The 72089-nt window shown below is 37.1% G+C and overlaps 6 protein-coding genes across 6 annotated transcripts; all 6 read left to right on the top strand.

The window, feature by feature from the left end:
* Window positions 1-2717: 2717 nt before the first annotated feature.
* On the top strand, window positions 2718-5210 carry LOC137397245 (zinc finger BED domain-containing protein 4-like). The gene is made up of 5 exons (XM_068083533.1): window positions 2718-2826; window positions 3152-3232; window positions 3762-4151; window positions 4531-4723; window positions 4928-5210. The coding sequence occupies exons 1-5, from the start codon at window positions 2718-2720 to the stop codon at window positions 5208-5210; spliced, it is 1056 nt and encodes a 351-aa protein (XP_067939634.1).
* An 11935-nt stretch (window positions 5211-17145) lies between these two features.
* LOC137397244 (uncharacterized) lies at window positions 17146-17559 on the top strand. The gene has a single exon (XM_068083532.1). The coding sequence runs from the start codon at window positions 17146-17148 to the stop codon at window positions 17557-17559; it is 414 nt and encodes a 137-aa protein (XP_067939633.1).
* Window positions 17560-17632: 73 nt separating this feature from the next.
* LOC137397243 (uncharacterized) lies at window positions 17633-18484 on the top strand. The gene has a single exon (XM_068083531.1). It carries the CDS (start codon window positions 17633-17635, stop codon window positions 18482-18484), a length of 852 nt encoding a protein of 283 aa, XP_067939632.1.
* A 440-nt stretch (window positions 18485-18924) lies between these two features.
* LOC137397242 (uncharacterized) lies at window positions 18925-19953 on the top strand. Its single transcript, XM_068083530.1, has one exon. The coding sequence runs from the start codon at window positions 18925-18927 to the stop codon at window positions 19951-19953; it is 1029 nt and encodes a 342-aa protein (XP_067939631.1).
* A 15085-nt stretch (window positions 19954-35038) lies between these two features.
* On the top strand, window positions 35039-42753 carry LOC137397241 (uncharacterized). The gene is made up of 2 exons (XM_068083528.1): window positions 35039-35126; window positions 42218-42753. Exons 1-2 carry the CDS (start codon window positions 35039-35041, stop codon window positions 42751-42753), a joined length of 624 nt encoding a protein of 207 aa, XP_067939629.1.
* A 12683-nt stretch (window positions 42754-55436) lies between these two features.
* LOC137397239 (zinc finger BED domain-containing protein 5-like) lies at window positions 55437-56094 on the top strand. The gene is made up of 2 exons (XM_068083527.1): window positions 55437-55660; window positions 55920-56094. Exons 1-2 carry the CDS (start codon window positions 55437-55439, stop codon window positions 56092-56094), a joined length of 399 nt encoding a protein of 132 aa, XP_067939628.1.
* Window positions 56095-72089: the final 15995 nt, after the last annotated feature.

The raw sequence follows: 72089 nt of genomic DNA, 5'->3' as shown, positions 1-72089 counted from the left end.
TTGTTGCCCATGATGAGTTCTTGGGGTTGTACCATGTAGACAAGACTGATGCTGTGACTCTTTTCAACACCATCAAGGATGTGACCCTGCGCCTTGGCCTGCCACTTGATCTATGTCGAGGACAATGTTATGACGGTGCTTCTGTCATGTCTGGTATGAAGAATGGTGTTGCTACAAATGTTTTAGAAGTGAGTGTGCAGTGTTGGCATGGCAAGGTTAGATCACGAAGCCCCTTAAATATATATCTACTTTGGTTGGATTACCAACACTGCATTTAAGTTTCAGTCAAATTTCCCAAACAGAAACACCCAAATATAAAAGTATTTTTTGGTATGGTTTAAACAAATATGCTTGGTTCAAATGGATAGGCTCTATGTTCACAAAGTTGTCTGGAATGAAGATTTGATACAAACTGCTTTATGCTACTAGTTACTTAATGAGTGAACTCATTTTGTTTTATGTCAACCCTAAAGCCCTCTATGTACATTGCTACACACATTCACTGAATCTCGCTGTGCAGGACACCGCAAAGGACTGCTCAGTGATGAGAGATTCCTTGGATTTGTGTGATGAACTGATAAAGCTGATTAAGAGTAATCCGAAAAAAAAGCATGGCTAGAGACTATCAAGAAGTGTTCAGGGGAAGGCGACTCTGCTGGCAATGTTAAAATATTCTTCTTTACAAGATGCTCTTTATAGCGGAAGCTTTCACAGTCCATCTTCGATAACTATGGTAGTATTCAAACCCTGCTAGATGAGATATGCGACGACTCCTCCTACAGTGATACCAGAGCTAAAGTATTATTACTATCAACTAAGATGGAACAGTATGACTTTCTATTTGGTAGGTTTACTCGTATACTTCCCAAGCTCAACTAAATGGAGCATGATCCATGTCCTCCTAGTAAAATCTCAACTGTAGTAGCTCAGCTGTTATATTCAGTCACAATGATGATGCGAAAATGTTACATATATGAGAAATCTCTTATGTTTATATTTATGTGTTTTGAGCGATATCAATGGATATTATTAAGATTTATTATATAGGATTGTAATTGTCATATCCTTCTCCTAAGTCTCATTTCAACAACATAATGTTTTAGGATTGATTCTGGGGAGAAGTTGTACAAAATGACAGACACTCTAAGTACAGGCCTACAAAAAGAGGAGCTAACAGCTAGTGAAGCCAGATGTATGGCGAATAATATAGTTTCGTATTGTCAATAACATGAGAACAGAGGGGTACTATAAGAAGTTTCACAGCCAAGTGGAATCCATGAGAGAGAAACTAGGTTTGTCTTACTCAATTTGCTTGCTAGGCATGAAAGCATAGTGTGAAATGGACCCGGTGGTAATCAAATGCAAGTAGAATATAAAAACTCAAATAAGCCCATGCAGCAACAAGCTAGTATCAAAATTGTTCCCAAAATATAAGCTACAGCTATATATGCTGCTGGTTTATTGCCTAATATGCAGGGGAGGTTTAATAACATGCTCTTTATTTCCTATAGATGTGAATCAATCTGTGTTGCCGAGGAGAAGACCAACCGAAAAGAAAGATGACAACCAAGATACAGCTCATTCACACACCAATCAAGACCATCATCTACCATCAAGACATGTATTGAAGATCGGTTCAACCCAAAAGGTATGAGTGCCCACATAGCTTTAGAGCAGCTTTTTTTGAAGACTAGCGCAGGGGGATCTGTAGAAGAAGAGCTTAATACCATCATCAAGCTTTATAATTCAGACTTAGATCAGTCAAGTGTAGAGCATGAGCTAGAGCTCTTTTCACTTAGTGACTGAAAGTTCAATGTGAATGGGGCAGAATAATTCCCTGTATCCTCAGTTATCAAACATCCCAGACTTCTTCTATAAATGCCTGCCAGCAACGCTGCAACCGAAAGGTCCTTTAGTGCCATGAAACGGTTAAAATCCCATATTAGATTCTCCATGAGTCAGGTGAGGTTAAACTCCCTCATGCTGCTTCATGTCCACAACGACCTCACTGATACCATAGACATACAGGAAGTAATTAGACCATTCGCTGCCTACCACCCAAGGCGTGAGAAGAATCCCTAACTTTGCTTAATTCAAAATCTACCATCTTCAAATTTAAATAATCTTTAAGTAGAAACTCTGACATCACATTGAACTTTGAGTCACTCAGTGACTGGTGCTCTTATTATAGATCTAGATAGCTTAAGTTAGTTTCATTGTTCTACCATTATTTCTTCTCAGCAGAACCACAAACCTTCTAATATTCAATTTTCGTTAATCTTTAGTCTTTTATTTATTGATTTGGTGTTTAAAGTTTATTATTAAATCTTAATCAATAATCATAATAGTTTTCTTTCTTATCCCTGGCACAAGTTTACATACCACACAACAGGCACTCAATAATTCGTACAGAAGGCGATACACAGCAATCTTCATGATTTTTGAGAAATTTTTTTAGTATTGTGCTTGCTTGTATAAGTTGCAATAATACAATTAAAACTGCTCTCAGATAGCATTTCTAGTGTGTTCTGTAAAATTTTTTCGACATTCGCGAGGGTGTTGTACCCCTCCCGAACCCACCCCGTCGGCTTACGGCAGGGTGTAATGTATAGTATAACAGCGGAGTAAATTGTGAGGGCAGTAGGCTGCTCGCGACCTACGGCCCTCACAAGTCGCCTAAGGGAGCTACTTAAGATATTGGCAGAGGTATCCTAAAAATGAACAATATAGCCCCGGTGTATGGCACCATTAAACAGGAGGTTGCCACTGCTCAGTTTTATGCTGCTACTACGGACATGTGGAGCTCACGCACTTGGACAGCTTACTGTGGGTTTACTATTCATTTTATCAGGAAACTTAAGTCAAGCTACTTGCAGGCATGTTTCAACACCAATACGCAGCATCGCATTGCAAATTTGTAGCGTTGTTATAAATGACTTTTTTAGAACCAATCTCATTACAGAGCTTATCGCAAACCAACTAAACAAATTTTAGACGCGTTAGCTATAAATGGGATGTCGAAGATGAATGAAGAAATGAAAGAAAGTAACTTTTAGTAAATTTTAATTCTACTCAACACCCAATTTTATATCTTATCTCAACAACAAAGTGATGCATTGTGCTATTGTTTTGTAATGAGTTGTAATTGAAGACTGGGGGCTGGATGAAGCTAAGATGTCTACTATTTCCACTGATAATGCTGCTAGCATCATCAATGCATGCAGAGATGGAGGTAACTAATTTCACACCGAATTTTATTGTTTGTGACCACCAAAGTCACCCTCTTGATTGTTACAATTATTTTGTAACAGCAGTTGAACAGTTAGAGCTGCTAAATATAGATATATATATCTATATATATATATAGCAGCTATATATAGATATATATAGATTTATATATATATATATATATATATATATATAGCAGCTATATATAGATATATATATAGCAGCTATATATAGATATATATAGCAGCTATATATAGATGTATATATCTATATATAGCAGCTATATATAGATATATATATATATATATATATAGCAGCTATCTATAGATATATATATATCTATATATAGCAGCTATATATAGATATATATATAGCAGCTATATATAGATTGACAAAACGCAGGCTTTTGTTCATATTTAGTCTGCTATTTCCATTTATAAGTAAAATGGTTCAAATTCAATCCTTGCCAAGCGCACAAGTACAGTGAATGCTAACTAGTATACCTAGTTGTGACAGTTTGCAATGCATTACAGGTTGGAACAGAATATCATGTTTTGGTCACCGCCTTAACCTAGCAGTTGTAAATGCACTGAAGAAGGGCGACAAGGCAATAGATAAAGCCATTTCAAGCTGTCAAAAGGTGGCGACACACTTTGCTCACTCGCATAAGAAGAGTCGTCTTCTAGAGGCTGCTCAAGAAGAACTCTATCTGCCAAAATACCATTTGCTAAACGAATGCCCTACGGGATGGGGCTCAAAGTTCACGATGATGAATAACTTTCTTGAGCAAGAGTGTGCTGTGGGTAAAGTGCTTTCAGCCGATAAAAACACACATTTAATACCAACAGGAGAGGACTTGGCTACCTTGGAAGCCATCAGAAGTGCTATAAAACATGTGGCATCTTTCACTGACACGCTATTAGGTAGGGTTTTGTAAACATGTACTGTTAATATGAACATTGCCACTACAATCCTAAGCACCTACTATGAATGTATTTTAAAAATTACTATAATGCAAATGACCAAATGTAAATTAAACATATTCTCTGCCATTAAACTGTTTGGACTGCCTTTTATTAAAAATTTGATTGATTAAAAAGATTAAATTGGCCAAAAATAATATATAACCATTATTTCAGAAAAAATAGAATTGAAACTTTTTAGTGATGTGGAGTTGGGAAGGGCATGACTGCTTACTCTTTCCCCTATACTGCTTTTGGAGATATATTAGCAGGTGGTTTTTTCAGTTAGCAATATTGATGCCATATTGTGATAGTCATTTGCTAAATGCTTTACTTATAGGTGAAGACCCGGTCAAAAAATCACTTGTTCAACCGACGGTCATGCTGTTTAACAAACTTCTAGTGCCGGAAGAAGGTTGCGTCGCCTTGACCCGACAGATCAAGTCCTCCATCTTAAAATGCATCAGTAAGCACCATCAGCGCAGCACTGATGATTGGCAACTGGTCTCAAAATGTAGCTTTTTAGATCCAAGGTGAACAAATTCTACTGGCGTATTAGTGTGACATAGCTAGAAGATACATAGCATAGGCTACACTGCAGGTACGAAGCTTTTGAAACAGTGCTGTATAATACTCTACAGGATAAAAATGAGATTTTTCCACTGATACTTTAATCATTAGTAAAAAACACAGCATTGTAATATAACGTGTTGCAAACGTTTCTTTGGAAATTTTAGATTCAAACCTACCCACAATGAGAGTGTAACAGAAATTATTCTTCGTGAGTGTGAACAGCTGGCTTCAGATGTACGAGGAACAATCACACTGGAATCTGCCACCATCAGCTGTACTGCTTCAGCAAAATGCAAAAGTTGGGAAGCGTATCTTAATGCTCTCACTACTCCGGCTCTCACTACTGCCAGCAGTGACCGGCTTAGCAAAGAGGTTTCATTATACACAAGTTTACCGACAGTGGCGAAAAAAGACTCTGACTCTTTGACTTGGTGGAGCCAGCATTAAACTTCTTTTCTCTGCCTCGCAAAGCTTGCTAAGAAGTATTTGTGCATTCAAGCTTCCAGTGTAGCTAGTGAAAGGCTGTTTTCAACCGCTGGGAACATTATCACAGCAAAGCAAAGTAGCCACAAGCCTGCCAAAGTTAATCTACTATGTTTTTTATTCACGAACCTGGCATCTCTGTCAAACGAATTCCATAACTGAGGTTTTTATGGGGTTAATGTTAGTAAAATTATAACACATGCTATGTCTATAAAGTACCTTCATTAATCTTACACAGTTGAAATTTTTTAAATTAAATACTTTGCAATCGTGCATGTGCAGGTATTATAGTTTTGTCAATGTCAAATGCCGAACTGAATATGGTGTAGAGCAATTTTTCAACCTTTTTTGAGTCAGGGCACATTTTTACATTTTAAAAGTTTTGCGGCACACCACTAACCAAAAATATTATAAAATGACACTCTGAACAGTATATTTAATCACAATATAGTTTCTCAATTTATTTATATTCCGTCAGTGTGTACGGGTGTGAAACCTGAGGGCCTGTTTAGATGAACACAAAGGTAATATTCTAGCGCCACCCCTTATTTGAAGGTCACCTATAATTGAACAACGCTGACATTCATCATGCTAATTAGTTATCAAAGATGAGCAACTAGGCAAGAGATATAAAAAGCAAGGCTCCAGGACAGACCCTGGATTTGGGGCGGACGGACAAAATCTCCCAAAAATTCCAAATAAATTTTTTTAGAAATTTCTTAAAAAGTTGTAAAACTTTAAAAAAGTAAAAACAAAGCTAGTTTCTTGGGCTCGAACCAGGGACCTTCAAATCTCCAGTCTGACGCTCTCCCAAACGAGCTCTTGTATTTATATTACCAAACATTTTGTAATTCATCAGTACAATTCAAGTACACAGTTACAATACACATTCCATAGTATGGTTGTTTACTATATCAGTCTTTAACTATAGGTGGTTGCTAGGCAACCAACTCATTATATTCCCATTTACAATTGGTTGCTAGGCAACTGACAGGTATGTACTCCTATCTAGGCATAAAGCAATTGTATAATAAATAGGATCCCAATGTGTAGTAATGTTTACTATGGAATGTCATTGCATACTTTAGGGGAAAACCCTATTTCATTTATATCATGCGTAAAAGTTTTTTAGTATAATAAAGGAGCTGTACAAATACGGCAAGCACACTTAGCACTTAGGTCCTATAGTTGTGTGTCTTTTATGGCAGCCTGTGCAGTGAAAGCCCTCTTGGTATAACCAGTTACACATTTTGACAATGTTTAAGCCATATTTTTTGTATTTTGAAAAAAAATACAAAACATAGGCTTAAAGGAATTGTATAACAAATATGGTACAAAATATGAAAGGGATAATAGGTTATACCAAGACTGGCATTCCAATAAAAGTTGCAGGGATCTATAGACCTTCTAAAGAGGTGACTCTGAGAAAGAAGCGTCAAAGAACAGCAGAACAACTGAGAATAGTTAGATATCAAGTGCTGAATGATCTTGAATTAAGGCATGCGATACAAAAAGCGAGAAGACAAGTAAGTCTACGGAAAAAGCGTGAAAGAAGAGCAGAGGAACTGAGAATAGTTGGCTATGAACAGATGAGTGATGACACATTACGAGATGTAATACATAGAATAAGAGTGAGAAATCATCGAGAGAGGAAAGCAGAAATGTTAGGAATAGAAAGATATCAAGAGCTAACTGATGAAGATTAAATGAGTGTTATAAGAAAAACACAGCAGCGTAAAAGAGTACGGGCTAAATTTGAACATAATGCGCATGAATATAACATTTTGAATTATCACGAGATGACTAATAGGCAAATAGGAAAAGCGATAAGAGAAGCGCAGACACAATTACGAGTACAAAGGCAAAGACGTCAGCGTAGACAACGAAGGGCTCAACGCAGACATGAAAGAAGACAGAGGAGACATCATATGCAGAACTTACAGCAGCATGCCGAACAATTATGGATAGTCGACTATGAAAGTATGGGTGACTATCAGCTGTTCTATGAAATACAACGTGTGCTGTTAGAGCAAGCATTGTTACCTAAAAAGTCGTTGATACTAAGTGCTGTAGAAGTGAATGAGCCATGCTCTATATGCTTAGCTGACCTTACAGATGCTGTATCAACAGTCTGCAACCATAAATTTCATAAGGAATGTATTCAAGAATGGGCTAAAGTCTCTGATAAATGTCCAATGTCAAATAATAAAACAATAAATTTTAAAATATATCAATTGAAAGAGCCTTAAAGGATTTGTATAATAAAGAAAATATTTTGGTATAATAAATATGGCACAAAATAATGTCAAAATTATCGGTCATACCAAGACAGGTATACCAATAAAGGTTACAGGGGTCTATAGACCACCTGCAGAAGGAACTGTGAAATGGTTAAAGTCGCGAGCAAAAGCTTTAGGCTTTACAGGAATCAGCAGGTTCAGCAAGGGACAGCTGGAGAGATTGGTTCATAACAGTGAGCTAGGGGATTTACCTGTTGGCAGGCTTAGAGATATCGCTCAGCAATGAACGAAACGAGAAGAACTGATATCAAATATTAGAGGTAAGCTGACAAAATTTAGAACCAGGCAGCTGCTTGACATTTTTCCGAGTGGTAAAAACCTAAAGCGGGCCAAGTTGCTAGAAACTATTCGTGGTGTATTAGACACTATTCCTAGAGAGAATTTAGAAAAGTTAGCCAATGCATTCGGTCACCATAGAATGAAGAAAAGTGATTTAATGAAAAAGATCTCTAATGTAGCCATAGAAAAGGAAAGATCCGTGAAAGGTTGGTTTAAGACATATGAAATACTGGGGCTAGAGAACCGTAATGTAGACTTGTATATGAAATTCTTGAAGGATAATGTAATAAATGTCGTTCGCAAACCGGAATTCAAAACAGGCATTAAAATGCAGCTAATTCTAAATATCGAACTTGAAAGAGTTAATACAAAGAAGGTAAGGTAAGGTATTTACACCGTATTTTAGATCAAAATGCCACACCGTTCTAGAGTTTACAGATCTAACCGATGTGTACAAAAGTATGGTTGAGGAAATTAATGTTCAAATAGGAAAGTACAACAAGTACGGATACACTCTGAAATTTAACACGATTATTGGATTAGACGTTTTGGCGGACAAATATGAGCCATTGGGTGGAGGATATCTTGGATACCATTACCACACAAGTTAGCTAAAAAGAATGCAATTGTTAACCAAAAGAATGAAGATGAAGAATGCTTCAAACACGCGGTGACAATAGGACTAGACCCAGCGGATATTCATCCGGAACGAATTACTCAAACGGTGAAAGACAACTCCAAAAAGCTATGTTGGAAGGGTGTCAACTTTCCAGCTAAAAAGGAAGACGTGATTGCATTTGAAAAAGCAAATCCTGATATAGCGGTTAATGTGTTTGGATGGGATGAATATAAGCAGATAGTATACCCTCTATATTACAGTCAGAAAGAAGGGATGAAAAAGGCATTCACGCAAAAAAAATATCTAAAGCTGTTGCGAGAAAATGTGGAAGACTCGAAGAAAAAGCTAAATGTAGATGAAGCGAAAGAAGATAAATACTTAGATCAATTGCGAGAGGAAGTGAAAGATTTAAAGGAAGATTTAGAATATTATGAAAAGCAGAAAGATGATTTGGAGTATGAAATATTCAATTTAGACACAGGGGTAGAAATTAATCTGGATTTAGAGCAAAGCTTAGATTCAAATCAGAAAATTATAGATCAGCATATAGAAGATGCGACGAGTTGCATCGCTGCAAGGCGTAATGAAATAGAAGAAGATGAAAGCGAAGATGAAAGCGAAGATGAAAGCGAAGATGAAAGCGAAGATGAGGTGCTGTGGTATAATTCGCATTGTATTGATAAATTATATGAACTAAGTAATTTGCTAGATGATGTAGCAAAAGCAAAACAAAATTTAAACAAAAAGCAAAAACTATTTGCGAAGTTAGGAAAAAAAGCAACACTTGAGTCATTGGAAGAAGACAGACATTACTTAGAGGAAGCTTTAAAGGATAAGTATGGTATAAATCTTGATAAAGATGATTTACAACATTTCATGGATTCGAATGAGTTAAGAGAACTGGAAGATTTGCGGGAAAAAATAAGATACACGAAGCTTAAGAAAGATGTAAAAGAAAAGGAAAGGTTAATTGTAGATCTAGAGAAAAAGTTGGAAGAATGTAAAGAAAGGCAAAAAAGAGTGCGTGTGGTAGATATTATGCAAATATCTGAAGGTGAAAAACAGCACTATTGCTGGATTAAGAACATGAGTCGATTGCTTAGCGCTCAGAAAAATAACCACAAACAAGCCATACACATCTGTTACAATTGTATGAACCTACGTCGAACTAAGGAAGCTCTGATAAATCATCAAAAGTGGTGCTTGGAGAACGATAGCCTCGCTATAAGATTTCCAAATGCAGCCAACAAGATTAAGTTCAAAAATTATAATCATTCTATGAGGGTGCCGTTTACGATCTACGGGGATTTTGAGAGCTACTTAAGACGAGTACATTCTTGTGACCCAACACCCGTTGAGAGCTATACGAATACTCAACAGCACCATAAGCCAATGGGGTTTGACTTTCAAATCGTAACCTCGATAGGTAAGAAGCATGATAAAATTATATATCTGGCTAAGAATGATGATGAGGTAGAAAACATAGGGGAGGTGTTTGTGAGAGAGGTGGAAAAAGAGGTAAAAAAGTTGTACGCTAACCACAAGTTTAAAAAGCCTTTAAGTGAAATTGAGAGAAACAAACACAAACAAGAGTACAAAGAGGCTACGCATTGTCACATTTGCAAAAAAGAGCTCGGTGGGGATAAAGTTGCGGATCATTGCCATCTTACCGGTAATTATCGAGGCGCTGCTCACAACAAATGCAATCTAGACTATCGGATACCTAAATTTTATCCGATATTTTTCCACAATCTCTCCGGTTATGACGCGCACCATTTCGTAAAGAGCCTCGGAGTTGACCCAGGTAAACTGAATTGCATTCCCATCAACGAAGAAAAATACATATCATTTTCTAAGCATATTGTAGTTGACAAACTTATTGGTAAAAACAGAGAGACTGGTGAACCAGAAGAAGTAAAAGTTTATCGCGAACTGAGATTTTTAGATAGTTATAGATTTATGAGTGATTCGCTAGACAACTTGGCCGGTAACCTTCGACCAGAAGATCGTAAACAGCTCAAAAGGTATTTTTCTGATGAGAAGCTCCAACTGGTTTCTAGAAAAGGAGTATTCCCGTATGAAGCCTTTGATGATCTGTCAAAGCTTGATGCAACGGAACTACCTCCTAAAGAAGCATTCTGGTCAGAATTAAACATGAAGCACATATCTGATGAGGATTACGAGCACGCGAAAAAAGTATGGAATGAATTTGGTATAAAGACCTTTAGAGAATATCTACAATTGTATTTAGAAACCGATGTGCTACACCTCGCTGATGTGTTTGAACGGTTTAGAGACATTTGCATGGAAGAATACGATCTAGACCCCGCTTGGTATTATACCGCTGCCAGTCTGTCATGGGATGCGATGTTGAAAACTACTGGATTAGAGTTTGATCCGATAACAGATCCAGACATGCTACTGTTTTTTGAGCGATGCGTTAGAGGTGGGGTCAGCATGATTACTAAGCGGCACGCTAAAGCGAATAACAAGTACATGAAGGATTACGATGAAAGTGAACCCGATAGCTTCATTATATATGTCGACGCCAACAATTTATACGGCGATGCGATGAGTAGACTTTTACCGGTGGGTGACTTTAAGTGGATGACTGATGAACAGCTTAAAAACTGGCAATCTATGCCATGCATGCTTGAGGTTGATTTAGAGTATCCTAAAGGACTTCACGACTTACACAATGACTATCCATTCTGTCCGGAAAGGAAAACGATAAATAAAGTTCAAAAACTTGTACCTACTTTGGAAAATAAAGAACGATACGTCGTACATTACTCGTTACTCAAGCAAGCCTTGGAACACGGTCTCGTATTGAAGAAGGTTCATAAGGGAATTGCTTTTAGAGAGAGTGATGCGTTGGCAAAATACATTGATAAGAATACTAAACTCAGAGCAGCGGCTAAAAACAACTTTGAGATTGCTTTTTTCAAACTGATGAACAATGTTATATTTGGTAAAACCATGGAGAACATTAGAAACCGTAGCAACATTAAGTTAGTGTCTACCGAAGATAAAGCGAGAGAACTGATCGCTCAACCCAACTATGAGACTCGTACAATATTTAACAAGCATTTAATCGCAGTTCATATGAAAGCAACGAATCTATACTTTGATAAGCCCGTGTATCTAGGAGCCACGATCTTAGATATCAGCAAGACAGTAATGTATGACTTTCATTACAATTATATTAAACCCAAGTACGGAAACAGAGCCCAGCTGTTATTTACAGACACGGACAGTCTGATGTATCATATACACACAAAGGACTTTTATGACGATATTAAGGCTGATGTGCGAGGAAGATTTGACACCAGCAACTACCCGAAAGACCATCCTTCAGGCATTGAGACTGGTGTAAACAAGAAGGTGATTGGGAAGTTTAAGGATGAAGACGGTGGTAAACAGATCACAGACTTTGTGGGTCTGAGACCCAAGCTATACTCGTATATATTAGATGGATGCGATGATGACAAGTGTGATGGTACAAGAAAGTCACTCAAGGAACGCGGTGTTGCGGCTCATGTGTGTGAAACGAAAAAATGCAAGGGTGTTACAGGAGCTGTTGTTAAACATTGTATTGTCTATGACGATTATCTGAATTGTCAGAAGTCTCACACCAAGATGCTCTCATACCGTAGAAAGGGAGTAAATGTTGTGGATGGTAAAATAAAGATTGATTCATCAACAATTAAACAGCTTTTAGAAAATATTGACCTCGATACTGTTATGGATGCATACAATGGCTCCCATGTTTATCGCAGTATGACAGTGTTCCGTAGCCGAAAGCACAACATTTACACGGAAAAAGTTAATAAAATAGCTCTATCTGCTGACGATGACAAAAGGGTGATCATGGATGATGGAATACATACGTTGGCTTACGGACATAAATTGTTAGAATAAATGGAAAAGGAAAAACTCGAATTTAGAGCAAGAACTTTAGGAATCTTTGACTACCGCGACAAGGATGATGAGCAATTAAAATATTTGATAAGTTGCTATGAACTTTTTGAGTTAGTAAACCCTCCGGAGTACGACAAGCCCAACAATACGTCACAGCAATATTACTTAAATGGCAAGCCGATGATCATAAGGGAAAAGGTGCAATTAGCAAAGCTCAGAGCCAAAGCGAAAGAACAGGGAATCAAGGGATTTTCAAGAATGCGTAAAAAAGAATTGCAAATACTACTACGTAAGAATTATTAAATAAATGATATCCGTAGATAATGTAAAATTACCCAACGAAAGTCTTTCTAACTTTCAGCTAATCGATGCGGCAAAGGCTTTGAAAATTCCGTATTTTCGTGGGGTCTTTATGCGTGATAAATTACCGAAAAAACCGTGCACTAAAGAGTGCGGTATTTTAAACTTGGATGATTTTACCGGAAATGGTACACACTGGGTGACGTGGTATAAAAATGGTAGAGAAAAGTTTTACTTTGACAGCTTTGGACTAATCCCTCCTAATGAAATTGTGTCCTACTTAAAGAGCCCTATCCGTTGGAACACCGAACGAGTGCAACCCAGTGACCAAGTCTTTTGCGGACATTTGTGTTTGTACGTATTAAAACGCCTCTCCGAAGGTAAAAATTTACAAGTCGTCATAAATAATCTGTAATAATAAATGTCTGTATATATGTTTGGAGGTGAATCAGGTCGGCGTAAGAGCGGTCTTAATATCTCTAATGTTGAAGCTAAGTTAGACAACTATTTACGTCGTGATGGATCTGCATCAGCAACTGGTACATTAGATATGGGAATTAACAGAGTGTCAAGGGTGGTTGATCCAGATGATGATCAAGATGTAGCAACCAAAAAATATGTCGATGACAAAAAGATACGGTTGACAGAGTCTCGTGGCAAAGACTACATTTTAGTAAGCGGAGAAAACAACCAAATTGTAGAAACTGTCGCTAAGTTAGATGATATACCAAAAAGTGTCCAACGAATGATAGCCCCTAAAGCGGATAAGATAACAAACTCTAAAGGAGCGGGGTACTTTGTCTTAACGGGTGCTGACGGGGAGCTTGTTGAATCCACAGTATTACAGGAAAAATATCACGAAGTGCACACACTGTTGACCAATCGAATCAATACTTTGGAAAGAAAAGAAACTCCAGAGCTGTACGATTACAGTGCTATAATATGGGGGCGAAATCAAGGTGAGGCAAACTTTTTCAGTCCCATAGAATTACGTGCCGATCGTAACCTGACAATTACACGGATTACTATAGGTATAAATTGGAAGCGTAATGCTTCAAATGATATAAAAAGTTACAATAAATCGATACAACTTGTTGTAAACAATAGTCCTCTAATTTACACTCTCAGCCCCCCTGCTAACACATATTTTGATGTAAATGTAAACAAAAGGATAACGGCCGGATCACATTACTCTGTGAACCTCATTAGCTCCGGCGGAATTGGGTATTCATTTGGTCAAGAGCGCACTTGCGATGGGGTATGGTGTAAAATCTGGTACAAGTGCGACTAAAGTTTTATAAGCAAAAGCTTAAAAAACTCATATTTACAAAATTGTGCCGAGTATCGGAATATTTTTAAATGGACTGTTAGGACCTAACAGCAATCCACTCCCAACTGGAGAGACTGAACTTCTGTTTCTCAGATACACACCATCACCAACGGATGATAAGCTGCGTGGAGCATTAGCCGCTTTGCGAAGATACAGACCTTCTCCATCAGTCTCCATGGTACACAGACATCCACCCTTTTTTAGGTATAAGCCAGATCCTTTATTTATAGCCTTTGACACACCAGCACTGGCTGCACCAGAAAGAGCGCCTAGCCCAAGGCTTCCAAGGACTTTAGGCAGAACTGTTCTTGCTAGACTTATTGCAGGTCCTATCAAAGCACTAAGAAAACCGCCTTCAATCTTTTTGTTAGCTTTTAACTGAGCAGAACTCATTGCAATAGTTACTCCTTCACCTCTGGATGCAGCCTTACGCATTGCATTGAGCTGTGTTTTAGTCAGAGCAATAACGTCATCCCCTTGAACCAGGTCTTCATAGTTAAATCTGATTGTTACACGATCATCACCATCTTCAATGGCTCTACGAATTTTATCCTTTTGTCCCTCCGAGACATTTATTTTAGAATTTATGTACGACATTTATTATACTCAAATTTCGCGCAAGTGGTATCTAATTGTCACGCGTTCCCCTCGCAAGTTTAGATCATTTCCATCTTGATCCGTTAGACGCGTTGTTATGTTAGGAATCGTTTTTAGATACACCGGGAGATAAATCGGATGGTAGGGCTTTTCGGTAATCTTATAGCCAGGATCAGCATTTGGAAAGAAAGAGTAGATCATTGGCTCACTTTTTCCATTAACATAGCTGCTGCTTATAATATCCGTATGAACTTGTATCGTGTTTACTCGCAAAATATCTACTATATTTTCGGATTCATAGTAAGTCTCAGTGAGGTTCATATATGACTTGGCGTTAAAGCCCAATGTTTTACCAATTGACTCAGGGGGATCAAAGTCAACGAAATATCCGGGTTTGTCGGGTTCTGGAGACTTAAGCTTTATAATAGTCTTTAAAGTGATTGAATTCGAGCTAAACTCAAGAATCCCATCGTGTCCATTCTCTTTCAACCCTTTTTGGACAGCTTTGTTGATCTCTTTGATATCATAACAACCAATTGGCAATGTAATTTCATACTTATCTCTAGGAATAACTGTGTAGTTAAGTTTGTTGTTATTTTTATCAATATTTGGAAACGAATAATACGTCTCGAGGTTCAGTAACGCCATCTCATGAGCTTTGTCACTAAGTTGAATCGGTGGGTTAAAGTAAGTAGTAAACTCACATTTATTACTACCTACAAATAGTGACATTGAAGTTTTGGGAGATGTGTTTTTTGCAATAATGTCAAGCTTTTCTTCCATTTATTATGGGATATAAAACTCGTCTAGATCTTTACGATGCTTTCCGTTAGACTTGTGACTCGACAAGTCGATTGTGACAAAGCCATGAGGTTGCTCCCAAGCTTTAGAACATAAACCCTTAAAATCATCTTTAGACATGTCACCACCCACGTGATCGTTGTAGATGTGATTTATGTTTTTAGCATCTTGCGGAAATAGACAGAAGAAGTTGGCATTCTCTCTGATGGTTTGCCGAGGGAGCTTAAAGTAGTTTTGCGATAGGTAAAAACAATCGACGTTGCTATGCCTTCCTCGTACATAGTACTTTTCACAGCGGTTTTGTGGCTCCAAGATTAGATCATCAAACACCATCAAATTTTTATCACTGGGGTCCAAGTCTCTAGGGTCTAGAACGTCATCAGTGGACTCATAAAACTGACAGGTAATAGGACAATCTTTTTTACGTTCTCGAGCCATCGCATCCATCACTTCTAAAGGCTCACACCCAGAATTTACGATTTTATCACAGTTTTGAAACACAGTAACAATGTCTTTTTTAGACAATCCAAGATCATAAGCCCGCCGTAAAATCTTATATTCGGGTTGAAAGAGGCTTTTGCCGTATACATGCAGTCTGTTGTAGTCTAACCATCCTGGTCTGGTCAACAGATTGGTAAGCAATGTGGTTTTTCCGCATCCTGATTTGCCGACTATCACACCCCTTATACTCTTAGGTAGAAGCTCGTGGTTGCGTCGGTTTAAAGATGATCTCCATGATAGATCGTATACTTCCATTTACTTATATAATAAATGTACTGTTTAAAGTGTAAACACTCTACTAATACGCTTCAGCAAGGAGAGTGTGTAGCCAAAAATGGGCGTCCAATGCGATTCGGTAATTGCGCCACTTGCGGATCTAAAAAGACTCAATTTATAAAGCGAGGCAAGGGTTTAGTCAACAACCTCATCAACAAACTTCCGTTTAAAATGCATATGCCCGGTCATAACTTTCTCGGGCCCGGTACTAAATTAAACAAGCGATTAAATCCCGATGGCACACCAAAGTCTTGGAGCCAGCCCGTAGATAGAGATGATGCCATCGCGTACGAGCACGACCTTTGTTACGCGAAACATCGTGACACTAAGACTCGCAATGAGATTTGTGACAAGGAAATGCTTGAGGCATTAGATGCTATCATAGATCCCACATTATCCGAACGCTTTCACCGAGGTTTGGCTCGTACTGCAATTGCAACTAAAAAAAGATTTGGTTGGGGACTTGAAAAAAACTAAAATGGACGGATGAGTTGGCAGAAGCATTGCACAAACCCGTTAGACACAACTTTGAAAGACGTCGAGTAGAAGTTGAAGGTATTGATGACACATGGGCGGCTGATCTGGTAGATATGAGTCACTTGTCTAGATACAATGGCGGGGTGAAATTTTTATTAGCCGTAATTGACGTTTTTTTCCAAATATGGATGGTTGATTCCATTAAAAGACAAAACCGGTAAAGGAGTAGCGCAAAAGTTAAAAAGGATATTCAAGTCTAGAAAGCCAAAAAAGTTGTGGGTAGACAAGGGGTTAGAATTTTACAACCAATGGGTGCAAAGCCTAATTCCTTTGTATTCTACCGAAAATGAAGAAAAGTCTGTGGTGGTCGAAAGATGGAATAGAACGATGAAAGAAAAAATGTATAAATACTTTACCGCAAATAACACGAGGAGGTACATTGACATTTTACCCGGGTTAGTTAAAAAATATAACAATACTATTCATTCATCTATTGAAATGACTCCGACTGAAGCTAGTAAGAAGCAAAACGAAGACCTTGTCAGAATGAGACTTTACCCATTGCTAAAACCAGCAAAAAAGCCAAAGCTAAAAGTGGGAGACACAGTTCGAATTACGAAAAAGAAAGGTACTTTTGAAAAAGGTTATACACCGAGATGGACTGAAGAAATATTCAAAATAACGGACATTCAGTATACCAACCCAGTTACGTATAAAATTGCTGGATTAAATGGTGAAGAAATAAAGGGCTCATTCTATGAGCCCGAGCTGCAAAAGTCAACTCAAGAGACTTTCCGCATAGAGCGAGTAATCCGTAAGCGTGGCAATAAGTCTTTGGTAAAATGGTACGGGTATCCCGAAAGCTTCAACTCCTGGGTTGATACTGAGTCAATCATAAACCTAAAAATGTGAAACGCGATTGATTTTACGTTCATGTTTAAACGCGATTGTATTTTACGTTCGCGTTTTTTGCTTATAATAAACTATGAGCTTTTTAAAGATCAAGGATCTAAAGAAACGAGACGCGATCGTTCGTGAATATCTTAAGACTAGACAGAACATCCAAACCGCTAGTGAGGCTGAACATACTGATAAAATCTCTTTTCAAAAGAGTCAGTCAGCTACTTTCAAACCATTAGTAGACTCACAACAAGTTGTATCTGACAGCCTGATAAATGTTGTTAAAGCCATTGAAGATTTACCACACATTCCTCAAGTACCGCAACTAATGTATGAAGATTTTGTACCAGGGGGCAGAGACACAAGTCAACATCGGTTGTACGGATCGATGCCATCGTCTAGCTTCATGCGAGCTCTAGGATCTGACAAAGATCATGACACCGTTTTTGGAATTAGAATGGAAAAAGGTGAACCATACATAGGACGATTGCCTATCACGATCGATAACAATGATATAATAATCGAAGGAAATCGATATGAGGGCACACCCGGTCTGTGGGAGCTGATACAGAGTAAAGACCCGCAAGATGATCATTACACAGCAAAAGACTTTATAGAATACGCTAAAATCCTATGGGCTACCGATGCTATGAAACGAGACAATGACCCTAGCGCTAAACATCCAAAGTCAAACAGAGGTGCCAAGTGGGCTAAAATTGTTAAACCAATCTGGGAAAACAAATCTTTTCAAGGTAGTGGTACGGTTTTTCTTCCTCAAGATCCTACCGCTTTAATTGATAGGTTAAAGCTACTGCAAGCTAGCAAACAAGCTGGCAACACAGGTGTTATCAATGAGCTGGTTAGCATCCTAGACGAACTTTTAAGACGTAATGTCATTAAAAAGAGTGAATACAAAAAGCTATCTCTCGCCTTGTAATAAAAAAGATGATTATAATACGAAACCGTGGATGGCCTCTCAGAAGAGGCGCGGGAATACATAAATACCCTCACAGAGGTGCAGGGTTTTTTAGCACTGTAGGTCAACTTATAGGTCAAGCCGTCAGCAGCCAAACCGCAAAGACACTCGCGGCTAATACCGCTAAGACGTTGTTAGAGACAACAGCAAAAAAAGCGGGTGATGAAGTGGGTAAAAGAATTGTTGACGCTGCAGCAAACACTATCTCACGGGTAAGGCAAAGAAGTATACCACAAGAGTCTAAAGTCAAGTTAGAAAAAATTATTACTAAAGCCACATCACCTTCGTTAAACAACCTCATCACTGGCTCGGGTCAAAGAAGCGATATAATCGCTATCGAAAAGCTTGCCCGTAGACTTAATGGAAGTGGGCTAAAAATTGTATAAAAATGTATATAATAAATGGAAAATATATTAAACATCACAGCACCCGTTGAGAGAGGTGAGCTTATTGAAGAGTACGAATATCACGAGTACGAACCCATCACAGGGACCAACTTAAACAACCCTGGTGAAATCCGGATTAACATCGAAACTCAAGATATTTTTACACACCCGAGTGAAAGCTATCTCATTGTGGAAGGACGTCTCACAAAGAATGATGGAGCTGCCTATGCAGATGCAGATGCGGTCACGTTGGTCAACAATGGTATAATGCATCTATTCAGAGATACTAGATATCAACTGTCTGGTCAAGAGATTGAGTCAGTGCTCTATCCAGGTCAAACAACAACCATGCTAGGTCTCCTAAAGTATCCCGATGACTTTAGCAAATCTCAAGGTCTCAACCAGCTATGGTTTAAAGACACTGATACAACGGCTGTCATTGCTGACAATACTGGATTTGCAGCTCGGCAAAAGTATATAATACAACTTCCAAATCCTAAGGGCACATTTAGTTTTAAGATTCCTCTCAAACACATATTTGGATTCGCTGAAGATTATGACAAGGTAGTTTATGGATTTAAGCACACCCTCACGCTAACTAGAGACTCTAATGACAATGCAATTTTCAGACACGGTGATGCTGATGCCGGCAAGGTTACATTGAGCAAGATATCTTGGTGTATGCCTCACATAATGCCAGCGGATGCTCCAAAATTTCAGCTGTACAAAACTATCGAAAACAAGGCCCAGCTTGAAGTAGGTTTTCGTATGAGACAGTGTGACACCATTGCAGTTCCTCAAACCACTAATTTTACTTGGAGGCTGGGTGTCAAGTCATCAGCTGAAAAGCCTCGGTATATAATTGTTGGCTTTCAGACTAATAAGAGTGGTGATCAAGAAACCAATCCCTCACTGTTTGACAACTTAAATACTATAGATGTACACGCCAAGCTAAACTCAAGAAGATATCCCTTAACTGACTCAAACACTTCATTTGAAAAGTATCAGTTTAGCCGTGTCTACGGTGATGCCGCGGCTTTCTGATCTATATTCTATGATTTGGATGAACTCGTAGGTAATCCCAGCATTTCGCCGGCAGATTACGCTACACTACACACGCTGTTTTTCCTAGATGTTAGCAAGGAAAGTGAACGACTTAAAAACAGTGTCACTGACATTCAAATTCAAGCAAGGTTTAGAGCTAATGCTCCGGATAAAACACAGGCTTACGCCGTAGTAATATCCGACCGTCTATTAAAATTCATATCTGATGGAAATAAGATGTCTGTAGTCTACTAAATTTTTAATATTTTTATACGCTACTGTGTATAAAAATTATAGTTCTGTAACACGATTTTTTATCAATCGCGACATCTTTCTCTCCATTATTTCAACTTTTTCTTCATTTGTGCGAAGCCGTTTTTTGAGTTTTAAAATCCCAAAGCCTACCAACATCAGCAGTTGAATAGCGCTCATCGCTGTGTTCATGTATTGAGTATCACTAGTGCTGGTTAACAGACTGTCAATGCTTTCCATTGGCAAGAACCCGCTTATATTTGCCATTTATTTCATACGGAAAACCAACAGGTTTATGTCAGTTAGTTCTCCTAAGTATTCGAGGCTGAGAAAGGTGGTTTGTAAGAATCGCAGCGATATCTGTAGTGAGGCAAAACCATCTTTAAACTCTTTTTGTCTCGTTGCGTTTTTGTAATGAAACATCATTGTAGCTGATCCATTACTGTTTCCGCGCACCGCCGCAATTTTATATTGACCCCTCGGAAAGTTTACGGGTTGCCTTGTGCTATCTAAAATCGTAGTCTTTTTGGTATACATATCATAAGAGTAATATCTAGGAATAAGAGTTGTAATATCGCGGGGTAAATCACCTCTTACCGGACCTAAATATTCAAACGTTACGCTTTTTGCCGTTGTTAAGGACGAATTAGCTGAGACACCCTCAGTCACATCTGTTACAACTGAGGGGGTTTTCACAGTTGCTAAAACGTCAACTGCGTTATTAGTAGTGTAATATAACGACAATCCTGTACCAACAGCTATAAAAGCGGTTGCAAGTAATCCTATAGCGATACACGCATTTTTTTTTTATATTTGACATTTATTAAACATTTAGAGCTACTACAAGCTCAGCGCGGGTCATCTTATGATAATCGTTTATTCTTCGATCTTCAGCCATCCGTCTTAGTTCCTCCATTTAAATGCAAGGTAGAAATATGCATTGCTTATAAAATCTAGATTTTCCATAGGCGGTAGGAGTTATCAGCTAAAAATATTTGTCAATCATTTATTAGGTATTTTGTATGTTACATAACATACAAAATGGATAAAAACGATAAAATTGTTGGGTAGTCACTGTACAGGCTGCCATAAAAGACACACAACTATAGGACCTAAGTGCTAAGTGTGCTTGCCGTATTTGTACAGCTCCTTTATTATACTAAAAAACTTTTACGCATGATATAAATGAAATAGGGTTTTCCCCTAAAGTATGCAATGACATTCCATAGTAAACATTACTACACATTGGGATCCTATTTATTATACAATTGCTTTAAGCCTAGATAGGAGTACATACCTGTCAGTTGCCTAGCAACCAATTGTAAATGGGAATATAATGAGTTGGTTGCCTAGCAACCACCTATAGTTAAAGACTGATATAGTAAACAACCATACTATGGAATGTGTATTGTAACTGTGTACTTGAATTGTACTGATGAATTACAAAATGTTTGGTAATATAAATACAAGAGCTCGTTTGGGAGAGCGTCAGACTGGAGATTTGAAGGTCCCTGGTTCGAGCCCAAGAAACTAGCTTTGTTTTTACTTTTTTAAAGTTTTACAACTTTTTAAGAAATTTCTAAAAAAATTTATTTGGAATTTTTGGGAGATTTTGTCCGTCCGCCCCAAATCCAGGGTCTGTCCTAGAGCCTTGCTTTTTATATCTCTTAGGCATATTGTACTAAACCATCTGTCCAATTCCGATAGACTTTGAGTTTGTCGGTCAATATTAAATGCATTGACCATGCATCAAACATGCAATACATGCAACAGACGCACATAGATCATGGTGCCTGAAGATTGAACTAACTACATCGAAGACTGGGCATTTGATCAAAGTGCTCTTACGATTTAAGTTGTGTGTTAAATTTCAGAGTACTACGAGAACGTACTTATAAAACTTTTGACAGATATGTCAAGCAGGCACGAATCCAAAGATGCTAATCGGCAAGTCGTTCAAGAGATATAAAATGACCGACGCTCTAAACGGGTCTGAGGATAACAATATCCATTGTTTCAGGTCAGACGCCCGATTAAGACTGGAATGGAGTGTCTCCAGCAAGCAGGGGCTGATGCTGGCATTACCAATAAAATGACATTCAACTATCGGATGCTGATTCTAGAGTGATTTGAGAGCTACTCGACAGTTCTAGAGAATGACGAGTACTGTTGCAATAGTGGTGTATTATTTGATTTTCAACAATAAACATTTTATTACATGCCAGTAATCACCTTGTTATTTTGTATTATATGTCTTGTATTATATCTTTTGTCTTATAATTTTACGTTCGTTGATGTCTTATCATTGATTGTTCGTTGAAATATCTTAAATTATAACTTAATACTGGATATTATGTAATCATTCGTTCAATAAAGTTTACCAAAATCTTGGGCAGCTAGTTGAAAATTTAAATGCCACCCTTTCATTGAACGTCATCTCTCATTAAAGGCTATCATAAAAGAAGGGTCAAAAATAGAACGCCATAGCGTTCAAATAAAGGTTTTACGGTAAATAACCCTCCCAGTCTTTACGCCAAGGACCCCGGACAATGACAATATTTACAGAGAATGATTAATAAATGTTTGGTAAAAATCAAATTTTAAAAAGGGACATTGGATAGTTTTTCATGGCATACTAGTATGCCGCGGCACAGGGGTTGAAAATCACTCGTGCAGAGGAGTGTATATTTTAGTATATTTTCACTCTTCATTGTCTGTTTGAAGCTTTGGCGTATACCATCCGATTTTTTCTAGTTATAAAGTAAAAACAGGTTTTTTCACTAATAATTGCAAATTAAGTATATACCCTAGGACACTTATGTATTCGCGGCATCTAACTTTCGCGTTTTCGCGGCAACAGCCTCTCGCGAAAATTTCATGAGCGAAACTAAACTATCATAACGAACGAGCGAAAACGCGAAAATAAATGGCTTTCTCCATTGATATTCACAATAAAATCGTCATATTAGAAATGCAGGCAATTTTCGTGTGTGGTTGGCTCATTGGGCAAGTTTTGCTAAACTCATTATAGCTAATACACTGACTGAGCAGCTTGGCAAAACAAATTAAGATAATAATCTTTTTTTGGAAAAGCCTAGACAAATGAAAAAGATGATGATATTAGTTTAGTCATTGAATTTGTAACTAATGAGGATGACAGTCTGGTAGAAAAAGTCATAAAATTGAATAATAATTATTGTGGTGATGAATTTTATTACCAACCAAAAGCAATAACAACCCGGTGCCATGGCCACCGCGGCACCGCGTGCTATAAATACTTGAATTCTAATATTGGTACCAATCAGTCACTGCGGCTTTGACGTCATTGATAGTCTAGGAAACAAATGGCAGCAAGCGATCAAATTACATTATTGATCTAGCCTACACATTTCTACCTGCGGTTCACAAATACAAACTACCGTACTTTTCGGACAATTAGCAGCTAAGTTAAAAAGCGTCGGATAATACGAAACTGTGCCGTTCTGCACTGTTCCGTTTTAAATGGTGTTAAAAAGCACAGTCCTGAGTTCTACGGCCTATAGTAAGGTGCGGCTTATGTATTGTTTTATTATCGTTTATGGAAAATAAAGCACATGTAGCTTATATAGAGGTGCGGTTTATAGTCCAAACAGTACGGTAGTCCCAAATTGAAAAATATTTCGTACCAGCGAACTGGACCTGAGGAATCTAATGTTTGTTCCACTGCATTTATTTTCACATCACTATATTTTCGCACTCATCAGAGCTGCGGAATTAAGTTCCAGCGAAATTTTACTCTGTATGCTACTCACGAAACTAAATACTAGCAAAATATAAGTGTCCTAGGGTAGTACAAGATTAGTCAGAAAGTAAAATGTACCGCATATCATGAACACCACACAGTTCAGTTACGTGGTTATTGTACAAGTTTTTGCTCTTAGTTGGTGTCTATATTAAAAATGATATATTGTTTTCATGGAGTTGTCGTCTCCTGTCAAAAAAACTCGAACACAGTAGGCAGTAGACATGAAATCCGTATCAACAAACCCAATATCCAAAAAACCCGTAGGCCAAGAAGCACTCATGCCCAGCACTCTAGCTACTCGATACTCAAAAAACTCGAATGGAAAGGGGCCGGTCTAAACTCGTTGGCCAAGGAGTACTCGTGCCCAGCCCTAGTATATATGCATGTACCACCAAACCTCTAATTGAATGCCTGTTCTATTTGATATTGATCTTTATTAACCCATAATAGCAAGTGATCAATAAAAAAGTTTCCACTGAATGGTACTAATAAAGACTTTAAAGCAACGCTATAAAAATATACAATAACCATATCAGGCTAATAGCAGTTCCTTGTTTAATGCGGCCTTGATAATTTGGCTATTTTGAAAAACCGTTTACATTTACGATGGTATATGAACAACTAGTTTTAGGCTCAAAGTTGTACTTGGCACTCATCGGGCTGAAAGTTTATCATTTATTGTGTAAATTGCAATGCGGACGAGTTTTGCTAAAAAAAATTGCTTGTACGCCAATATCAACTAGTTCAGCCGTGCAAAAAAAGTTAAGGTCTAAAGACATCGTGGAAGGTATTAAACAGCCAGAAGATGAAATCATTTCAAATGAAACAGCATCAACCAGAAAGCAACTGGCCGAGCAAATGATGCAAATATTTGTCTTTAAAATGTTTATTTCTTATTCTGCATGTATTGTAAGTATGATTTATGCCACTCATTCTTGAATGTATACATGTATTTGCAGCTTGTGATAGGTTATGATTATACAAAATCAGTTTGCAGATTCATAGCATATTATTTGATAGCATCCTTGCGGTTTTTTTAGCTTGGCTTACAATGGATCGACATATACATAACTCCTCTTCTATTGCATGCAAAAGGCCAGTTTTGGCTGCAAACTGTAGCAAACATATTAACGAGTTTTTAAACAAAATTGTTGAATCTAGTTATAACTAAAAACATGCCTTTAAATTTACAACGAAATAAAACATTCAAAACCTCAATAAATTGCAGACTGGCACAGGCTATAATATCATTGCAAGCAATAGATAGATATCAACTGGTAGAAATATTGCTTGGCTTTCCAACACATTTATTTAGAGATCTACGACTAGTTGGAGGTAAGTTATCAGATTTCTTGCATTTAAAAAGGTCAATGTCGCTCCACCAAAAAAGAGTGCAAAATATAGGTGACGTGTGCTTTATCTGTAAAAGTGTTAACTTTATTTTCCCAAAATTCTGATGAGCTATTTGAAAAAACACGATGCCAGTCTCTATTTAAAAAGTATTATATGAGAAGGGTGAAAAAATAGAGCACCATGGTGTTCAATCGAGTTTTTGCAGTATACATCCATGTACAAAGATTTGTGTGTATAAATGTACGCGTGTACAAATGTATGTGTTCATATGCGCGTGTGCATACAAGTATGTGTATATGTGTTTATATGTCTGTGATTGCATATTTACTAGTGTGTGTACAAATTCCCTGTGTGTACAAAGTGTACGCCTGTTCATGTTTATTTCTGCATACTTGCTGTACCTGTCAAGTCACTAATACAATAATAATTCAACTTACGAATGCTCCAACGTCCGAGAAACTTGAGATACGAGCCAGCTTTTAAGCAAGTTTTAGCACTAACATACGAGCCATGTTTGAGATTTGAGCACGTGAGTCAGTTTCCAAGTATGCCGGAGGTGTTTTATGACAACAGCATCAATCTGTATTTTTCAACTGCTCAGGCTATACTTTTGTACCGTGTTTATTATGTGTGAATTCACCGTGTGAATTATGTGAATTAAAAGTATTGTGCGTAGACCGAAAGTTTGCCAGTAAAACGAAAAATAATGCAAAGAAAAAGCAAATGATAACAATTGATGTTAAACGGAAAATTATTGAAAAATATGCGAAATGTGTATGCGTAATTGAGCTAGCTCAGCAATATGACAGAAATACATCCACAATTATCAAACAGACGGATTATATTCAGGGCATTTTGCTCGCAAAAGGATTAACCGTAGTTTCTAAACGGTGCAGTGATCTTCACGACCGCTGATGGAGAGATCGCTCAGGCATTGGATAAAAGATAAACAATTGGCCGGTGACAGCGTAACTGAAACGATGCTATTTGAAAAGACCGGTGCTATCTATCAAAACTATAAAAAATAGACATTCGGACAAGTTGGCTAGTGGTCGTGCATTAAACCTTTGTGACGACACCAGTGTTCGTCCTAATCGCAACACGTTAAAAGGGCGACAAAGGCAGACATCCTTAGATAGGTTTATCTTAAAACGACCGGCTAGTCGTGAAAGCGAAACAAAAGAAAAATTAGCTAACCAGCGAGAAACTTCCAACTATGAACGCCGAGGAAATTTTAATTACGTTAAGTTAAAAATGAAAGTTTGCTTTTAGATTTGCTTCTAAGTTTGTCTTTTAAGACTTTGATAACATCCAAATTTATCAAATTCAACTGTTGTAATGAAGGATAACTTATATCTCCCTCTCTGGCAAATGCTAGCGTTAGCTGCTATTGTATGTATTTAATTTTACATTTTAATTTATCACATTTCCTTGCATTAGTTTTTATTTGTTGCTTTTTGAAAGCATGTGGTAAGTTAGGACAATAACCAACATGTTCTTTCTGTTACATTATCTTGTTTTGAAAGTTTTATTTGCATTTTTTAGAGTATGGAAACCAATCAAGATATATTTAATTGTTCCACCTGGTATATATAAATAAATTGCACCAACATGCGAGTAAATTGACATACGAGCTTAGTCTCGGAACGCATTAAGCTCGTAAGTCGAAGTATGACTGTACATCCCTACTGCACACCTTGCTGAACAACAGCTTACTATGGCATACATTTGTATATCCATTTATTCTTCATTTATTCCTTAAAATTGCCTAGTTATTGTTCTTCCACATTGACATGAGCTAGCAATACATTTGTCTCACTACTTAATCCTCTGGAGTCATCCGTCCTTTAACGATATGGTAACTGCAGACAAGTTTCTATTCAGCCAGTGAAGAGTTTGAAGGACGCCCCAACACCAAAACGGGTTCAAGAAGTAAGAAAATGCTGAAAATATTTTACAAATCTATCTGTTATTCCCTGTCAATGTACAACTCCTTTTTTCTGAGTTTTATTTACATCTAGAGGTTTAATGATAATCAGTTTTTATGAATTTGACTTCAAAGTTCATCAAGTTTAAATATGCTTCTTTTAAAGGATCCAAGCGTCATAATTTTATCCTTTGTAGAAAACATCATTTTGAAAAAAAAACGTCAATGCAATCAAATCTATCTAGCTTTGCGTATTTCTTAGTATAAAAAGATGTTCCAAATGCTCTAAAGAGGCAATATTAGAATCTCAGCAAAAATGATAACACAGAAGCAATCTATACAGAAGCAATCTGTATAACTCATAATTAGGTTACAGAATACTGTGATAAACTAATAAGGTTGCTAGTAGTACAACAACAAAATAGACAAGTATTTTCTCATAGTATTCAGCCATTTTGTTTATTTATATTTTGAAATTCTATACAATTGTATAGAATATGGCTTTGTTAAATGTTACCAACCCGACTTAGTTGAGTCTAACTGTTACGAGCGAACATCATTCGATCAAGTAAAACATTTCGGAGTGAAATTTTTATAACTCTCGTTAGTCGCACACATTATACTACAGGTGAAAGAGATGTGTGAGAAGTGAAAAATTATCTCCTCACGTGCTTCATCAATCAGTCATATACACATTCTACTTTTTAAGGACAAGAGAAGAAAATTTGAGCTAGAAACTATCCGATGACATTGCCACTAGAGAGCAAAATGTTACAACTATTCAACATCCTAAATCTCGCATAAAACTATCAACTGTACAACTGCCATCAACACCCGTCACCAAGAGGGTAGCATGTCGGGTTATATGAATGTGTCTGTTACTTGCTAAAAGAGCAAGTTCTATACATTGTGGCGTACCAATCCTCGTACAGTCCAGCATGTCAGGATTACCACCTAGAAGCATCTTCTTCATCTCTTCTTCTCTGACTTGCTGGTAATAATTGAAGACAAGTTTCTTATTGCCGATCGACCCAACACCAGGAAGTTTGCTTACTTCCTCCGCCACATTCTTTGTTCCTTTCTCACTAAACTACACTCTTTCATATCATCCTACAAACATTCCTTAGTATTTAAATAAACACGACCACCCAGGAAGTTCTGTTTACTCTCACATAAGTCAAGGACCATCAAGGTCTGGTGAGCTATGGAGAATATACTCTACTGACTGCATGCAACACTTCATTAATTCTATTACAGTTCTTAACATGATGCAGAATATGTATGTATGTACTGTTATAATATAGAAACATATTTTTAATTACCGGCATGTACATGCTACAATGAAGTACATGTGCTACATCATATTAAATGTCTTCCTTTCGCTGAAAGCAGCTGTTACCATGTTACAGTTTACTTGTTCACAAGCATACCCTTTGTTCAATCCACCACTTCATGATCTTTAAAACTTCTGTTTAATCCACTTTATTGTGCTAATTTAGTCTTCTGTTCAATCCATCCTTTCATGCTATGTAAACCTTCTGCTTCAACCTTTCCTTCATATGTTCAAACTTTCGATTCAGTCTATCCTTCATGCTGCTTAAACCTTCTGTTCAATCCACCCCTTCATGTGTTTAAATATTTTGTTCAATCCACTTCTTCACGCGTTTAAACATTTTGTTCAATCCTCCTTTTCTATTGAATAAGACCTTTATTCCATGCACCATCACACATCCTTTCTGTTAACTCAATCTATTCATACTGTTTAAGACCTCTGTTCATTTCACCCCTTTATGTTGTTTAAACCATCTGTTCAATTCACCACTTCATGCTGCTGGAACATTTTTGCAATCAATTCTTTTTCAATCAGCACTACATGCTGTTCAAGCCCTCTGTTCAATCCACTTCTTGCTGTGCAAACTTCCAATCTGCCAGGGTACAATGACACAGGGTAACAGGGTGAAATGACATAGGGTAACCGAGGTAAAATGAGACACCTCATTTTCCCCTGGAGCCCAACTTCTCAGAGGAAAGTATCAAGGCAGCAGTGGCAGAAGTAATGGCCAGCAAACTTCTACAAAATGCTGCAGCCATGTATGGCCTAGGTTATGCAACACTTGGCAGGTAAAGCACTAGCTTATCAAGAGTTGCAGCCTTCAACAACTGTAAATGCATTCTTTGCAAAAATCGAAGACATGCTTCAAGTTTTCATTACCCTCATTGAGAGGATTTGGAACCTTGATAAGACTGATTTTAAAACGGTTGACCAACCGGAGAAGGCGCCGGCATCAAGATGTGAAGCAGCTCAGTTTGCTTTCTTCTGCAGAACGGGGCAGACTTACGACTACCCTAGGACACTTATATTTCGCTAGTATTTAGTTTCGTGAGTAGCATACAGAGTAAAATTTCGCTGGAACTTAATTTCGCAGCTCTGATGAGTGCGAAAATATAGTGATGAAAAAATAAATGCAGTGGAACAAACATTAGATTCCTTAGGTCTAGTTCGCTGGTACGAAATATTTTTTAATTTGGGACTACCGTACTGTTTGGACTATAAACCGCACCTCTATATAAGCTACATGTGCTTTATTTTCCAAAAACGATAATAAAACAATACATAAGCCGCACCTTACTATAGGCCGCAGAACTAAGGACTGTGCTTTTTAACGCCATTTAAAACGGAACAGTGCAGAACGGAACAGTGCAGAACGGCACAGTTTCGTATAATCCGACGCTTTTTAGCTTAGCGCCTAACAGGACAGTACCGTGAGGCATTGTTTCGTATTTTCTTTCACAGCTAAAAGTGCACTAATTGGAGATACCCGTTAGTGCGCACTAGCGGTGAAAGAAAAAGCCACAGAATAAGCCACAGTGATTAGCCGCACCCTTGTAGGCCTACCTATAAGCCGCATGGCTCAACTCATCAGAAAAAAGTAGCTGCTAATTGTGTTGTATTTCCAAGTACTTATTAGATTCTATTATTTAAATCCAATTGTTGAATTGGTAGCTTTTAACTCAATATAGACAATTACCTGTTAGCATGTGTTTTAGCACCAGACGATCCTGGCGTATTATTGTGTAGTACTATCGATTAGGGACAAATATGGGGTGGCCAGCCAAAAAGGGACAGTTAGCTTTAAAAACGTGGTTCTACATTACAAGTCCATTTCTACAAGATGTCCGACTCTGCGGTGCTGCTATTCTGCGTTTCTTATTTATTAATTAAATGTCCGATGATGCTTCTAATAATATGTAGAGTAAAATGACGATCAAAGGCTACGTTGATAACTGTAATAAATGTCTAGGCTAATATCCAAAGCTATGTGAATAAATGATGTTGTCGGCAAACAGCGACTAGCTACAATACGTAAGAACTAAGGCTATAGCAAATATTTACAAAGATACAACATCCCTCCTCTTCTAAAAGCATTAGAGTCGGCAGAGAATAAACGCAAATGTGTTAAGCCATGTCATAGTCTCGGTATCTGCCAGGCAGAATACCTCGAGTTGAGCGGGGTGCTCGCTGAGTACGGGGACTGAAGGATGTAGGAGTTCTAGCAGCTCTGGGGGTTGGCGTAGTCGGTGTGACTGGCTCTGACGCCTTATCAATTGCTGTGTTGGGACTATCTGGGTTGTTCTCCGTGGTGGTCTCATCATGAAGATCCAGAGGTTCTCTTGGTGTGTGATTTGGTTTCAAATGAACACGGTTCCGATGTACAACACTGTTGCCATTGTCCACCCAGTATGAGCGAGGTAGGTCATGCTTGGAAACAATAGTGCCAGGTTCCTAGGTCTGGTCATGTCCTGTTCTCACTAGCACTCTCTCTCCCTCAGTCAAAGGTTTTAGGGCTCTGGCCGACCGGTCATAGTATTGCTTCTGCTTCTGTTGATACACTGTGGATGTCTCGGGAGCACTGGGTGGCTGAACCTGTAGAGTAGCACTTGTACGAGGGAGGCAGCTTCGGATACACCTGTTGAACAGCATCTCTGCAGGACTGTAACAGCTGCCAGAGAAAGGAGTCTCCCGGTAGGCTAGCAGTGACGCATAGATGTCTTCCTTTGAGTCTTCACACTTACGTAGAAATTTCTTCATTGTCTGTTCGTATCTCTCAGCCTGGCCGTTGCTCTTTGGATAGTGCGGGCTTGACGTTACCATGTCAAAACCCCAGTCTTTGGCAAAAGACTGCATCAAATAGCTGTTGAATGGCATGTTGTCAGCTAGTATTGTCTTGGGAACACCATGCACTGCAAATATTGACTTGAGTGCGGAGATCACTTCAGAGGCCGTCTTACTGCTGACGAGTCTCAATTCGGGAAAGTGCGAGTAGCAGTCAACAACTACTAAATAACTACGAGATTTGAATTCCAGGATATCCATAGCCACACGGAGCCAGGGAAGTGTGGGCACTTCGTGTTGCTGAAGGGGTTCTTTGGTCTGCTAATTGCTAAATCTGGCACATGTTGAGCAGCTAGCTACTGTCTGGAATATATCATTAGTGAGTCCTGGCCAAAAAACACATGCCTTGGCCCTCTGAGTACACTTCGTCATCCCTAGGTGGCCACGGTGTAGCTGCTTAAGTACATGCTTACGTTGGGAAAGGGGTACTACCAGTCTTTCGCCAACATATATAAAACCGTCATGCTCATGGAGTTCATCTTTGACAGCCCAGTAAGGCTGCAAGTCTGGTGGGGCTTTCTTTCTCGACGACCAATTCCAGCCACAAGAGATAGCCTGTCTCAACAGGTGCATGGTTTGGTCATCCTGATATGCTTTGCTGAGCATCAACTGTTCATCCTTTGTAATCTCAAGACTGTGTACCATGGCAACTGTTTCTCCCTCGAGCTCAGCACATTCGCTATCATTGTCTCTAAGGAAAGCACGGGACAGGGTGTCAGCAAGATATAAGTGCTTTCCAGGAACATATTTTACCTCGGCAATGTCATAGCGCTGAAGTCTCAACATTAGTCTCTGAAGCCTGGGAGAGGCTTTGTACAGTGGTTTATTGAGGATAGCAGTGAGAGGGTTGTGATCAGTCTGAATGATGACAGGTCTTTCATATATGTAGTGATTGAAGTGTTCACATCCAAATACTATAGCCAAGATTTCCTTGTCAATCTGTGCATAATTGACTTCAGCAGGGGTCAGAGACCTAGAGGCGTATGCTACAGGCATCTTCTCTTGTAGAAGGACAGCACCTAAACCGTGTTGAGAAGCATCTACCTGAAGTTCCACTGATTTGTCGGCATCAAAATAGCGAAGTATAGGCTCACTGGTTAAAAGCTTCTTGATTGCAGATATAGCAGCTCTCTGCTCTGGACCCCAGCACCATGCTGATTCCTTATTCAACAGTACTCTAAGAGGCTGGGTAAGAGAAGACATGTTGGGTATGTAGCCCCTTAAGAAGTTCAGAGTACCAAGCAACCTTTGCACACCAGCGACATCTGTTGGTTCAGGCATTTCCTGAATGGCTGCTACCTTTTTAGGATCGGGCCTCATCCCTTCCTTCGTCACGGTATGCCCCAGATAGGATACCTCAGACTTGTTTAGCTGAATTTTGTCTTTATTGAACTTCACATTGGAATCACGAGCTCGAGCTAACACTCTTCTGAGGTTTTCGTCATGTTCTGCTTGATCCTTGCCAGCCACGATCAGATCATCAAAGTATATGCAGACATCCAAATCACAGAATATTTGCTCTACACGTTTCTCGAATACTTCTGCAGATGAGTGGAGGCCGAATGGGAGTCTGAGAAATCTGTAACGACCAAAAGGTGTATTGAAAGTTGTGAGATAGCTACTGTTGGCCTCCAGAGGGACATGCCAGTAGCCATGTTTCATGTCAACTATGCTAAAGTGTTTCTTGCCACTGAACTTGTGGGCTATATCTTCTAGTGTAGGTATGTGGTGATGTTCTCTTTTGATGGCCCTATTCAAATCTCTGGGATCCAAGCAGATACGAATGTCTCCATTTTTCTTCTCAACTACGACCATGCTGTTTACCCATTCAGTCGGTTTGTCAACCTTAGCTATAATATCTGCCTGTTCCATACTGGCTAATTCTGCTTTTACTTTGTCCATTACACTGAGGGAAATGCGCCTTGCTGCATGAACAATTGGTTTCACCGTAGGGTCTGTCTGAATGACGTGCTCATCTTTGAAACATCCTATACCCTCGAAGACCGACGGAAACTCATCCAGGATGGATGTAGCAGCTAGGTTGTCAATTCTGCTGACAATACCTAGCGCAACACAAGACTTAAGTCCAAGTAAGGCTGGGAGATGATCATTCACTACTTCAAATTGGAGAAGGTGTTCATTGGAGTTGTGCTTCAGACTAAGCATTACTCGTTCGAGGTTTTCAATTTTGGCATTGCCGTAACCCGTTAGGCGTGCTTTAGGAGCAGATATTTTGGCTTTTAAGGATTTGACGACACTTAGGTTGACGATATTGGCCTCAGCCCCAGTATCTACTTTGAAAGTGACTTTCTTTGACCTTCTTTCATGCCTAAGATTTAGCTCAACATTCCAGGAAGTCTCATCATCGCCAGTTGATGAACCAACATTCCCCAGAAACATTGAGTGCATACAGGACTGAGTGCTGTCTTCCTGTGACTGAGCCTCGACAGCTCTAAGATCTGTAGACATACATCGGCGAGCAAAATGGTTCTTCTTGCCACACTTCTTGCAGGTCTGTCCGTAGGCTGGGCATTTGCCTCTTGCATGATCATAGCCACAGAACCTACAATCTTTCACCTTTTTAATCGTGTGGCTGGGTTGATTACTGACAGCAGCCACAGACTTCTTTGAATCCTGCGGAGTGTCTTTCGGTTTAAAAGCTGATTGTTCCTTCATGGATGCAACATTAATAGCTTTGCTTCCCCCTGCTATCTCATTCAGCTGTGTTAGTGTAGCTTCTGCAGCTCTAATGTCATTCATAGCCCGTTCTAGTGTCATCTGATTGTCACGGAGCATACGTTCTTTAAGTTTATCTGATGAAATTCCAAATACAATTCTACACAGAAGCATTCTGTCCCTTAAATTTCCAAATTCACATTTGGTTGCCTGTGTTTTGAGCCTCTTAACAAAGCTATCTATTGGCTCACCCTCTTTCTGAATCATGGACCAAAACACATACCATTCATACAGTATGTTGCGACGAGGATTACAGTACGTTTCAAAATGGTCAATTACTATGTCTAGATCATCACGATCATCTTCATTTTCAAAATCAAATTGACTGTAAATTTCATAAGCTTCCTCCCCTGCTGTATGAAGAAATATTGCCAGCTGCCTTCTCATAATAGCTGCATTGCCTGCTGGCGGCGCTTCGCCATCCTCAACAGGCTCACGCACAATGTCCACAGCACGTAAATAGTTCTCAAAACTTCTTCTCCATCTTCTCCAGTTTTCCGACACATTGCCCTCGAACGACAGCTCACCAGGCGGTTTCAAACCTTCCATTGTGGTTTTCACAAACAACAGCCAAGCAAAACAGAAACAAATATGCGAGGAGCAGCAGCTCTAGTTGACAAATGACTCAACCAATACGTCTGTAGTTAATATTATTATAACGAGAGTCTTTCCTTCTAGGCGTAGGCACACCTCGCTGCCACCATGTTGTAATTTCAAGTACTTATTAGATTCTATTATTTAAATCCAATTGTTGAATTGGTAGCTTTTAACTCAATATAGACAATTACCTGTTAGCATGTGTTTTAGCACCAGACGATCCTGGCGTATTATTGTGTAGTACTATCGATTAGGGACAAATATGGGCTGGCCAGCCAAAAAGGGACAGTTAGCTTTAAAAACGTGGTTCTACATTACAAGTCCATTTCTACAAGATGTCCGACTCTGCGGTGCTGCTATTCTGCGTTTCTTATTTATTAATTAAATGTCCGATGATGCTTCTAATAATATGTAGAGTAAAATGACGATCAAAGGCTACGTTGATAACTGTAATAAATGTCTAGGCTAATATCCAAAGCTATGTGAATAAATGATGTTGTCGGCAAACAGCGACTAGCTACAATACGTAAGAACTAAGGCTATAGCGAATATTTACAAAGATACAACAAATTGTCCGAAAAGTACGGTAGTTTGTATTTGTGAACCGCAGGTAGAAATGTGTAGGCTAGATCAATAATGTAGTTTGATCGCTTGCTGCCATTTGTTTCCTAGACTATCAATGACGTCAAAGCCGCAGTGACTGATTGGTACCAATATTAGAATTCAAGTATTTATAGCACGCGGTGCCGCGGTGGCCATGGCACCGGGTTGTTATTGCTTTTGGTTGGTAATAAAATTCATCACCACAATAGTTATTATTCAATTTTATGACTTTTCCTACCAGACTGTCATCCTCATCAGTTACAAATTCAATGACTAAACTAATATCATCATCTTCTTCTTTTGTCTAGGCTTTTCCAAAAAAAATTTATTATCTTAATTTGTTTTGCCAAGCTGCTCAGTCGGTGCATTAGCTATAATGAGTTTAGCAAAACTTGCCCAATGAGCCAACCACACACGAAAATTGCCTGCATTTCTAATATGACGATTTTATTGTGAATATCAATGAAGAAAGCCATTTATTTTTGCGTTTTCGCTCGTTCGTTATGATAGTTTAGTTTTGCTCATGAAATTTTCGCGAGAGGATGTTGCCGCCAAAACACGAAAGTTAGATGCCGCGAATACATAAGTGTCCTAGGGTATGTGTTGCTGTGTCAGCGGTGCAAGACAATCTCTGCCTTCAGCATACATTTTGCCTCGAGCACATGATGAAAGGTGCACCTTCAGGCAACCTTGGGTTGTCAACCATTGTCTGTGACTTCCTAGGGCAGGAAGGAGCCGGCGAACTAAGCAGAAAAAACAGGAGCAATTGTGTACCATTTTGAAGGGAATTCAGATTAAAAAAATCTCCAGCTCCTCCACCAAAAGTGATTTTTCAGTGCATGATACTAGTTCCGAAGATGGCAGTATCAGCAGGGGATCTGAGAATGCAACTGGAACTGGATTAGTGTTGGTAGGTTTGTAATTGCTCAGTTGAAAACTGTGGCACCATGATCCGCAACTTTATAGGAAAGATTGTGGAAATGGAGGCAATTGACATCATTGTATTTTTTTTATTAAACAAGTTGAAAAAAACCTAATTTTTTTAAAAAACCAGAACAGTCTGATGAGGGTACAATAAACATTGGGCAAGTGCTAAAAGTGCTCTCTGACTCTTTGATCATAGTTGGTAATGCCAGAAGAAGGGGACGATGTTTCATTTTGGAAGAATTCCACCTTATATAATATATCAGGTGGACAGTAATATGTTAGACAAAACCTGCACTTAAAATAATTTTTGAAGAATTTGTGCATTTTGACAGGTCAGATAAAAAAACCGCTCCAGCTCCTCGACCAAAAGTGATTTTTTAGTGCATGATAGTTCCAAAGATGGCAGTATCAGCAGTGGATTTGAGAATGCAACTGGAACTGGATTAGTGTTGGTAGGTTTGTAATTGCTCAGTTGAAAACTGTGGCACCATGACCCGCAATTTTATAGGAAAGATTGTGGAAATAGAGGCAATTGACATCATCATATCTTTTCATAAAACAAATTAAAAAAAACCTAATTTTTTCAAAAAACCAGAACAGCCTGATGAGGGTACAATAAACATTGGGCAAGTGCTAAAAGTGCTCTCCAACCCTCTGATCATAATTGGTACAGCCAGAAGAAGGGGACGATGCTTCATTTTGATGTCAATCTGGAAGAATTTCACCTTATATAATATGTAAGGTAGATGGTAATATGTTAGACAAAACCTGCACTTGAAATAAATTTTTGAAATCGTAAGAGTTGAATTTAGTTATGAAATGATATGGCCATGTTTACTGTGTTATGATAAATATTCTAGTTTTTAACCACAACCTCATTGGCCATCTCATTTTCCTCCAACTCCGGAGAAATGAGACGGTCAATAAAGTGTCATTAACACATAAAAAATAACACAATTTTTAAAAAGCACATATTTCCTGTTTTGCAAACATTTTAGAAGTTTTTTTTAACTTTCGAGTGAAAAAGGACAATCAAACTACGGTAACATTTGGTAAATTTTCATGTTGGAAAACGCATGATATCACCCATTTTATGGCTTTGGAAAATTGGAATGTAATTTTTCCCTGGTATTCCCTACATTACATCTCTGACAATAAGTCTCTCATCATATCATCCAGCAAACATTCCATCCTTTAAAACTGACAGCATTACCCAGGAAGTGCTGTAGGCCCTCACTAAAGTGAAGGACCCTGAAGGGCTGGTGGGCTATGGGGAATATACTCTACTGGCAGCATTCAACAATATGACTACATCATTAACTCTATAATGAGTTAGTTATGAGAATGATGAATGATTACAGCTATAATATGTTTAAATATATTTTTCTACATTATTTGGTCTATGAGTCAGAATTATATTATTTATAATTAACGAAAAACGTCTACTTGAGTGCCACCTTTATTAGCCACTATAGAACAAGGGTTGAAAAATACAGTGCCTCCCTTTAATTGAATGCCCCTCTATTTGACCACCACTTTGACATTCAATATGTTTGATTATCATGAACCTATAGTAAAGATGGTTGATCGATAAAAACACCCCACAAAATGGTGCTAATAATGGCTAAGTTGCATTAACAAGAATTAATTATTTTGTCATAGCTGCCATAGTGTTAGTGATGACATGTCTGAGAAGGTCAATTGCCAGACTCATTATAACTATATTCGATTCGAAGTCACTAGGGTATAAATCCGACCCATTGCTTTCATATTGGAATATTAGATGGTCTACAACCTAACCTGAAAACTTTAGGACATCTAGATAAATGATGAGAATATTCTTCAATAACAGCGTACAACGTAATAGCAGACATCGTTGAAACGTTTCGAAGTCTGTTTTACAACTCCAAAGTTTTTATTTTTTCCTCACCATAGAATATTCCTTAATATGACGCCACTATAGCAAAAGGGTTGAAAAAATACAGCACCATGGCGCTCAAATAGAAGTTTTACGGTATGTCAATATGCTACAACCAAGAAAACTAGCTATATAAATTCGCAGCATATTAAATATGGTTTATACATGCCTAGTTCAATAGTCGAGTCTATTATTTTCCTTTTACTAGTGATTATCATTATATTACTATGTATTTTGGGTGACTATCAATATATCTATAAGTATAACTATAAGGTTGACTATCGCATACAGGTAAACCATAAGTATTTGCAATTTCTTGTTTTTTTTGTAGTGGATGCAGGTTTTTACATGTATGTTATTATGGGTAGATGCATATAAGCGTGTAGTCACTTGCTTAAATGTTAGTATCTGCATGCATCTGATAGTTTGCATTATTGTTGAAGACCACATTCTTATGGATGCTGACATACATGCATTAGGGGTATGCATTAGTAGTATGAAAGGGAGAGTATTCGGTGACCAAATGGGTGTCACTAATCAGAATTCAGTATCGTGTGAACATGTAAAATTTAATCTTTTTTTTAACAGTAATACTACATGCTATTAGAGAACATAAACAAAAAGAGCAATTAATACTGCTTATCAAAGAAGGAAATTCTCTCCAATGTTCGAAATCGGAATGCTCCAATGCTCAGAAATCATTTCTATTTTAAGGGAGTGCCAAGTCTATAACGTTACCATTTTGTGAAATGTCTGGCTTGTTGCTGTTCTGAGATGAATTGAAGCTAGTAACATCTTCATCATCTGTACTAGATGCGAATAACGAATTTCTTAAATCATTCCTTGCTATGTTGTATTTCTCTTTACAACATCTGTGATAATGTAAATCATCTATGAATGAACAGATATCCGTTACTTTGTCTCGGATACTATGACAAAAAATGGCAAAAACCTACGAGACACAACAAAGAACAGATTGAATACCAGTATATTGACTGGTCGATGACTCTTCAGAGAGGACCAATTTGCAGAATGAGATATATTAGATGAGTAGAGACGTAAGTTCAATGAATGCCCCGGAGGGATGATCTAGCCAATATGGTGACAATAAAATCTGCTACATAACAAGTCTTCTATGACATAGTCTACTATGCTGAGAAAATCCATACAACAACTTGCCCATGCACTCTCAAGCCTGTGGACATTCAGTCTTATGGCCCATACGAAACCCAAAGCTAAGTGATTTCTATCATTAAAAATAATGAACAACAAAGTATTAACACCTCAAACTGAAGGTAATAATAGCTAGAAAGATTGTCTTTAAACTCATGCACAAATAATACCATCTTGACAAGAACACTCAACTATCATATGAAATATGTCATGACATGACAACTCTGAACAAGCCCACAACAATAAGGTACAACAAACAAATTTGAAGATCACAATAGAGATGAAGCCGTTACCAATGACACATTATACAGAAAGATCAATCAATATACTGTGACGTGCAGTCATCTTAATGCGTATTTAATTTACAGATTCCTTGATAATATAAACCTGTGGAAAAACAAAATCAAAGAAATGAGAATGATTTTCCTACCCAAATAGAAACAAAAAAGAAAAAAATTGGACAGCAATATGGAAATCCAACATTGTTTCAACAATAGGATTATACACATTCAGGTATCATGGCAATAAAATATTCCATTCTGACTCAGTGGCACCAAGGTTTGAGGCAGTAAACCGAACGCTATTCTCTGATTTATTCAAATATGCTCTGACCTACTTTCAACAATACACCAACCACAAAACAACCACAAATCAGACGCAAAAATGGATAGAGACGCTTAGAAAAAATGTCAGACATTAGAAGCCCACTAGCAGCCAGAAGCCTAAAATCACTAACCATATTTAGTCCACAAACACAGATTAGCTCCACATGTACTAGGACTTCAACCTCAAACACCTCTATATAATAACCTAAATGATTAAATAAATCCACCCCAATTCGACATGCAAAGATTTTATCTTTTTAATGAACAGACTAAATAGAACAGGAAGCCGAATCAACAAGCAAGGAAAATAGAGGCAATCGTCTAGCTGATGTTCTTACATGTGTAGAATTATTAGACATCAAATCACAACACTAAAAAATGAGATCAGTTGAAAGAAAAACTTGGTTTGAAAATCAAACAAATTGCTAGAAAATTTGATCTTAGCAGACCTCGATCTACTATAACAACTCATAGTAGCTTTGCAGATCATAATGAAAATCTGAGGGATAGTGGAATAAAAAAATCCTCGCCAAAACAGCTAGCAGGAGAATTGTCTTTGAAAGACATAAAGTCATAGATAACATTCAAACCTCAAAAGTAAATTTAATCAGACGACGTTATAAGAGTAATAGTAAACAAAACAATATTATTGATACAATATTAAAAAGTAGAGATGGTAGATGTTCGTACAACTGTCAAAAACCAAACATGCTCAGTGAGTTATAAATAGCTGGAACCCCCACTAACTTTGGTAGTTCAAGTCTCTAAAAATGACCAACCATACCGTAAACTTGGGGGTACTCAAAGGAGTAACTTTTGATGTCTGATAAAAAGAAAAACAGACCCCTAGAATCTGACTATAACAATGATGGAACAACAAAAATTCTAAAGAAAGGACAATTACCTGCGCTGAAAAGTAAAATTTAACAATACTCACAAATCCGAAAAAGTCTGCATCGTAAAGCAGTCAGAGAAATCATGATCCTCCAATATCATCAGTGAAGAAAACTTCTGTTCCATTCGCCAGTTTTCAAGTATTAAAAAGGTGTTTTTATATCTCTATTGCTTCCTAATCCTTTAACCTTCTGGTTTATTTACTAAATCTTATAGTTGAGCTTCTGTCACATCAAGTGTTTGCTAATTCTAACTTCTTTTTTAATCAATAGTTCCCACTGTTTAACCTAATCATTTTTAACCTTGTTACCATAATCAGTACAAAAGTACTGATTATGGAAACAAAGTTCGACACAAAAAGCATTTTAATGGCATCGTCTTTGCATGGATTGCGTCCTGTTGAAGATTTTAAAAGAGGATGTAAGCAAAAAAGAAATTAATTACTATACCCAGACTGGCAGTTGTTCAAAAATACAAGTTATCGATGAGTGGTGTTGATCTTTGTAACAAAGCCATTTCTTACCACAAAGTAACAGCCAGGTCAAAATGATGGCCGATTCGTGTAATAAAACATTTTCTAGACTTAAGAGTTAATAACTTCTGGTTCACTCAGAGAAACTAACTTTTCAAACAAGCTCATGAAGCTATTTGACTATCGTTTCGTAATGGGAGGACAACTACTAGCATCGGTAACAAAGGAAACTGATAGTGATGACACGAGGAATGAAGAGCTACAAACTAGCAGAAAGATAGTTCTACTTCAAATGGCAGTGTGATTGAGGAGAGAGAACAAAACATTTACCAGAAGCCCTGACGTTGAATAACAGTGCTCGTAGACGAGAAGGTTGCTAAAACAAAACTAGCATTCGCTGCAAACAATGCAATGTTTTTTGTGTATCAATGCAGGCAGAAATCATTTTTTGTTATCTCATAAAAGTACCTGCTAGTTTTGCTTGCAATGTTAAATTGATGCTTTATGCTTTTATGTTTAGCTTTTATGTTGCATCTATAACAATTGTTTTAGACGATTTTTATAGTCATCGAGTTCCAGTGTCCTATAAGGGAGTAGTGCTGTCGATAAAATACATTTAGAAAAAAAGCTTAGTTTTATGAGTTATTTTGTCATAGAAACATAATTGCAAGTTTAGAAATCCACTCAGTCTTTTGGGTCTCAAAGGGATATAGATCGACTCGCACTGCTTTATGCTGATAATTGTTTAATCTGCTGATAAACATGAAAAAAATGAGAAGACCCTCTTTAAGCAACACGTAAAACCATCAGTGATTGGCTATGTATAATCATCAGTGATTGGATATGTAGAACTATCAGTGATTGACTATGTAAAACCATCAGTGAATGGCTATGTAAAACCATCAGTGATTGGCTATGTACAACCGTCAGTGAATGGACATGCAAAACCATCAGTGATTGACTATGTAAAACCATCAGTGATTGGCTATGTGAAACCGTCAGTGATTGGATATGCAAAACCATCAGTGATTGACTATGTAAAACCATCAGGGAATGGCTATGTAAAACCGTCAGTGATTGGATATGCAAAACCATCAGAAATTGACTATGTAAAACCATCAGTGATTGGCTATGTAAAACCGTCAGTGATTGGATATGCAAAACCATCAGAAATTGACTATGTAAAACCATCAGTGATTGGCTATGTAAAACCGTCAGTGATTGGATATGCAAAACCATCAGTGTTTGACTATGTAAAACCATCAGTGAATGGCTATGTAAAACCATCAGTGATTGGCTATGTAAAACCGTCAGTGATTGGATATGCAAAACCATCAGTGATTGACTATGTAAAACCATCAGTGATTGGCTATGTGAAATCATGAATGATTGGCTATGTAAAACCATCAGTGATTGGCTATGTAAAACCATCAGTGATTCGATATGTAACACCATCAGTGATTGGCTATGTAAAACCATCAGTGATTGGCTATGTAAAACCATCAGTGATTGGCTATGTAAAACCCTCAGTGATTGGCTATGTAAAAGAACATTTAATAAAATTGCTAAAAAATCGCCGGATTTACTTCTAAGGAAAGCTGCTCAAATGCGGAATGAAAAATTATCATCGCATCAGAAACAAAAGCCTTTGGAATTGTCTGCGAAAACTTACATACAAACAACAACAGAAAACCGGGTAAATCTATTTTCTCAAGTAAAGAAAATGGGAGACACTACTACTATATATACGCCATTGCCTGCGAAAACAAACCACCAGTACAACTCTCAACGCAACGATCATCTCAAAAGTACTATACAATGCATACATATGAAACACTGATGCAGAAATGTTTTTTCATTCATGGATAAAAGATCTTCTTCGAGTTTCATTGAATCCTTCAGCAGAATCGTATTAGCTGATATACAAATGATACATGTCAGGTATGGAAGAGGCATCCTATATCGTTGCAGACTAGCTATAGAAAAATTTACCAAAAACAGAATTTTAAATCAAAAGGAAAACATAACACAGAATAATACAAAATGTACAATTCTCAACACACGATTATCTCAAAAGTACTATACAATGCGTACATATGAGGAAATGTCTTTTAGTTCATGGATGAAGAAGAATAGAAAAACATAATACAGAAGACAAAACGCTGCATTATCAAACTATTAGGCAGGCATTTTGATGAGAAGCCACTTCATGCCCATCAATTTGAAAAATCAATTATACATAACTCCTCAGAGAAAAACCTATAATACCTGGGTATTATTAGTTTTTTCTCTGAATTATATGTAGGCTATCCTATTTTGTGCTGACCCGGCCAACCTGTTAAATGTTAAAAATCAAGGTGGCTCCTGGGCTGAAAAGTTTGCCTATACCTGGTTTAGGAACAGGTTTAGCCTAAAGACAGCCAGATGGCCCTGGTAGGTTAGCCGCTGCAGCAAGTCAATCGCTATGTGTAGCTGAGCAGAAGTATGCTTTCATGGAAAAGGAAACGTTTGAAATGACTTGAGCAATGAGTAGGATGCCAAATACCTCGATAGGACTCCAAACCTGCTGTAGAAACTCACCACAAGCCAGTCGTATCATTTCTAGGTGACCAATAGATTGACAAACTACTCCGGTGAATAGATAGTTCTACTAAAACTGTCATGCTTTATCGCAATCCAGGAAAGAAAAATTGTTCACCCGACACAATGTTGCAATGTCAGCAGAATGCTGTCAGAGACAGGATGTTATTTTAGTAGATAAGGTAGCAAATTTTGCCCAGCATTCACTATTGATGGTGTTTACTGACATTCTCATACAATGTAGATAGGCTTTAGCTAGGGCAGAAGAGAAACTAAATGCTCTTACGTGGCAAGATATACATTACATCTGGTTGGCTGCACTATCTGTCCAGCATTGATACCATTTGGAAACCATAGCTCAAGAGCGGAGATTATATCACCTCGTGCTGAGATTCACTCACTTTTCAGACTTATGTAATAATACCACAAACTGAATGTGTGATGTAACTTATTTGAAGGTCATTTAACAGAAATGAACTGGTTACCAATTTCAAGCATGCCCGTAAATAGGCAATACTTCCCTCTGCTGCTAAAACTACTTATCTCACTTAAAAATGGTTTTTTGCTATGCAGCTGGTCACTTTTGCTCTAATAGCTTTTATTGAGCAGAATTTTGTTACATAATCTCTTCAACTATTAGGTAATTTAATTTAATCAATAAGGGATTATTAATCTCTATGTTAATGTATTACGAGTATTTTTATCTGCAGTTCCCTTAAACAATGTGCAAGAATTCTGCAGATAAAACTACTTATCAGCTGTTAAGTCATTTTATGTGCGGTTGAGGGTATCTGATTCATGCAATGTCTGCTGCTTAGATTATCTACGAAATTCTATCACAATTATCAATTTGTATGCTTAGTTTTGTGGAAAAATAAAAAACATTTATTAAAAGACAGTGATTTTAGCAACTCTTGTATAGTTTTGAACACTGTTGTAGTAAAATTATTGGTTCCTAATATTAGATATTACAAAATTTACTTCAATCAGAATGATACATCCCTTTGCATAAGTCATAAATTGTCTAAGCAGCAGACATTGCATAAATCAGATACCCTCAACTGCACATAAAACTACTTAACAGCTAATAAGTAGTTTTATGTGCAGAATTTGTGCACTTTGTTTGAGGGAACTGCAGATAGAACTAATGGCTTTCTGTGGAAAGTGTGACTACCACTGGTAAGGACTAAAGGAGTGTATGACTACCACTGATAAGGACTGGCGAGTGTGTGACTACAACTGGTAAGGACTAAAGGAGTGTGTGACTACCACTGGTAAGGACTAAAGGATTGTATGACTACCACTGATAAGGACTAAAGGAGTGTGTGACTACCACCGCTAAGGACTAAAGGAGTGTGTGACTACCACTGATAAGGACTAAAGGAGTGTGTGACTACCACCGCTAAGGACTAAAGGAGTGTATGACTACCACTGATAAGGACTAAAGGAGTGTGTGACTACCACTGATAAGGACTAAAGGAGTGTGTGACTACCACTGATAAGGACTAAAGGAGTGTGTGTCTACCACTGATAAGGACCAAGTAAGGACTGGGGAGTGTGTGATTACCACTACTAAGGAATGGAGGAGTGTTTGACTACTACTGCTACACATGACGCTTTTATAACACTGAAACACAAAGATAACTTCAAAAACAATCAAACAAGTTGACTAATCAAGAGAATTGAAATAAATAAATAATAAATAATAGAGAATAATAAAGAGATTGAATACCAGTATATTGACTGGTCGATAACTCTTTGGAGACGACCATTTGGAGGAATGAGATATATTACATGAGTAGAGGCGGAAGTTCAATGAATCCCTGGAAGGGTGATCTAGCCAATATAGCAGAAATAAAGTCTGCTACATAACCAGTCTTCTATGACATAGTCTACTATGCTGAGAAAATCCATACAAAAACTTGCCCATGCACTCTCAAGCCTGCGGACATTCAGTCTTATGACCAATACTAAACCCAATGGACAACAAATTACTAGCACCTCAAACTGAAAGTAATTATAGCTAGAATGTTTTTCTTTAAACTCATGCACAAATACCGTCTTGACAAGAACACTCAACTATCATATGAAATATGTCATGACATGACAAGTCTGAACAAGCCCAAAACAATAAGGTACAACAAACAAATTTGAAGATCACAATAGAGATGAAGCCGTTACCAATGACACATTATACAGAAAGATCAATCAATATAATGTGACGTGCAGTCATCTTAATGCGTATTTAATTTACAGATTCCTTGATAATATAAACCTGTGGAAAAACAAAAACAAAGAAATGAGAATGAATTTCCTACCCAAATAGAAACAAAAAAGAAAAAAATTGAACAGTAATATGGAAACCCAACATTGTTTCAACAATGGGATTATACACATTCAAGTATCATGGCAATAAAATATTCCATTCTGACTCAGTGGCACCAAGGTTTGAGGCAGTAAACCGACAGCTATTTTTTGATTTATTCAAATACGCTCTGACCTACTTTAAACAATACACCAACCAAAAAACAACCACAAATCAGACGTAAAAATGGATAGAGACGCTTAGAAAAAATGTCAGACATTAGAAGCCCACTAGCAGGCAGAACCACTAATCATAATTAGTCCACAAACACAGATTAGCTGCACATTTACTAGGACTTCAACCTCAAACACCTCTAACTATATAATAACCTAGATGATTAAATAAATCCACCCCAATTCGACATGCAAAGATTTTATCTTTTTAATGAACAGACTAAATAGAACAGGAAGCCGAATCAACAAGCAAGGAAAATAGAGGCAATCGTCTAGCTGATGTTCTTACATGTGTAGAATTATTAGACATCAAATCACAACACTAAAAATGAGATCAGTTGAAAGAAAAATTTGGTTTGAAAATCAAACAAATTGCTAGAAAATCTGATCTTAGCACACCTCGATCTACTATAACAACTCATAGTAGCTTTGCAGATCATAATGAAAATCTGAGGGATAGTGGAATAAAAAAATCCTCGCCGAAACAGCTAGCAGGAGAATTGTCTTTGAAAGACATAAAGTCATAGATAACATTCAAACCTCAAAAGCAAATTTAATCAGACGACGTTATAAGAGTAATAGGAAACAAAACAATATTATTGATAGAATATTAAAAAGTAGAGATGGTAGATGTTCGTACAACTGTCAAAAACCAAAAATGTTCAGTAAGGTATAAATAGCTGGAACCCCACTAACTTTGGCAGTTCAAGTCTCTAAAAATGACTAACCATACCGTGAACTCAGGGGTACTCAAAGGAGTAACTTTTGATGTGTGATTAAAAAAAACAGACCCCTAGAATCTGACTATAACAATGATGGAACAACAAAAATTCTAAATAAAGGACAATTACCCTGCGCTGAAAAGTAAAATTTAACAATACTCACAAATCCGAAAAAGTCTGCATCGTAAAGCAGTCAGAGAAATCATGATCCTCCAATATCATCAGTGAAGAAAACTTCTGTTCCATTCGCCAGTTTTCAAGTATTAAAAAGGTGTTTTTATATCTCTATTGCTTCCTAATCCTTTAACCTTCTGGTTTATTTACTAAATCTTATAGTTGAGCTTCTGTCACATCAAGTGTTTGCTAGTTCTAACTTCTTCTTTAATCAATAGTTCCCACTGTTTAGCCTAATCATTTTTAACCTTGTTACCATAATCAGTACAAAAGTACTGATTATGGAAACAAAGTTCGACACAAAAAGCATTTTAATGGCATCGTCTTTGCATGGATTGCGTCCTGTTGAAGATTGTAAAAGAGGGTGTAAGCAAAAAAAGAAATTAATTACTATACCCAGACTGGCAGTTGTTCAAAAATACAAGTTATCGATGAGTGGTGTTGATCTTTGTAACAAAGCCATTTCTTACCACAAAGTAACAGCCAGGTCAAAATGATGGCCGATTCGTGTAATAAAACATCTTCTAGACTTAAGAGTTAATAACTGCTGGTTCACTCAGAGAAACTAACTTTTCAAACAAGCTCATGAAGCTATTTGACTATCGTTTTGTAATGGGAGGACAACTACTAGCATCGGTAACAAAGGAAACTGATAGGGATGACACGAGGAATGAAGAGCTACAAACTAGCAGAAAGATAGTTCTACTTCGAATGGCAGTGTGATTGAGGGAGAACAAAACATTTACCAGAAGCCCTGACGCTGAATAACAGTGCTCGTAGACGAGAAGGTTGCTAAAACAAAACTAGCATTCGCTGCAAACAATGCAATGTTTTTTGTGTATCAATGCAGGCAGAAATCATTTTTTGTTATCTCATAAAAGTACCTGCTAGTTTTGCTTGCAATGTTAAATTGATGCTTTATGCTTTTATGTTTAGCTTTTATGTTGCATCTATAACAATTGTTTTAGACGATTTTTATAGTCATCGAGTTCCAGTGTCCTATAAGGGAGTAGTGCTGTCGATAAAATACATTTAGAAAAAAAGCTTAGTTTTATGAGTTATTTTGTCATAGAAACATAATTGCAAGTTTAAAAATCCACTCAGTCTTTTGGGTCTCAAAGGGATATAGATAGACTCGCACTGCTTTATGCTGATAATTGTTTAATCTGCTGATAAACATGAAAAAAATGAGAAGACCCTCTTTAAGCAACACGTAAAACCATCAGTGATTGGCTATGTAAAACCATCAGTGATTGGATATGTAGAACTATCAGTGATTGACTATGTAAAACCATCAGTGATTGGCTATGTAAAACCGTCAGTGATTGGACATGCAAAACCATCAGTGATTGATTATGTAAAACCATCAGTGATTGGCTATGTGAAACCGTCAGTGATTGGATATGCAAAACCATCAGTGATTGACTATGTAAAACCATCAGGGAATGGCTATGTAAAACCATCAGTGATTGGCTATGTAAAACCGTCAGTGATTGGATATGCAAAACCATCAGTAATTGACTATGTAAAACCATCAGTGATTGGCTATGTAAAACCGTCAGTGATTGGATATGCAAAACCATCAGTGTTTGACTATGTAAAACCATCAGTGAATGGCTATGTAAAACCATCAGTGATTGGCTATGTAAAACCGTCAGTAATTGGATATGCAAAACCATCAGTGATTGACTATGTAAAACCATCAGTGATTGGCTATGTGAAATCATGAATGATTGGCTATGTAAAACCATCAGTGATTGGCTATGTAAAACCATCAGTGATTCGATATGTAACACCATCAGTGATTGGCTATGTAAAACCATCAGTGATTGGCTATGTAAAACCATCAGTGATTGGCTATGTAAAACCCTCAGTGATTGGCTATGTAAAAGAACATTTAATAAAATTGCTAAAAAATCGCCGGATTTACTTCTAAGGAAAGCTGCTCAAATGCGGAATGAAAAATAATCATCGCATCAGAAACAAAAGCCTTTGGAATTGTCTGCGAAAACTTACATACAAACAACAACAGAAAACCGGGTAAATCTATTCTCTCAAGTAAAGAAAATGGGAGACACCACTACTATATATACGCCATTGCCTGCGAAAACAAACCACCAGTACAACTCTCAACACAACGATCATCTCAAAAGTACTATACAATGCATACATATGAAACACTGATGAGGAAATGTTTTTTCATTTACGGATAAAAGATCTTCTTCGAGTTTCATTGAATCCTTCAGCAGAATCGTATTAGCTGATATACAAATGATACATGTCAGGTATGGACGAGGCATCCTATATCGTTGCAGAATAGCTATAGAAAAACTTACCAGAAACAGAATTTTAAATCAAAAGGAAAACATAATACAGAAGACAAAACGCTGCATTATCAAACTATAAGGCAGGCATTCTGATGAGAAGCCACTTCATGCCCATCAATTTGAAAAATCAATTATACATAACTCCTCAGAGAAAAGCCTATAATACCTAGGTATTATTAGTTTTTTCTCTGAATTATATGTAGGCTATCCTATTTTGTGCTGACCCGGCCGACCTGTTAAATGTTAAAAATCAAGGTGGCTCCTGGGCTGAAAAGTTTGCCTATACCTGGTTTAGGAACAGGTTTAGCCTAAAGACAGCCAGATGGCCCTGGTAGGTTAGCCGCTGCAGCAAGTCAATCGTTATGTGTGGCTGAGCAGAAGTATGCTTTCATGGAAAAGGAAACGTTTGAAATGACTTGAGCAATGAGTAGGATGCCAAATACCTCGATAGGACTCCAAACCTGACTGTAAAAATTCACCACAAGCCAGTCGTATCATTGCTAGGTGACCAATAGATTGACAAACTACTCCGGTGAATAGATAGTTCTACTAAAACTGTCATGCTTTATCGCAATCCAGGAAAGAAAAATTGTTCACCCGACACAATGTTGCAATGTCAGCAGAATGCTGTCAGAGACAGGATGTTATTTTAGTAGATAAGGTAGCAAATTTTGCCCAGCATTCATTATTGATGGTGTTTACTGACATTCTCATACAATGTAGATAGGCTTCAGCTAGGGCAAAAGAGAAACTAAATGCTCTCACCAGGCAAGATATACATTACATCTGGTTGGCTGCACTATCTGTCCAGCATTGATACCATTTGGAAACCATAGCTCAAGAGCGGAGATTATATCACCTCGTGCTGAGATTCACTCACTTTTCAGACTTATGTAATAATACCACAAACTGAATGTTTAATGTAACTTATTTGAAGGTCATTTAACAGAAATGAACTGGTTACCAACTTCAAGCGTGCCCGTAAATAGGCAATACCTCCCTCTGCTGCTAAAACTACTTATCTCACTTAAAAATGGTTTTTTGCTATGCAGCTGGTCACTTTTGCTCTAATAGCTTTCATTGAGCAGAATTCTGTTACATAATCTCTTCAACTATTAGGTAATTTAATTTAATCAATAAGGGATTAATAATCTCTATGTTAATCTATTATGAGTATTTCTATCTGCAGTTCCCTTAAACAATGTGCAAGAATTCTGCAGATAAAACTACTTATCAGCTGTTAAGTCATTTTATGTGCGGTTGAGGGTATCTGATTTATGCAATGTCTGCTGCTTAGATTATCCACGAAATTCTATCATAATTATCAATTTGTATGCTTAGTTTTGTGGAAAAATAAAAAACATTTATTAAAAGACAGTGATTTTAGCAACTCTTGTATTGTTTTGAACACTGTTGTAGTAAAATTATTGGTTCCTAATATTAGATATTACAAAATTTACTTCAATCAGAATGATACATCCCTTTGCATAATTCATAAATTGTCTAAGCAGCAGACATTGCATAAATCAGATACCCTCAACTGCACATAAAACTACTTAACAGCTAATAAGTAGTTTTATGTGCAGAATTTGTGCACTTTGTTTAAGGGAACTGCAGATAGAACTAATGGCTTTCTGTCGAAAGTGTGACTACTACTGGTAAGGACTAAAGGAGTGTATGACTACCACCGCTAAGGACTAAAGGAGTGTATGACTACCACTGATAAGGACTAAAGTAGTGTGTGTCTACCACTGATAAGGACCAAGTAAGGACTGGGGAGTGTGTGATTACCACTACTAAGGAATGGAGGAGTGTTTGACTACTACTGCTACACATGAGGCTTTTATAACACTGAAACACAAAGAAAACTTCAAAAACAATCAAACAAGTTGACTAATCAACCTATCTAAGCCAGAACTCAAAAACTAACAACTAAATTTTAATCAGGATCAATACAAGTATAATATAGAATATACATTTGAATTTTTGGTCTATCCCGTCGATCTCAAAACAACTACTATGTAAGGCCCTGAACTTTGTATCGAAATACAACACTTTCACAGCTAGTGAACAACATATTATACATCGTGCAAAAAATTCCATGTTGCTTAACACTGATCAAGTGTGGCAAAAAAAATGTGCAACACGTTCGCTATCACAATGATATTGTTTGATGGAGTGGAAACATGCGAGTTGGTTGAAATATTTCTGCTGAACATGATCACCCAAAAGATTGGACAGACACTCACTTGGTTTGTACCGTGACGTTGGTCTAGGAACCCTGAATGACCCTGCAAACAACATAGAGCAAATAACCAGAGAACTTTGTGACATCCCCCAAAACTGTGACTCACGCATCACCGTTGAAACTAATATAAAGTAGTCAATTTTCTGGACATAGCCCTGAACCTGAGAAATGCAAAGCATAAGCACCACACACAAGCCAAACAACGAGCTAAAATATGTGGACAGCAGGACTATATACTGCACGCAATTAATCGATGGTTTTGCAATACCTCATCTAATACAAAAATATGTTACCAGGAGGTCCAGAACCATCAAAAAGCTCAGAAAAGAGATCACTTTAAATTACATCACAAAAGTTACACCAAAGCTGACAAAAAAAAAACAACTGCCTCCAACATTGGCAAGCAATAGTTCAACATTCAAGGATCGGAGTTCACATCGGAAAACAAATCGTATAAAATCTTTAAAGAAACACCAATAAACAGAGTTACAGTTCCACATACTACAACAAAGCAATCATCAACAGTCATAACCAACACCAGGTAATAGAAAGCAAAATCAACACAAATGATGAACAATGTATCTGCAAGCAACCCAGATAACCCTGGTTGAGCCAAGCCTGGAAAACTTTTGCTAAACTGCATGAAGTTAACTTCAGGAGAGTCAAAAGGAAATGGAGCTCTCAGTTGTGCTGTCCAGGGATGACCGCGAATCGGAGGATTACAAAAGTAATTTTTTACTATACGCTGCAGGAGCAGAAGCAGCCCGAGTGGCTAAATCCTCAGCTTAGTAAGTCACGAATTAAAGTTGCAAATCTATACAGCAAACTCTACAACAGTACTGCATAGGTGATAAAAACACTATTCACGATTGGTATGTATTCAATACTCTTTCAACTCGCAGAAAAACCTTGAAAAAAAATAACTTGGATACACTCTACACAGCTATGCGAGCGCTAGCTAACAGATGTGGCTATACAGACTATTGAGCTAAGAGAAGTGATACAGCATCGATAGACGAGATGCTAAATGACAAAACCGTTCTTGGTGTTCGTGACAATACGGTACGTAACCAGCTAATATCAGAAGGTAACGCATCAACCCTGAAAAGACTATGCAGAGGTAATGAGGTTGCTACTGTTGCAATGAAGTCTATGAGTTACCCAGCTACTGCTAAGGTTTAGGCTTTGCTGAACAGGATACTGTTCAGCAAAGCCTAAACAATGGCAACAATGCAAACAGCCCAACTCGATAGATATTTCAACTAACTTGATTTATTATTAAAACAAATATACTATATTAAATTATGTAAACCTAAATTCTATCTAACAACCTAGTTAACAGTAATGAGTCAAGTATGTTTTTATTATTACTTTATTACTTTACGTTGACTAGAGGTTTTGTGGTTGATTAATAAGATAAACCAATTTTGGGATTTGAAGAGTTAACAACATTACACTGTCTACATTATTCTATTTGTGGTTGTTGTAAGATGAAGCAATTTTGAACTTTGAAGAGCCGCATTAACATTATGCTGTTATGAATTGTAGAATGCAGTATAACAAGTAGCCCATCCTTAGCGGTTTGGGGAAGCAAGGTTCCTCAAAGGCTACCAACTTCTTTTAGCAGGAAAAATCACATATCACCAATATAAACATCACAGGAGACACCTATTACAGGTATTAGAACACTGGCATTACTTGCAGCTTGTAATGAGCTAGATATAGTTCTATTTATAGCTCATTACCAACACTTATCCCATGGATTATTACTATGAACTGTAGGAACCCTTGTGTAAATAGAGCATGGCACTGGAACAACCATACATATGGAAACTTGATAGAATTAAAATAGGCCTGACTTTGCTAGTTTGTCATAGTCCGGTGAAAAATGTGTTGATAGAGGAGTTGTGTTCTCATCTTCACCTTTCAAAGTTCTTCCCACAATTGAAAGCAAGTTGCAGATATAAACATTTTACTGCTAGAAATTAAAACTCAACTGAGCAGCTCATTGAGAAGTTCTTATTCTGTTAAGACATTTTTATAATACTGATTGTTCTGTTGATGAACAGAATTAGATGATAGATAACCAGCATTGCATTATGGGTACCCATAATTGACACACTTTAGCTATACATGAAGATGATTTTGAGTCAGATGAAGAAAAAGCGTAAGTCATCAAATCCTGAACTATGTTACTGCTATTTCTGGCTAGTTTTGATTGTTTATTCTAAGTAAGCTTGTGTTACATGATTCAAAAATTATGTAATACATGCTTCCATACAACCGCCACAGGAGACACTCATTACAGGTATTGGAACACCAAATTTATAAAAAAATAGAAAAAAATATTATACTTAGGAAATCAAAGATTAAGGAAGGGTGGGACTTGAAATACCGAGTTACACTGACACCGAGTATCTACTGCCAGGATAATCATAACTACAGCATGAATTGAGGTTTTGTGGTTTTTGCAATATAATGCAATTTTGAACTTTGAAAAGCCGCATTAACATTACACTGTTATGAATTGTAGAATGCAGTATAACAAGTAGCCCTTCTTTAGTTGTTTGGGGAAAAAAGTTCTGCAACGGATACCGACTCCGTTTAGCAGAAAAATCGTATATCGCCTATACCAGGGCTGGGCACAGTGCGACTCTTTGCAAATTTTGTTGCGGCTCTTTCAACTCTGTGAAAATTCAAATTCTTTTGACGTATATAAAAATATCCTTATAATATACTGTACAAAACTACATGCATTGAGACGTACTAGGCTCATCAAAAAGTGCACTATTACTGCGTTATATATATAACCTACACATGTATCATGAGTCATAATTCATAACATCATGCTCATGTAGCTTTTCTGATGTAATAACGTCCGTTGCTGACCTAAAGAAGACAAAAATAGAATGCTCCAGAAAGGTTCACCAGGAAGTCATTTCATCATGATTTCATAATGCTGGCTTATATAAGATGCTGTGCCTTAGTTGAACATGTCACTTGCAATTGAGCCAATTAATGCAGTGGCATTAATGCAGTGGCCAATTAATGCAGATAGCAATGGCATCTTCAACAAAATGAACCATTCCCAGAGTTACAATGGAAGCCTCACAAAACGAAATAGAAATGAGTCTACAAGAGAATTGCAAGATGAGTGGACCCTGGAATATGCATTCATTTTTAGGCATGGCAAACCGCAATGTCTATTGTGCCAGGAAACGATCTCCACTAACAAGAAGACGAACATCAAATGACATCATGCGACGAAGCACAGAGAGTTTACTGCAACATTTCCACTGAGATCTTTAGCTAAACATTAAAAGCTAGATAAATTTCAAAAATCATCAATTTCTTCAGAAAATATACTAATTTCTTTCGCAGCTACTGATAAACGCGCTACAGAAGCTTCCGTACGAGTCTCAAGGATTCTGGCAAAAGCAATGCTTCTCTATTCTCATGCTGAGATTGTAAAAGATTGCATGGTTGAGGCTATGGAAACACTTTTTTCAGATAAGCGTGATGTGGTTGGTAAAGTCAAGGCAATACCACTTTCTAGGAAGACTGCTACTGGTAAAATTGAAAGCATTAATGCTCATCTCAGAATGACTTTGCTAACCCATATAGACCAGGTGGATTACTTTTCGCTCGCCATTGATGAATCTACTGATATAATGGATGTAGCTCAATTAGCAGTCTTCGTAAAGTACATATGTAGGCTACTGCGTGTACACTAACAACTGGTAATCATTTTTGCCATGTGTTTGCAAGCTAGAGTCATACAAGAGCATTTTAGAAGACAGTGAAGAGAGAACACAACTCCACATAGAAAATGTTGCACTTATTTTATATTCGTTTCAAAGTAACTAACCCACACATTTATACTACATACTTCCCTATGAAGCATCAGTATGTTTCTTTATAAAGCATAGTATTATGCTTTAGTCATATACCCTGTGTTGCAGATTCTTTGATAGTGAAGAAATGAAAGAGGAGGTTTTCACTTTATTTGGATTAGAAGGAGAAATCACCGGTCAGGCTGCCTATGATGCCCTCGTTAAAAGACTGGACAAGATGAAGATATCTCTCCACAAATGCATATCTGTAACAACAGATGGCGCACCAGCCATAGTTGGATGAGATCAAGGGCTTATAGCTAGATTGAAGAAGGATATGCCATCGATGCTAGCATTCCATTGCATCATCCACCAAACTGTTTTATGCGAAAAACTAAATGATCACTTTCAACAACTAATGTGTAAGGCTATGAAAATGATCAACTTCCTCAGAAGTCAATCAGCTCTCAGACACAAAAACTTAAGGAAGTTTCTCAAAGAAAGCGATGCCACTTGTGAAGATTTACTAACATGCAATAACATTAGATGGCTAAGTAAGGGAAATGCTCTGTCGAGGTTGTGGAGTATTCATCCGGAGCTAACCTCATTTCTAAATACATGCACAAGCCGAAATGCAGGACAGTTTCAAGAGATGATGAGCTCTTCTAAAGATATGAGTGACCTTGCCTTTCTTGTTGTGATATGTGGCCACTTGAATCTCAAGCTTCAAGGGAAGAACAAGACTATCATTAATACACTACCAGCTGTTCAAGCCTTCTCCCATAGGTTGGAGTTGTTTCTGATGGATGTGCAAGATGATATGCTTCACTTTCCTACTCTAAAAGCGTTTTAGATGACGATGAAGAATGGGCGTCTTGTACAGCTGAGTACACTCACTTTATAGAAAAGCTGCAACAAGAGTTTAGCAATCGATTTAGTCAGTTTCAATCTTTCAAACATATCATACAACTCATAAAAGCACCTCAAGGCAAAGCCTAATGGAGAGTGGGTTACTCAGTTGCCATTGAAAAGTGTTAATGTCTCATCTCTGCAACCGGAGTTGTGTAACCTCAAAGGTACAGATATAGATGAAATTGAGGAAGGGTTCTACATGAAAGCTTCAACAAAGGCTGAATATCCACAGCTTGCTCAACTAGGAAGATGGTTGTACCCTGTGTTTGCTGCCACATATGTGAATCAGCATTTTCAAACATGAATAATATCAAGAGCAAGTTGAGATCCACTTTGACCCAAGATCACTTGTGTCAGCTCCTAAGAATAGCATGCTGCAGTAGAGAGCTAGACTACCAAGAGATAATGAGCAGCCATAAACAATTCCATGTATCTCACTAAACTTCAAGTTATACAAAGCTCTTTAGCCTCACTTCAACATTATTCGATGTTATTGTAAAAGTATTTTAATAAATAAATTTAATTACAATACCACTAACAAACTTGGATTATCAGTATGAAATGTTATAATGTAGCTCTTCATGAAATGTTATACTGTTATACAAAGCTCTTTAGGCTCACTTCAACATTATTCAATGCTATTGTAAAAGTATTCTAAGAAATAAGTTTTATTACAACCACTACCAAAACTTGTATTATCAGTATGAAATGTTATACTGTTACACATATTATGCAGATCACAAAAATCTGGCAACTATGAAATTTGTCTTTATGAAAGAAAACTTTGCCCACCTCTGACCTATACAATTGCCACAGGAGACACCCATTACAGGTATTAGAACACTGGATATAGTTTCAGTTTTTATTAGCTAGATAAAGTTCTACTTATAGCTCATTACCAACACTTACATGTATGTCATGGATCATAATTGTGAACTGTAGGAACTCCTGTGTAAATAGAGAATGGCAATGGAACAACCATACAGCTAGAAACTTGATAGAATTAAAATAGGCCTGACTTGACTACAGTTTGTCATAGTCTGGTAAAAATGTGTTAATAGAGGAGTTGCCCATCTCTGACCTATACAATCGCCACGAGAGACACCTATTACAGGTATTAGAACACTGGCAATACTTGCAGCTTGTAATGAGCTAGATAGACTTCTATTTATAACTCATCACCAACACTTATCTCACGGATTATAGCAATGAACTGTAGGAAATACAGTTGTCATAATCCCGTAAAAAATGTGTTAATAGAGGAGTTGTGTTCTCATCTTTACTTTTCAAAGTTCTTCCCACAATTGAAAGCTAGTTGCAGGTATAAACAGTTTACTGCTAGAAATTAAAACTCAACTGAGCAGTTCATTGAGAAGTTCTTATTCTGTTAAGACAATTTTATAATACTGATGGTTCTGTTGATGAACCGATTTAGATGATAGATAACCAGCATTGCATTATGGGTACCCATAATTGACATATTTTAGTTATATATGAAGATGATTTCGAGTCAGATGAAGAAAAAGTCCAAGTCATCAAATCTTATACTATGTTACTGCTATTTCTTGCTAGTTTTGTTTGTTTATTCTAAGCAAGCATGTGTTACATGATTCAAGAATTATGTAATACATGCTCCCATACAACTACCACAGGAGACACTCTTTACAGGTATTAGAACACCGACTTTATGAAGAATTTGAAAAAAAATAATTTACTCAGGAAATCTAATATTAAGGAAAGGTGGGACAAGAAATACCAAGTTAGTGAGTTACAAAAACCCTGTCCCAATACTCTAGTTTGGGCAGAGACACCAGGCATTCCTGGGAAAAATGGTATAGTGATAAGAGAACATAACTCTCGCAGTTACTGGGTTAGAATACAAAACAATTAAGTTTAGAGAAATAAAATAATAGTTTTTTTAAACGGGATTGTGATAATGATAGCCTGAAAGAATTCTACTTACTGTTAGCTGCAGATACATTTATAATCATAATAATGCAGATGATACGGAGGTTAAGGATGGTGATGTTGAAGATGTTGACAATATTGAGTTAGAAACCAAATTGAGTCACGGTATTAATGATGATGCTGGCAATATTATTGAAACTAGAAACTTACGAACCTGTAGAGGAGACTGTAGTTGTCACCAGGTCTGCGAGACAGAGTAAAAAGAAGGTTGAGCCAGAAATGGATTATTATTCAAATGTTATAACCGTTGAAGTCAAATCAAAACAATGAACACAAACGTGAAAGATGATGGTCAGTTGACTGTCGTGAAGTCAGAGGCTAAACAGAAAACTGGAGAGCCTAGAAAAGGCCTGAGCAAGATGCGAGGAAAGGCCAGCGGTAAAGACAACAGCAAGGATGTTGGGAAAGATAAGACGGTTTGGGACAATAAAGGCGATAAATTGTGCATGGTATGTATTGTCAAAAGAGTCCACATAGGCCCTAGATGTAGAGTGCCCTGGAAACTTTTAAAACAAGTGCAAAAAATGTTGTCAGTGAGCTAAAAATTGCGATCAGAAGATAAAATGTAGATGGTACGAAAACTTTGGTCACCATTACTTAGATTGCCTTAATAGAGGTGATAAATCTTATAGATCTAATAAGATAAAGACTGAGAAAATAGGCAAGAAAAAATTTGTGGATCAATGTCTCGACCTAGTGCTACATATGCTGGTGTAGTAAAGAACAGTGACAAGTCCGGAAAGAGCAAATTTAGCGAGTTTTTGAACGCAGTGGAAAAGCAACAACTTGTTAGATGAGAATAAATTTGAAGAAAAAATCCCAGCTTTATTGGCTTCTCCGGACTATCGGCATACAAGCTATACGAGACCTCGTGGACGGTCTCATTCTACAATCTTGTAACCAGGTAGGTACCTGTACGCTATTTAACAGTCATCTCACCTCAAACAACATTAACAATTGCAAATGATACAAAAATACTGATACTTTCTGATAAAATCTACCGAAACTTTGTGTAAGTTTCTTTTTAAACTAAACTTGTGCGGCAAAAATAAATAATACTTCAATTTAGTTTTACCCTTATTTAATCCTGTGACTGTCTATTTGTTGTGCCAAGTGTCATATGGTTCCACTTGAAAAAACATCGCATTCTCTTTAGCTCTTGCTGTGTTATTACTTGGTCTATTTAGCCCAAATTAACAATATATCTAAAGCCTTTTCAACAATGGAATATGATCAATAGTACGTGTTTCTGATGAGCTGATAGCAAAGCAGATGATGTCAAATACAAAAAAAACTTCTTTTGAATGAATTAAAAATACATCTGTCTGGGCTCTAATTCATATTTCATAATTGCTAGTAATTTTATTTTCCTGCTAGAAGTGTTAAGATAACTCGAAAGCTGTTTGGACAAGCTAGAATAAAATTATTGCAGAGTTATATGTTGTAATGTGAATGTAGAACGAACTGGAAATAGAGCTCAGCAAAAATGTAAGATCGTCTAGCAAATATATTAGTATTAATCTACCGGATAAATAAAACTATTGGTAGCAGAAATATCTTAGAACCAAAGACGATGAGTGATTCGTAGAATTAACGACCAAGAGTGATTCAACAAATAGACGTTTTGAATTTAAACTATAAGACATTGTGACAAGGTTAGACATGAAGCACCATAAAAAACGTAAGTCTTTTTTATCGAATCCAATAAAAATTTTATAGACTTTATGGTGCCAAATTGTTGGCGTGTAAATTTTGTTGCGAGTTAACCTTTGAAGACCTTAGTAACAAAATCCAAACTGCTAGTCCCGATGTTGATACGTATCTCCAAAGAAAACAAAAGTTAATTAGCTCTGATATATGGCAAACCCACAAGAAGGTATCCAACTGATTGTATGTTTACTGTACCTGTCGCCAACCTTATAGTATAAAGGACGGAGATATGATCGAATGTCATCACTGCAAGGAATGGCACCACTGTAGTTGTCATGCCGTCCCAGCATCAGCATTCCGCCCTGTGACTGGTGACATCTACCAGTAAAACTGTATGAAATGCAGGCAAACCCATTTAGCTTGAATAATTTTACTCATAAATACTTCCTCAATGGGTGAGGTCATTCCTATTACATCATACTGTTTATTCTGTGTGCTACGCATACTACCTCTTGTTCAATGTTTTCAAGCCAGTAATCTCCGTCTCAGACTCACATATGTGTATACACTAATATCATCTTTTTTGAAAGTGATACCTAACTAATAGTTTTGTACCAAGTAGTACCAATGATGCTATTGATGGTGCCGATAATTCCTGCATTGTACTGATGTGTTTTGAATTTCTAAATAGCTTCCCTATAGCCTATGGGGGTTATGCGTGGCGCATCTTATCAGAATAACTAAGTAACTAACAGACCTGGATTTTGTCAATTTTTAATTGTATCTCATCCAATTTCAGAGCTCAATACAACATGGAATTCAACCATTATCAATCACCATCATCATGATAATACAACTACCAAAAAACCTTATAATATAATACTGTATGCCTGTACCTTGATTGAAGAACCAGAGCTGTATAGTTTCACAGAATCTCGCGACCAACAGAAGCATATATAGGAGCTCGCTCGATTCCAAACAAACAGGCCACACCTACTATTTTTATATAAGTTATAATGAAAAGGCTGCAACATTAATCAACAAAAACTTCTTCCATTGGCAGTCGCTTTAAAATTGATTGTTGTATTATACACCATTTGAACGAGGACAAAATTCCCTACAAGAAACTACAAATAATTTTTTGACAACAGTAAAGTAAATGGGAAAAAGTGAGATATTGAGAGCGAGGTAAGAATATTCCATTATAGATCAGTATGTCGATCGGGTTTGTTTAAAAACAAGCGTTTTTGTTTCCAGTGTTGAATGCGGGACTCTGAACAACCATACACTAATGTAGTAGCCACGTGCAATTGTTGTGTTACAAGCTTTAGCTAATCACAATCAAGCGCACAATTGATCTAAAACTGGCATGCCTAGCGCATCCTATGGCGCCTTACAGTGCCTCGCGTTGCGCGTTCACAACTCAAGTTGCTCAACTCGAGTTGTACAACTCGGCTTGGGTTTTTGATGAACTCGAGTTGTGTTACGCAAAACTAACCTGGGTTTAAAAAATGCAAAGTGCCTTACTGGAGTGTCTCGTTTCATTTACAGAACCGCATTTGCGTGCCCTGTAGTTGCCGATAAGAAGCAAGGTCAAGCTACAATATTTTTTGTAGTTGGTAAAGAATGTAAAGGTAAAGCATAAAGACAAATATTGGTAAACCAGCGTAAAGCATAGCATGTCTTTAGTTGTGGAATCTTGTCTTTAGCACAGTTCACTTATTAATGGGTTCGGACAATCTGATTCACACAACTCTGAGAAGTTAAAATATTTATGAGGTTTTGGTGTGAAATCAACTGAGTTCTCTACTGATGAGACCTGATAGGTTGAAACGGTTCTTTAAATATTTAGTAGTTCATACTCGCTAAGTCTTCCGCTATAGAAGGGAATTTCCGGCTTTTTGAGTGACTTTTACTCTCCACATGACAAGCTGTCTTTTTAATCAACAATAAAAGCAGAAGTTTGATGCTTCATTAAGATTGAATTGGATGTTTCAAATTATCCTAGATGTGGGGTATGAACCTTGTTAATCTCAATTTTAAAAACTTAAAAACCCCCCTCATTCTGATCAAGATTACTTTGCAAGCATTATGTAGTTTTAACTCGCACTGATTTTATAGATAATTCTGGAAATTGTACCAAACGCGTGGTGGGTGAAAATGGCCCTAGAATACATTACGTATAACCCACACTATATATCCTTTTCTCTTTTGGTATAGTGTATATCACTTTACTCACATACTAATAAAGATAAATCATTGATCGATGAAAATTGCATAATAACTATACACACAATACTTGACTAGCCTACTTTCTTTGCCATTTTAAACTTCACTTTATGTGGTAGTAAGACAGAACATACTTATGACCTGCACTACACTGACCAATAGCCAACCAAACCATCCACTATTCAGTATCAGTAGGTGGAAGGGTGGAGTAGAAAAAGTGGGAGAAGCTTTATGCATTTAGAGCTATCTACTTTTTTATTGAAGAGAGGACAACTAAATAGAGTATAAAACACTGAAAAGTTTATGGATTTTGATGGATTTTTATTTTGTTGAAAAATTATTGGCACTGCTTTAGCACCCTTTGCACCCTTGTTTCTACGGCCCTGTTTATTTAAAGATTTTATCAATAAATAGTTTTTTTTCTTGTCCGCAGCTATTTTCTTGATTAATTTAGGTTTTTAAGTGCTTTGTCACTATTTTTCACTGCAGGCGAGATAATTTACAGTGTTTTATGCATAGGCCTACATATGTGTTGCAGGAGGCTAGAAGAGTTTACCTTGAGAAAACTCTGCAAGAGATGAAAAATCATCCTAACGCTAAAGTCAGCATGGAAGTCAATATTGATGCTTTGGTAACCTATACTGATGGCAAGTCTATGCGCGCTTTAAGGGCCATATGTCAATAAGTGCATTGTGTACAACTAAGAATAGCTGATACACAATTTTTCCCCAATTTTTCAACATACAAAATTGTTTACATATGACAAAAACTTAATAACAATACAATACTTTTCAAGAAACTAAATTTACATAAGTCTTATTTCTACCAAAATCAGCAGTTGATTCTCGACTGCGCACACTAAAAGTTACTATATCAGAGTCTGTCTTTTCTTGAAAAGACTAATGACCATAGTATTATAAAATAATCACTATAGTATAAGAGAAAGAGTGTGTCAAAAATCACAACAGATATGATACTCGGTTTATTTCCGACAGCAGCATTTCTAGCTCCATGCGCTGTTTTTCCATTAAAGAGCTACAGGAAAATTAGCAGTCCTGTAGTATTTTAGTTGCCAAGGTTTTGAATGATGAGTATACATCTGGCACTGTATCAGTATATTCTTTTGCCATCTCTAGCTGGACTGATGAGACAGAATATAGATATCGTTGGCAACTTAAATTATATGGATCGGTTCGGTTATTCCACTAATTTTTGAATAATCGTTTCATCCCTACTACATGCTGATGTGTTATCCTACTTCATGCTGATGTGCAATTAACTCTTTTATGTTGTATTTTCAAGAAGAGCTCTACGTTATTTAACTGATCAAGGGATATCATATAACACTGATATGTTTGTAGTGTAACCTTGCTACACAATGCATTGCGTAGTGGAAGTTCCTGTTTGCATGATACAGTGTACTAGTCCAAAAAACTTTGACATCTTAATGTCACATGTGAACATTATACACATGTGGCTTGTTTGATAAACAGCCACATGGCATACCTAATTTATTCGATATACTTCGAATTCTACTTATACTACTACTTATATTTCACCATCGCTTTTGGCATCTATTAGCCATGTTATCTAGAGAGTTGTTTGCGCATTAAAAAGTCAGCTGGACAGGCATTTGCTTGGGAATACACATATATCAGTATTAAAATACATAATTTTAATGCAAGTGGTTAACTTTCTGGTTTATTACACTTCGTATACTTACTGCTGTATAGTTTAATTGCTAAATTAGTTTTAAACTTTAATTAGTGTGGCCATTTCGTGATATTATTAGATGCTATAATATAGAGTACTTATCTATAACATAGATCAAATTGTACTAGGATACCTTTCGTTTTGTACAATTTACATGTATTGTTACCTTATTTTTTTTCATAAACTGAAGCAATATTTTCATGTTTTATATATGCACTGAGCCAAAGAGTTGTCTGTGCATTGAAAAGGCAGTTTTACAAGCATTTCTCAGGTTGGTACACATGTTAATGCGAGTGGTGAACTTTTTGGTTTATTATACTTGGTATACTTGCAACAGCATGGTACTGCTAAATTTGTTATAAACTTTGCTTGGTAATATTACTTAGATTATAATAATAGATTACTTTTCATGAATCATAGAGATTATTTTAAAGGACAGCATTGATTTTATATATTTCATGCAAACAAATTATGGTGTTACCTTATACAAAATATATATATTCACTCTGATCAGACTATTCAATTCTTTAGAGAAGTGAATTGATCAAGTGTCAAGTCATATTATAATCTACTGGAATTTCTTGATCAAGTCCAAAAATTAAATGAATTAAGTGCACAGCACTGGTTCCGATATACTGTATTATTTAATATATTACTAACATATTACATATGAATTTGACATAAATCTATATTTAACATGATCAAATAATTGGGATTATGGCCAATTATTGATAACACAGACAGAATAAAATGTTAGTGAAGAGCACAGTAAATAATTAATATTCGGTATTGCCTGTATCTTCTTTATGAGAGTAGACAACTCACTAACATAATTTAGAGTTTGATTGAACGCCAGGTTTGAGAGACCACTCTGTGATTACAGCTGAAATAGTGGTACCAAGTCTACAGAGAAGCAGACATAAAAGAATTTTATAAAAATATGGCAAATACAGAGAAACAGCTGTCTAATATGAACATATGACAAATATAGAGAAACAGCTGTCTAATATGAACATATGGCAAATATAGAGAAACAGCTGTCTAATATGAACATATGGCAAATGTAGAGAAACAGCTGTCTAATATGAACATATGGCAAATATAGAGAAACAGCTGTCTAATATGAACATATGGCAAATATAGAGAAACAGCTGTCTAATATGAACATATGGCAAATATAGAGAAACAGCTGTCTAATATGAACATATGGCAAATATAGAGAAACAGCTGTCTAATATGAACATATGGCAAATATAGAGAAACAGCTGTCTAATATGAACATATGGCAAATATAGAGAAACAGCTGTCTAATATGAACATATGGCAAATATAGAGAAACAGCTGTCTAATATGAACATATGGCAAATATAGAGAAACAGCTGTCTAATATGAACATATGGCAAATATAGAGAAACAGCTGTCTAATATAAACATATGACAAATACAGAGAAACAGCTGTCTAATATGAACATATGGCAAATATAGAGAAACAGCTGTCTAATATGAACATATGGCAAATATAGAGAAACAGCTGTCTAATATGAACATATGGCAAATGCAGAGAAACAGCTGTCTAATATGAACATATGGCAAATATAGAGAAACAGCTGTCTAATATAAACATATGGCAAATATAGAGAAACAGCTGTCTAATATAAACATATGGCAAATATAGAGAAACAGCTGTCTAATATGAACATATGGCAAATATAGAGAAACAGCTGTCTAATATAAACATATGGCAAATATAGAGAAACAGCTGTCTAATATGAACATATGGCAAATATAGAGAAACAGCTGTCTAATATGAACACATGGCAAATATAGAGAAAAAGCTGTCTAATATGAACACATGGCAAATACAGAGAAACAGCTGTCTAATATGAACATATGGCAAATACAGAGAAACAGCTGTCTAATATAAACATATGGCTAATATAGAGAAACAGCTGTCTAATATGAACATATGGCAAATATAGAGAAACAGCTGTCTAATATGAACATATGGCAAATACAGAGAAACAGCTGTCTAATATAAACATATGGCTAATATAGAGAAACAGCTGTCTAATATGAACATATGGCAAATATAGAGAAAAAGCTGTCTAATATGAACGATGTTGAAGAGATGTGGCTCAAATTTGCATGTTCTTTCAGAAAAGCAACTGATGCATCTGTACCAGTAAAGTCTATTACCTTACCAGCACCAAACCAACCTCCATGGTTCAATCAGAGAGCTAAGAAACCTATTGATAATCAGCATAAGACCCTAACAAAATACAAAAAAGACGGGTGGCCCATTTTTCAGAAACAAATATAAGCAAGAAAGACGAAACAACAAAAAAAATTCCACATGTTAAAAAAGACATTCATTAATGATAAAATATGCAAACCTCTGTCCAAAGGTAATAACAAACCATTCTACATATAGCTACTTAGTAACAAAAAGACGCCTTGTGGATCAACTACAACTGAAGACAACGAGTGCGCAGATCTTCTCAACACATATGTTAAGAAACAATTTTTATTAAAAAATTGAATTTTGTGTTCCTTTCTAATTGTAACTAATGATGTAAGTTTTGGTTACTAAAACTCAATTAATAAAACCAATCAGGAGCCAATATTTTACTGCCGTATATAAACCTGTTTGGAAAACCAATTTGTAGCCGGGCTACTTATTTTTCAAATGACAAAAAAAAGTTATTTTTCTTGAACCTGACAAGAACTGAATTAACGCTGAAAATGATCAAACATAGAAATTATGTCAACGACGTTTAATGATGGACCAAAAAAGTGATTCGCGTTCCATGTTCTATGGCGCCTTACAGTGCCTCGCGTTGCGTGTTCACAACTCGAGTTGTACAACTCGAGTTGTGTAACTCGAGTTGTACAACTCGAGTTGCAAACTTGGCACACTATAATTCGCTATTAGCTCTAGTTTTACAGGACAGACATACATAGTTTAATTTCTATTAGCTAACGGGTGCCTCTTGATGTACCATTATTAATATAACCAGATCTACAGTTATGCTACCGTCATACTGATATATTGCACCTTACTTTTGAAAAGTCGCATTGCGTGTTCATAACTCGAGTTGTGCAACTCGAGTTATGAACACGCAATGAGAGGCACTGTAAGGCGCCATATGTAGGAGTGTGTGACTACCACTGATAAGGACTAAAGGAGTGTGTGACTACCACTGATAAGGACTGGGGAGTGTGTGACTACCACTGATAAGGACTAAAGGAGTGTGTGACTACCACTGATAAAGACTAAAGGAGTGTGTGACTACCACTGATAAGGACTGGGAGTGTGTGACTACCACTGATAAGGACTAAAGGAGTGTGTGACTACCACTGATAAGGACTGGAGGAAAGTGTGATTACCACTACTAAGGAATGGAGGAGTGTTTGACTACTACTGCTACACCTAACGCTTTTACAACACAGAAACATTACAAAGATAACTTCAAAAACAATCAAACAAGTTGACTAATCAACCTATCTAAGCCAGAACTCAAAAATCAACAACCAAATTTTAATCAGGATCAATACAAGTGTAATATAGAATACACATTTGAATTATTGGTCTATCCTGTCCATCGCAGAACAATTACTACGTAAGGCCCTGAACTTTGCATTGAAATACAACACTATCACAGCTAGTGAACAAGATATTATACATCATGCAAAAAAAATCCATGTTGCTTAACACTGATCAAGTGTGGCAAAAAAAATGTGCAACACGTTCAATATCACAATGATATCGTTGGATGGAGCAGAAACATGCGAGTTGGTTGAAATATTTCTGCTGAACAAGATCACCCAAAATATTGGACAGATACTCACGTGGTTTATACCGTAATATTGGTCAAGGAACTCCGAATGACACTGCAAACAACATAGAACAAATAACCAGAGAACTTTGTGACATCCCCAAAAACTGTGACTCACACATCACCGTTGAAGCTAATATAAAGTAGTCAATTTTCTGGACATAGCACTGAACCTGAGAAATGCAAAGCATAAGCACCACACACAAGCCAAACAACAAGACAAAATATGTGGACAGCAGGACTATATACTGCACGGAATTAATCGATGGCTCTGCAATACCTCATCTAATACAGAAATATGTTACCAGGAGATCCAGAACCATCAGAAAGCTCAGAAAAGAGATCACTTTAAATTACATCACAAAAGTTACACCGAAGCTGACAAAAAAAACAACTGCCTCCAACATTGGCGAGCAACAGTTCAACATTCTAAGATCGGAGTTCACATCGGAAAACAAATCGTATAAAATCTTTAAAGAAACACCAATAAACAGAGTTACAGTTCCACATACTACAACAAAGCAATCATCAACAGTCATAACCAACACCAGGTAATAGAAAACAAAATCAACACAAATGATCAACAATGTAACTGCAAGCAACACTGGTTGAGCCCGCCTGGAGAACTTTTACTGAACTGTGACCATGAAGTTAACTTCAGGATATTCAAAAGCAATGGAGCTCTCAATTGTGCTGTTTCGGTATGACCGCGAATCGGAGGATTACAAAAGTAATTTTTTACTACACTCTGCAGGAGCAGAAGCAGCCTGAGTGGCTAAATCCTCAGCTTAGTAAGTCACGGATAAAAGTTGCAAATCTATACCGCAAATTCTGGAGCAGTACTACATAGGTGATAAAAACATTATTGATGCGCGGTATGTGTTCAATACTCTGGCAACTCGTAGAAGAGAACTTGGATACATTCTACACAGCTATGCAAGAGCCAACTAACAGATGTGGCTATACAGACTATTGAGCTGAAGGAAGCAATACAGCGTCAATGATCGAGATGCTAGATGACAGAACCATTCTTGGTGTTCGAGACAATACGATACATAAAAAGCTAATATCGGAAGGTAATGCATCAACTTTGAAAAGGCTATGCAGAGGTTGTGAGGTTGCTACTGCTGCAATGGAGTCTATGAGTGACCCAGCTACTGCTAAAGTGGATACTGTTCAGCAAAGCCCAAACAATGGCAACAATGCAAACAGCCCAACTTGATAGATATTTCAAGTAATTCGATTCATTATTAATAGGATAATCATGATAATAGGTGTTGTGTACATGTCTGAGAGTATCTACTGCCAGGATAATCATAACTACAGTGTGAATTGAGGTTTGTGGTTGTTGTGAGATAAAGCAATTTTGAACTTTGAAGAGCCGCATTAACATTATGCTGTTATGAATTGTAGAATGCAGAATAACAAGTAGCCCTTCCTTAGCGGTTTAGGGAAGCAAGGTTCCTCAAAGGCTACCAACTTTTTTCATGAGAAAGAATTGTTTATCACCTTCTATAAAATCGCCACAGGAGACACCCATTACAGGTATTAGAACACTGGCAATACTTGCAGCTTGTAATGAGCTAGAGTTCCATTTATAGCTCATTACCAACACTTATCCCATGGATCATAGCAATGAACTGTAGAAACCTTGTGTAAATAGAGCATGGCACTGGAACAACCATACAGATAGAAACTTGATAGAATTAAAATATTCCTGACTTGACTCCAGTTGTCATAGTCCGGTAAAAAATGTGTTAATAGAGGAGTTGTGTTCCTTATCTTTACCTTTCAAAGTTCTTCCCACAATTGAAAGCTAGTTGCAGATATGAACATTTTATTTCTAGAAATTAAAACTCAACTGAGCAGTTCATTGAGAAGTTCTTATTCTGTTAAGACATTTTGATAATACTGATGGTTCTGTTGATGAACAGAATTAGATGATAGATAACCAGCATTGCATTATGGGTACCCATAATTGACACACTTTAGCTATATATGAAGATGACTTTGAGTCAGATGAAGAAAAAGCATAAGTCATCAAATCCTGAACTATTTTACTGCTATTTCTTGCTAGTTTTGTTTGTTTATTCTAAGTAAGCTTGTGTTACATGATTCAAGAATTATGTAATACATGCTTCCATACAACCGCCACAGGAGACACCTATTACAGGTAATTAGATGACCGAACTGCCCTTGGTGTTCGAGACAACACGATACGTACAAAGCTATTATCAGAAGGTAATGCATCAACCCTGAAAAGGCTGTGCAGAGGTAGTGAGGTTGCTACTGCTGCAATGAAGTCTATGAGTTACCCAGCTACTGCTAAGGTGGATACTGTTCAGCAAAGACTAAACAATGGCAACAATGCAAACAGCCCAACTCGATAGATATTTCAACTAACTTGATTTATTATTAAACAAATATATTATACTGCATTATGTAAACCTAAATTCTATCTAACAACCGTAAGCAGTAATAAGTAAAATATGGTTTTTATTGTTACTTTATTACTTTAAGTTGGCTAGAGGTATTGTGGTTGATTAATAAAATAAAATAATTTTGGGATTTGAAGAGTTAATAACATTACAATGTATACATTATTCTATGTAGACACAAAACTAGACATGAACTAAGCATAAAAAATGATCAGCAAAATATTATCTACAAAATGATACTAATAATGACTAGATTACATCAATACAAATTATTAATTACTAATTGTTTGTCAGGTCGTGATAATAGGTGTTGTGTACATGTCTGAGAGTATCTACTGCCAGGATAATCATAACTACAGTGTGAATTGAGGTTTTCTGGTTGTTGTAATATAAAGCAATTTTGAACTTTGAAGAGCCGCATTAACATTGCGCTGTTATGAATTGTAGAATGCAGTATAACAAGTAGCCCCTCTTTAGTTGTTTGGGGAAAAAAGGTTCTGCAACGGATACCAACTCTTTTTAGCAGGAAAAATCACATATCACCTACCCTAGGACACTTATGTATTCGCGGCATCTAACTTTTGCGTTTTCGCGGTTAAATCCTCTCGCGAAAAATTAATGAGCGAAACTAAACTGTCAAAACGAACGAGCGAAAACGCAAAGTTAAATAGCTTTGTTCATTGATATCCACAATAAAATCGTAATATTAGAAATGCAGGCAACTTTCGTCTGTGGTTAGGATGAATGGGAAATTTCTGGTAAACTCATTATAGCTAATACACCAACTGAGCAGCATGGCAAAGCAATATCAGTTTAATCACCGAATTTGTAACTGATGAGGACGAAAGTCTGGTAGGTGAAGTCGTAAAATTGAAGAATAATTATTGCAGTGATGAATTCTATTACCATCCAAAAACAATATCAACCCTCATCAGGTCCAACCACATTATCTCTTTCACTGCCAATCATGTACAAATTCGTTACCGGCCTAGTGCCAGCCATTTTACCGAAATTGCCGATATTGCTTCATGGCCCTTCATGATATGTATACAGTACTTTGCAAGTTCTACTTTAATTATCTGTATAATCACAAAAATCTGAACTGGCTGTTATGTCATCAACAACTAATTACCTGTTTTATGACTCGCGCGGGGTAGTTAATGAACTCACAGAAAAATGTTCGTTTTTAGATTAGAAATTCTCAAACAAAAGTTTAAAATTGCTTCGTTGTTTTAGGCTGATTTTATAGAGAAATCTTCGGACAACACAGTCAATTTCATAAAAGACTTAAAGACCGTGGGTTATGTGGTCAACAAATAATTGCCAGTTAGTTATTTAGTTATTAGTCAGATAGTTACCAGACAACTGCTGAGAAAGTCAGAAAATGCGTTTATGTCAGTGGCCCCTAGAAAACGCATAAATGCGTTTATGGCAGCGTAAGGGTTATACAGTTTTGGTTGTGAAGTTGGTTGTTACCTATCTATTTTCTTCTTCTTGGGATTCGAGTGTGAAAGTCACGGCGGGAGGGACCTAGACGTCATTGATATTCTAAG

This window comes from Watersipora subatra, chromosome 5 (assembly GCF_963576615.1).
Source record: "Watersipora subatra chromosome 5, tzWatSuba1.1, whole genome shotgun sequence".
Taxonomy (NCBI): Eukaryota; Metazoa; Bryozoa; class Gymnolaemata; order Cheilostomatida; family Watersiporidae; genus Watersipora; species Watersipora subatra.
This window is presented reverse-complemented; position numbering and strand designations above follow the sequence as displayed.

Bases quoted from the DNA above. Each gene is read 5' to 3' on its own strand.
- LOC137397245 (XM_068083533.1), top strand. From the start codon at position 2,718: ATGAACAATATAGCCCCGGTGTATGGCACCATTAAACAGGAGGTTGCC. The intron at 2,827-3,151 runs GTGGGTTTACTA...TTGTAATTGAAG, and splicing joins ACGCACTTGGACAGCTTACT to ACTGGGGGCTGGATGAAGCT. The intron at 3,233-3,761 runs GTAACTAATTTC...AATGCATTACAG, and splicing joins CAATGCATGCAGAGATGGAG to GTTGGAACAGAATATCATGT.
- LOC137397243 (XM_068083531.1), top strand. From the start codon at position 17,633: ATGAGCTTTTTAAAGATCAAGGATCTAAAGAAACGAGACGCGATCGTT.
- LOC137397244 (XM_068083532.1), top strand. From the start codon at position 17,146: ATGACTCCGACTGAAGCTAGTAAGAAGCAAAACGAAGACCTTGTCAGA.
- LOC137397242 (XM_068083530.1), top strand. From the start codon at position 18,925: ATGGAAAATATATTAAACATCACAGCACCCGTTGAGAGAGGTGAGCTT.
- LOC137397241 (XM_068083528.1), top strand. From the start codon at position 35,039: ATGGGCTGGCCAGCCAAAAAGGGACAGTTAGCTTTAAAAACGTGGTTC. The intron at 35,127-42,217 runs GTGCTGCTATTC...TTGGATATGTAG, and splicing joins ACAAGATGTCCGACTCTGCG to AACTATCAGTGATTGACTAT.
- LOC137397239 (XM_068083527.1), top strand. From the start codon at position 55,437: ATGGTTGAGGCTATGGAAACACTTTTTTCAGATAAGCGTGATGTGGTT. The intron at 55,661-55,919 runs GTACATATGTAG...CCTGTGTTGCAG, and splicing joins CAATTAGCAGTCTTCGTAAA to ATTCTTTGATAGTGAAGAAA.